The 72,089-nt window shown below is 34.1% G+C and overlaps 2 long non-coding RNA genes and 1 pseudogene across 2 annotated transcripts; 2 read left to right on the top strand and 1 right to left on the bottom strand.

Moving 5' to 3' along the window:
- Window positions 1–18,866: 18,866 nt before the first annotated feature.
- Window positions 18,867–26,356, top strand: LOC120159314. The gene is made up of 3 exons (XR_005519336.1): window positions 18,867–18,902; window positions 23,640–23,719; window positions 26,320–26,356. It is a non-coding gene; the product is annotated as an uncharacterized LOC120159314 (long non-coding RNA).
- A 14,835-nt stretch (window positions 26,357–41,191) lies between these two features.
- On the top strand, window positions 41,192–47,480 carry LOC120159318 (annotated as a pseudogene).
- Window positions 47,481–48,188: 708 nt separating this feature from the next.
- On the bottom strand, window positions 48,189–52,090 carry LOC120159319. The gene is made up of 3 exons (XR_005519339.1): window positions 51,531–52,090; window positions 51,304–51,402; window positions 48,189–49,591 (listed from the first exon to the last, which is right to left on the bottom strand). It is a non-coding gene; the product is annotated as an uncharacterized LOC120159319 (long non-coding RNA).
- Window positions 52,091–72,089: the final 19,999 nt, after the last annotated feature.

The raw sequence follows: 72,089 nt of genomic DNA, 5'->3' as shown, positions 1-72,089 counted from the left end.
AATGGACTTTTGTATTAGTGTTGAGGCACTTTAGTAACATTGCTAACGCACTTTCGTGTGTTGATGGATATGTCAATAAATATATGTATATTTGATATTTGGTTATGTATCATGGTTATTACATTCTGTCATTTTGGTATTGCGGTTAGAGACGACATACTTGTATACTAATGGAGAAGCTCTTAGTAGGAAGCTAAAGGAAGTATGAAACTCAAACTATAGCAATAAGACTGATGAACCGTAAGTATGTAGTACTTGATATAGATCTTGCATGTATTTATTGCTTATTATTTTGTCTTAGCATGCTTATGTTTATGTAATTATTATGATGCTCTATATTAGCGATTATACTGTTGAGATTTGTAAGCTCAGCCTTCAGATGTTTTCTGTTGGCAGGTCAATAGCTTGTGCAGTTCGTGGAGCACCATCATGGCAGGACTTCCAACATCTCCTTCAGAGTACTGTATTGTATTTAGTGGGAAAATATACTTATACAACCTTACTTATGTTTTCGGTTGTTAAACTTTTGGTTTGTATTATTTGATTTTAAATTATGTGTCACAAAGCTCTGGTTTTTGTAAAATTGTTTTTATAACAAATATTTATGTTTTACTTATGATACCATTCAATATGTTTTAAAAGAAAATGAACATATTTTGGAATTCAAGGGTTACCTCAGTAGCCTAGTGTAGCACTTTAGGCAATCGGGTTTAGGGTGTTACAGAATATGAGTTAGATATGTGTTATGGTTGATTATTCTAAGCTTGCTCTGATTTCAGTATAATGTTAGTAAACTGATTAAGATTCGTATGACCCATATAAGGAACTAGAGGACCGATATAAATTTTAACTTGACTGGTGTTATAGATTTCACTATATAGAGGCTAGCTCAGTTGTACATTCAGGAGATTGTGAGGCTTCATGTGATACCTACGTTAATTATTTCTGATGGAGATCTATGTTTCACTTTGAGGTTTTATAAATTGTTTCATGAAGCTTTGGGTACACAGTTGTACTTCAATACCGCCTTTCATTTGTAGATGGATGGTTAGTATGAGCGAGTGATTCAAATCTTAAAGGCATTGTTGCATTATTGACTTCGTGGGTAGTTGGAGGATCATCTTCTATTACTCGAGTTTGCTTATAACAACAACTATCAGAACAATATTCAGATGGCTCCTTATGAGGAACTGTATGGGAAAAAGTGTAGGACTCTCTTATGTTGGATACAACACAACGAGAAAAAGCTAGTTGGGCAGGAAACAATCCAATAGGCAAAAAAAAGTCGTTTTTATCCAAGGCCGTTTGAGAAAGGCGTTCAACAGATAAAGGTCATATGCAAATATGAAGTATAAGGATACAGAGTTCACTATAGGGGACAAAATGTTCTCAAGGTATTGCCTTGGAGGAAGGTTCTTCGTTTTGGGCGTAAAGAAAATTTAACCCCGTGTTTCATTGGACCTTATGAGGTATTTGAGAAGGTTGATTCAGTAGCCTAACGTCTAACTTTACCACCAGATATGGAACGCATTCACAACATTTTCCATATGTCTATGCTTAAGAGGTATCATTTTGACTCGTCTCACATTATTCTGCTAGAATAGATTGAAGTAAGTCAGGATATGTTTTATGTTGTGGAACCGTTGAGGACTTTGGTGCGAGAAGTCAAAGAACTAAAAAACAAGAGGATTACAATGGTTAAGGTTATTTGGAGGAATCATGACATCGAAGAAGCAACATGGGAAACCAAAGAAGCCATGCAACTATATTATTCGCACTTATTCAGTTCAGGTAAATTTTGAGGACAAAATTGTTTTAGGAGAGAAGAGTTGTAACACCCAAAAAACTAGGCTAGTGTTTTCAGGTAAATCATTTGGGCTTAGAGTGTTCATGTAGGTCTTCATGAAGAGTTGGTAAAGTGTGGCAAGGGATGAGCTTAAGTTGAGCCTGAAAGATGATAAAAATGATATTTTTGAGTTAAGATTAAAAAAATGAAGACTAAAGTGGTAATTAGACCCTTGTTTGAAATAATGTTGATTTCTCACTAATAGATGAAGTTACATGTTGTGAAGGCATACTTCCTTGTCTTCTTCCTCTTCTCTTTTCTCTCTTTCTCTTTCTCTTATAAGTTGTCAAATGTGATAGCTTTGTTGTTCAGCACTCCTAGTTTGGATTGGTGAAGGTAAGAACGATAATATCCTCCCTTAGAGCTTCATTTTGAGCACTTAATCTTAAGGTATGACCATGGTGGCCATAATTTAGGTTTTAAAGATGTTTTGGGTTTTATAGCTTTAGGATGCTCCTAATCCATTTCTAAGGATTAAAAATCTTATTTCTACTCCTTTTAGGTCCTTAAACGAACTAATATTTCATTTCATTATTTTTTTTATTAATGAGAGAAGTAAGAGAAAGTCAAAAGGCAAAAAACAAGGAGAAACTTGTGCTTTGGTGACTTTGAGATGTTTCCTAGTAGTTAATATCAATGTAACACACTCCTAACTCACCTATACCATTTGTAGATCATTAAATGTGATTTGTTTACTTGTATAAGTGTATGAGTGCATTTTGGGTTATTTGTGATTCATAAGGGAAATATAGTATTTTGTATGTTTATTATACTCTAAAATGAAATATTATAACCCCCTTAAACTCTCATAAGCTTTAAATAAAATTTGAGGGCCTTAAGAGGCCTTTGGGTATGTATGAGATGACTTTTTTGTGAAAAAACATAGTTTTTTAAGTTTAAGGTATCGATATTGGATGAATACTACTGATATTATTCGTCCAAAAAGCCAAAGTCAAGGGATTTTGGTAAGTAGTATTGATTTCCTATTCATGTGGTATCGATATTGTTCTTAGGGTATCGATACCAAGGGTAGGGTATCGATACCACATTTGTGCTACAAATTCCAATAGTCAATTTTGCTATCAATACTAGGGTAGTATCGATACTGAATTAATTTCCAAAAGCATCGAACTTAAAACCAATATCGATACCTAAGATGGTATCGATACTCTAATAGAGTGGTATCGGTACCTCCTAAGGGTATCGATACTCCAAAGTCTCTTTAAAATACAGTGACTGATTTTGGTACTATCATAGGAGGGTATTGATAATAAATGATCGATATCAATACTGAAAAGGTTAGTTTTTGTACCAACGTATTAAATTGGGCAAAAAACTTGATGTTTGGCTAAGGGCTTTGAGGGGTTTAGAACTATCAAAATTATCCTAATAAGCTGAAAGTAAAAAGCATGGGAATGTTATGAAAAAAATAATATATAAGACTTATGCCTTCGTTTAATACTCGGGGAATGACGATGACACCCAAGATACTCAGATGTTTGGCGATCGTCTAATAAATATATTTGTGAGATATCCAGATATATTTTCAGTAGTGTTAATCACTTTAGTATCGGTGCACATGAACTTCCTTATCAGTGCTGAGGTACTTTAATACTAGTGATAAGTCACTTTAGTTATATGAGGGTAATGTCATTATACCTTGTACTTCTAATGTAAACGATGCTTTGTTATTATCTATGCTTTGGTTGTGACGATCGTTGGCATTACACTCCTTCTGATTTGGGTAGAGAGCTACAACCGGTGATTTTTAAAAGGATATTAACCTGAAGACAATGAATAATATAACAAAAGATTATGAGAGAGAATTTAAATTCTTTTTCAGTTTTGCACGATTGTTTATATATTGACCCCTTGTGTATAGGTATTAGGCATAGGGTCATGATAACTATCAATAGACTGATTGATAAAGTGAATACGACATCTATCAGTAGATTTGATCCTGACAAATCTCTTAAATATGTCGATATTCTTATCAAGTGTTTATGAATTGCTAAAGGGTGAGGTTCTAAAGGTTTTAATTCACAGTTCTCCAAAAGTTTTAATAGGCCGAAGAGTTTGTTATAAAGTTGTAGTAAATGGAGGAGTAAATCCAAAAAGACAATAATTCACATTGATTTTTTTCCAAATATATATACTCTAATTTAAAATTGATCAAATTATTAATATGATTTTAGTTTAATTAATTTAATTTGACTTACATTTTCTTTCACTTAGTTTAATTTTAAAAATAATATAACTGTATCAAATCAATTTTATTTCACTTAGATTTTAGTCTAATCGAATTCACCCTCACCCCTATTAATTTTTCTCTATCAAGTAGTAGGTCAATCATACGACAAACTTTGATCCTCGACAAGTACACCGAGTCTTCATTCACACGTGATCCAATGCTCAAACTAAGGATGAGTAAAACTCGAATTAATTTGTAAACATTATTTTTAAAATTTTGAGTTGTTTGAGTTCAAGTCAAATCAAATTATTAAACTTATTTTTGAGTTCAAGTTTAAATTTAAAAATTTGGAGTCAGCCCAAAAGTAAAAATACTAACCAAATATTTTGACATTTTGTGATTCGATCCTTAATTTTCTTATTCCTTCAATTCTTCCTTCATTTTAAATTCATTTTTTTTACTAAATTTGAGCACATCCTCCTAAATCATTGTATAATACTTATGCATCTTTAACTCCTCTTTTTGATGATAATCTTTTTTCAATTTAGTTCTTTGACTCTGTATGATTTTCTCGTAACTTCAATCCACCCTTCATTTTAAAGTTCATTTTTTTTAATTAAAACGAGGCCATAGGCCATTACATCAGAGGATTAGCGATACTAAGGAGGATCATTCAGGTCCTTGGATAAATAAGTACTGATCGCATGGGGAGGTTCTAAGAAAATATAAGGAGAATTTGTGAGACAGCAAGGAATCGGCAACAAAGTTGGTTTCTCGGTGAATTAACCAAAATTCAATAGACTAGTCTTGAGCAATCATTCTTAAAATAGTTCGCACTTGGGCAATCGGGCTTGAACAGGCAGTGGGAGACATGATCATCTTGAAGGCTTCAGAACTGTGGATTTGACAATATAAGTAACGAATGCCTTGGGACCGGGCAATCCTGAGGCCTTCTTGAATGCCTCCAAGTTCAGCAAGGAGAGGAGTGGTAGGTGCGAACAGTTTGGTAAAGCCAATGATCCAAATACCAGAGCTGTTCTAAATAACACCACCAGAAGAGCCAAGATAAAGGTTCGTTGAAACTGATACATCCGTGTTTAGCGTATACCAACCTTCAGGAGCAGGAATCCATTAAATGGGAGAAAGGGAATGAATGAGCGATGACCCTGGCCAGTTGTAAGTCCCTTCAACGTATAGATTAGCCCAGTTCAGGCTGAGACAATAGAGGGCATCGTTGGGAACCCAAGTGCCGGTGAAGATCGAAGAATTCCTGCGTTTCCAAGCTTGCCAAATAAGAGAACAAAAGAAAATGTTCCAGGTAGTAGAAGTACCAGGGAGAAGGTGGCAAGTTTTGAGATTCATAACGGTCCAATCCTCGAGAGGGAGGTTTCCAAAGCCAGGAAACGAGCTGTGAAAGTGACACTTCCCCAAAGGTCCCGGATGTCTAAGCGGTCACGAAGGATATGGAGGATCGATTCGTCAGAGGCTCCACAGATTAAGCAAGTGGGATCATCGGTGAGACCACGTCTATGGCGTGAATGATTCGTAAGCAGCCAATTATGAAAAACGAGCCAGAGAAAATATTTAACACGCTCTGGGACTTTCATGCTCCAAATAATCTTCCATTTGGCGTTTTCAGTGTTCCGAACAGATTGCGAGAGCTGGTCATAGGCAGATATTATAGTGAATAACCCGTGGCTCTCCCACGCCCAGAAACGCCGATCACTACCAGCAGAAGGAACCGGAGGAAGCTGATTCCGAAAATGGTGGACAGCTTGGGGGTGAATGAAGTCGTTGATTAAGTCCCAATCCCAATCAACATCTTGAGTAACGACGTCACTAACAAGGAGCGACTCATTGATATTAGCAAAATCACGTTTCTATTTAGAAAGAACGCCTAATTGGGAAATCCAAAGATCATGCCAAAAGTGGATAGAAACACCATCACCAAGGGACCAAGCGAGGAAGCCGTAAAATGGGGGCCAAACTTGCGTAAGGGCACGCCGCAATGTAGAGCAGTTTAGGCGTTCAATAGATATCGGACAGGGGCCAGTCAACTTGTATTTTAGCCGAAGAAGGGAGATCCAATGGCTATTCGGATCATTGACAAGACTATAATAAATTTTCATGAGGAAAATCAGATTATGAAGTTTAAGGTTGCGAAGTCCAAGTCCACCACAATTTTTAGGTTGCGTTAAGGTTTCCCATCGAACAAGAGAGATGCCGCGATGTTGATCTTTACCTCCTCAAACAAAATGCCGAACAAGGGAATCAATCGTATCACAGATACGAGGGGAGACGATATGTTTGCATGAAATAAGTAGGGATAGCTAGAAGAACTGAGTTAGCCAGGGTAACACGACCCACAAATGAAAGATTTTGAGCAGACCAACCAGTAAGTTTCTTTCGAATTTTATCAAGGATGAAGTCGTAAAAGTCGCAAGTAGATCACTTGTGAAGAACAGGCATGCCAAGGTAAGTACCGAGGTCAGAAGTCTGGGGAATACCGAGGATTCAGCTAATTGTCACAACCGAGTTAATGGGGGTATTGGCCGAGAAAAACACTTGGGACTTGAGTTTGTTAGCTTTATGCCCCAAATAGGTGCCGAATTCAGCAAGAATATCATTGATGAGATGTGCTTGGTCAGGAGTGGCCTTCACATATAATATTAAATCTTCGGGAGAAGAAGATGTGGGAAATAGGAAGACCACTACGGACAAGGTGAAAGGGTTTCCAAGATCCATCGTTAGCAGCTTGTGGATTCGGTGTCTAGTCTCTTCATGGTGAGAACGAAGAGGTAGGGGAAATAAGATCCCCTTGGCGAACACCCCTCTCGGGATTGAAAGAACGACTAAGCACACCATTGATTTGAACTTGCATAAAGGAGGTAGAGACACACTCCATGATCAGACGAATAAGAGAAGGTGGCAGCTTGATCTTACAAAGAATGTCAGCAATAAAATCCTACCGAAGGCGATCAAAGGCTTTCTCGAGATCAACTTTGACGGCCATCCATACTTTTTGCCCTTTCTTGGATTTCATCGAGTGGATCACCTCTTGATTAACGATAATTTTCTGAGATATTACGTCCCGTAATGAAGCTGGTTTGATTTGGGACAATAATACGGGGCATTATTTGCTGAAGGTGTCGGACGATTAACTTAGTAATTAATTTGTACATCACAGAACAAAGACTGATAAGTCAAAACTTCTTGAAGCAAGAAGGGTGAGAAACTTTAGGAATTAAGACAAGCATCGTTCTATTCAATAGAGGATCAATGGGAACCCCTTCAAAGACCTTACGGGCCATATTACATATTTAAGGGCCAACAATGCTCCAGTGGGATTGAAAAAAATGGGCATGGAGTCCGTTCACATCCGGCGACTTCAGGGGGCCATAGCAAAAATGGCATCTTTAATTTCAGAAGGATCCGGAATATTACCAAGCGCTGAAAGAACCGAGGCAGGTAGGAACAGAAAGTGGCCAGAAAGAGGAAAGGTACACGATACGTCTTCGTCCAAGGAGAATAAGGCTTGGAAGAAATTTGCTGCTTCGTTCCTTATAGCATCTTCATCCTCGCACTAGACATCAGAGTCAAGACGAATAGCAGAGATATGATTGGAGCGTTTATTCATGGCAGCCCGATCACCAAAACTGATCCAGTCAAATCTGGAATTTTGCTTCCAAAGAAGCTCTTCCTGATCTAATATATGCTCAAGATCAAGGAGGAGTTGGCTCTCAAGACGAAGAAGGAAAGCATTACGCTTCTGATCAAGGCAGCGCTAGTCACCTCGGAGCCGAGCCATGATGGCTTTCTTATGTTTGGTAATAGAACCAAAAACATTGAGATTCCAATGGTCGACAACTTTACTGAAATTGTTAATAGTATCAACAATCAGAATAGATGAGTTCCAATTATCCTTCACAAGCCTTTCAAAATCATCGTGAAGAGACCACCCAATGAAGTAACGGAAAAGCTTCTGTTTGGACTGGGAAGAAAGAGGGCACAACTTAACTAAGAGGGGCTGGTGATCCGATTTCATTCGGAGAAGGTGATGGACCGTAGTGGCATGGTAAGAATCAAACCAAAGATTGTTACACAGACAACGATCAAGACGAACCGCACAATTTGATCTATACCACGTGAACTTTGGCCCCTGAAAACCCAAGTCGTGCAAACCAACGTCAAAGAAAATGTTGCGGAAGACGGCTATCGGATAGAGCAAAATCGTAATTGATAATTTGAGAAAATAAAAATGAAAATAAAAGAGACACAATATTTACGTGAAAAACCCCTAAAAATTTAGGGTAAAAACCACGGGCAACGGTAGAAGAATTTCACTATGAGAAAATAGGAATTACAACCTCTCTCGATCTACCAAGGAGAAAACAATGATAATTCTCTCTAGATAAAAAGGAGAAAACAACTCTCAAGAAACTCTCTAAAATCTCTCTAGTATTGGAAGAAAGCTAGAATAATTTGGGATGATTTTGAAGCTATATGAGCTAGGGTATTTATAGTTGAAACTTAAGAACTAATCTTATAAATACCCTAAATTACAATGACTAAAATTAATTATCCCATTACCCAATTTCAACAGAACTTAGGTGCCTAATTTTTGACTTTGACAAAGCACTATTTGGTACCTAATTTGGTGCCTAAATTATTTGACTTTTAACAATCTCCCACTTGAAGATTTGATTGGAATAATCATATCTTCACACCATTCTTTCTACCTTGTACCTTCATGTTGCTTACGTTTCTGACAGACCACAGGAGGATCGACACCAGGTAAATTTATCAGCGTTGATCGCCTTCGTCATGAAATCTACTATGTTGTCTTTGGTATGGATCTTCTGCATATCTATTGTCCCTTCTTCCACCTTTTCACGAATGAAATGGTACTGAACTTGTATGTGTTTTGTCCTTGAATGAAATGCTGGATTCCTTGCTAGATGCAAGGCGCTTTGACTATCACAAAACAGAGAGACATACTCTTGATTGTGCCCAAGCTCCTCCAATAGCATCTTCAACCAAATTGCTTCTTTACTGGCTTGTGTAGCTGCTACATATTCTACCTCTGTTGTGGATGTAGCCACAATTGACTGTAATTTTGAAACCCAGCTTACAACTCCACCAGCAACTTTGAACACATATCCTGTAGTAGATTTTCTTTTATCCAAATCCCCTACATAGTTAGAATCTACATACCCATTGATTAGTAAGTTTGATCCTCCATAACATAATACAACATTTGAGGTCCCTTTGATGTATCTCAGGATCCTCTTTACTGTATTCCAATGTTCTTTGCCTGGATTCGCCATGTATCGACTAACTACTCCCACTGCTTGTGCAATGTATGGTCTTGTGCATATCATAGCGAACATTAAACTTCCCACTGCTGATGCATACGGTACTCGAGACATCTCCATCCTCTCTTCTTCACTGCTAGGACTCATACTGGAGGATAATTTGAAATTAATACGAAGAAGGGTAGAAATTGGCTTACAATCTTGCATGCTAAATCGTGACAAGATTTTCTTCAAGTAATTCTTTTGTGAAAGTCAAATCTTCCTATTACTTCTGTCTCGGTGAATTTGCATCCCTAGAATCTTGTTTGTTGATCCCAAGATCTTCATTTCAAATTCCCTATCCAGTTGTGCCTTCAATTCTTCAATATGATCTTTGTTGGGTCCTGCAACCAACATGTCATCCACATACAACAGCAATATAACAAAATCGTTATCATCAGACCTCTTGAAATAAGCACAAGGGTCTGCATTAAGTCTGTTGTATCCAAGACACATAATGAAGGAATCAAATCTCTTATACCAACACCTCGACGCCTGCTTTAGACCGTACAGAGATTTGTTCAACCTGCAAACCAAGTTCTTCTTTTCGTCTTCTTCAAAACCTTCAGGTTGGAGCATATAAATCTCTTCTTCAAGATTTCCATGAAGAAAAGCTGTTTTAACATCTAGTTGCTCTAGATGTAAGTTCAATGTAGCACACATTGCCAAAACTACTCGAACTATTGTTAGTCGAACCACATGAGAAAATATTTCATTAAAATCAATACCTTCTTTTTGAGCATATCCTTTGACCACCAGTCTTGCATGATACCTCTCAACTTGATCGTCACCATTTCGCTTGATTTTGAAGACCCATTTGTTACCAATTGGCTTCCTTCCTTGTGGCAGTGGCACAAGGTCCCATGTATTATTTTTATGAAGGGCTTCGATTTCTTCTTGCATCGCCATCATCCACAGTGAAGCATCTGAGCTTTTATTGGCTCCTGGTATGTTGATGGCTCACCTTCCTCTGTTAAAAGGCAGTATGCAATATTACCTTCTATAACATAATTTGAGTGCCAATTGGGACGTCTTCTCACACGATCTAATTGACGAGTTGTTGGAGCTTCAGAACTCTCTGGTTCTTGTTCATCATGTACTGGTTTTGCTTCAGAAGAATCTCCTTCTTCAAACTCTTTTTCCACATGTATCTGAGTAGTCTCTGACTTTTCAGCGCTATCATCGTCTTCTTTTCTTTGTAGTTTATCTTCTACAAAGATAACATCTCTACTAATGATCACTTTGCGGGCAGTGGGATCCCACAAGCGATAACCCTTTACTCCATCAGCATACCCTAAGAATTTGCATTTCTTGGATTTTGGATCCAACTTTGAAATTTCTTGGGAGTTGTACATCACGTACACTATACTTCCAAATATATGGAGGTTTGAATAATCAGCTGGTTTTCCAGTCCACATCTCCATTGGTGTCTTCAGCTCTATTGCAGTTGATGGAGCTCGATTCACCAAATAATAGGCGGTATTGACTACTTTTGCCCAGAATGATTTTTCTAGGCCTGCATCCCTCAACATTGCTCTTGTTCTTTCTAACAAGGTTCTGTTCATCCGCTCTGCCACTCCATTTTTTTTAGGAGTGTTCGCCACTGTGAACTGTCTTTTGATGCCTTATTTCCTGCAAAAGTCATCAAATTCTTCACTTGTGTATTCTCCTCCATTATCTGTTCTGAAACACTTGATTTTATTTCCAGAATCAAGTTCCACCCGCGCTTTGAAGTTTTTGAAAGTTGAAAACACATCGGACTTCTTCTTAATAGGGTATACCCAACATCTCCTGGAGTAGTCATCAATAAATGAGACAAAATATTTTGCTCCGCCTAGGGATGTAACTGGTGCTTTCCATACGTCAGAGTGAACCAGTTCTAGAATATTTTTTCCTCTAGAATTTGATGTGTTGAATTTCAACCGGTGCTGCTTACTTGTTATGCAATGCTCAAATAAAGTAAGTGATACATTTGTTAAGCCTAGAAGTAGCTTTTGCTCCACAAGGACTTTCATTCCTTGTTCTGACATGTGTCCAAGTTTCTTATGCCATAGCATTGTAGAATCTGAACTACATGAGGCAACAGAGGCTTCTGCTTCTAGCAATGTCTCTCCCTTCAGCATGTACAAGTTTGCAGCTATCTTTTCACCTTTCAGCATCACAAGCGCTCCACGGAACACCTTCATGATTCCTTTCCGTGTTTCAATCTTGCTAGCATTATTATCCAACAATCCGTAGGATAATAAATTTTTCTTCAGACCTTTCACATGTCGTACATCTCGAACAACTTTAATTGTTCCATCATACATCTTCAATTTGATGGTTCCCACGCCAACGATCTCTAAGGCATGATCATTGCAACTATACACAGATCCTCCTGAGACATGTTCATAATGATGGAACCATTCTCTTCTTGAGGTCATGTGATATGTTGCTCCCGAATCAATGAGCCATATATCTGCAAATCGTTTTCTTCCTTCCACGGTGGTTGATGCTTCACATCATAGAGAATCTCCATCATCTGAAGTGTTTGCGGTATTGCCTTGTGGATTGGAGTTTTTATTTAGACTCCAATAATCCTTCTTCATGTGACCCTTCTTTCCACAGTTGTAACACTTTAAATTCTTCTTGCTTCTCGACTTCGATCTACCATGTTTGTGACTGCTGCTTTGGCCACGTTCTGTTGATCTCCCTCTCATCGTTGTCAACGCTTCTGCTTGTTGCAGATTTACTTGTCTGTCTTCCTTGTTCTTGCGCCGATTTTCTTCTTGTAGAACAGCAACTGCAACGTCATCAAAGACTAGACTGGTGACATTACTGTTTGTCAAGTTGATGATGAGTTGATCATATGAATCTGGTAGACTTTGAAGTAGAAGTTCAACACGTTCTTTTTCTCCTATTTTACAGCTTAAGGATGTAAGCTGAGAAAATAAAGTGTTCAGTGTATTTAAGTGCTCCGTCACTGAAGTAGATTCTGGCATACGGAGAGTGTACAATTTTCTCTTAAGGAAAATTTTATTGTGCAACGATGTGGCCTCGTACAGTTTGGTGAGATGATCTCATATCTCCTTAGCTGCCTTCTTCTCCTCGATACTTGACAATACTTCATCTGCTAATGCTAGATGAAAGTTTTCCATAACATTTCCGTCCATTTCGATCCATTTGTTGTCGTCTGTGAAATCTACTGGCCTTTCGCTGATAGCTGCTAGACAACCGTCTTTCCTCAGGATGGCCTTCATCTTCAATTTCTACAATGAGAAATTTCTCCCATTGAACTTTTCAATATCAAATTTCGTTGCCATTGCTTCGTTTACGGATAGCTCCCACTATTTCACTATCGTAAATAGTTCTCTGGAACATTCAAAGAATGGTAATAACTTCTTACTTTCTTATGTTGGAGGATCCACCTTTTGGTGGCAACCACAAAGACAATAAGCAGATATTACACACTCTAATCTAGCTCTGATACCAATTGTTGCGGAAGACGGCTATCGGATAGAGCAAAATCGCAACTGATAATTTGAGAAAATAAAAATGAAGATAAAAGAGATACAAAATTTACGTGGAAAACCCCTAAAAATTTAGGGTAAAAACCACGAGCAACGGTAGAAGAATTTCACTATGAGAAAATAGGAATTACAACCTCTCTCGATCTACCAAGGAGAAAACAATGATAATTCTCTCTAGATAAAAAGGAGAAAACAACTCTCAAGAAACTGTTTAAAATCTCTCTAGTATTGGAAGAAAGCTAGAATGCTTTGGGATGATTTTGAAGCTATATGAGCTAGGGTATTTATAGTTGAAACTTAAGGACTAATCTTATAAATAACCTAAATTACAATGACTAAAATTAATTATCCCATTACCCAATTTCAACAAAAATTAGGTGTCTAATTTTTAACTTTGACAAAGCACCATTTGGTGCCTAAATTATTTGACTTTTAACAGAAAATAAAAATAATGTCATGGTCTGGTTTACTAGAACTGGCACAACCCATGTGTTCATCTATAGAGTTAGTAGCATTAAAGTCTCCCAAGGCTATCTAAGGAGAGATGGTGAGACTGGAAAGTTGACAGAGGTAGGACCAAAAAGTAGTCCTCTTAGATCCTTGGGGGCTAGCATAAACAAAAGTAGCCTGAATGTAGAACTGGCTTCTTTTGCAGCGAAGTCTATAGTGTACAAATTTAAAGTGGTTAAAAAGAATATCAATATGGACGCGATCATACCAGCAAATCCAGATTCCGCCAGAGAATCCCAAAGCTTCAACTCTGAAGGAATTAGGAACTTTAAGTGCTGCGATGACCTTGTTAGCGTTAAGGCCGCTAATGCGAGGTTCAATTAAACCGATGACATCCGGCCGATGGTCACGAATATACTGGCGAGCAGTGCAGATAAAGGAGTTATGTCTTGAGCCTTGAGCATTCCACATAAAGATGTTAAGATTCATGGATAAACAAATGAAGGAGGGAGAGCTTGACAGACAAGTTATTCAACCATGGCCTCACGACCATCCAAACAAAACCATTTGAAAAGATCTCGTTCGAAATCGAAGGGTGAGTAGAGCATCATCAGGGAGGCAAACAACTTGGTACCTTTTGGGGTCGAGAGAAGAAGAAGATACTGCATGAAGAGAAAGGGAACAAGCAGCTTTGGAGGACGAGTCACTAAGCTTGCTAGTACGTGAAGTCTGTATGGAAACCTTAGAAGAAGCCAAATGATTTTTAATGCTTTTGGGGCTGGAGATTGATTGTTTCTTGGGACCCACTGAAATCATAGTACTTTTCTTTAAAAAGGAATAGGCATCTTAGATCTTCCTTTGAGAGCAGCTTGAGTCACGGGATCAGACCCCTTTAAAGGGGATTTCATGTTGGGATCTAGAGTGGCATCTACTTAGATTTCGGGATTGAAATGGCCATCATTTTTGCTAGAATCAATAGTTGCCTCATTATGTTCAAAGATAGGATTAGAAACTGAGGTAATATTCTTGGGTCCTTTACTAGCTTGATTAGTGGGATTTGGATTCTTAGGATCGCGTTTCCTTTTTTCAACTAATATCCATGGGCCGTAGGGGTCCTTTAGAATATTATTAACCGAAACTGGGGCAGGAGGAGGCAGGTTCATAGTAGGAGCAGTAATGGAGGATTGCTCCTGATTCAATTTAGGGCAGTTTTCTTGAATATGACCAAAGATGCCGCAGTGAAAACTGACAGGGCAATGACTCATATTCCATAACCTGGAGGTGACCATTGATGTCAACCTTGGAGATCAAGGGCTTTCAAAGATTTAGGGTAACTGCCATACGAGCAAATCTACCCCTATACCCATTATCCGTCTAGAAATCGATTTTGACAACTGAACCAATCAGGTTACCAATAGCTTTGTAATACCTAATTTTATCCTAAAATAAAAAAGAAACAAAATCAAGGACTAAACTTGTAATACTACCATTTATAATTTGGGGCTTTAAAAGCCAATCAAAAGCATAATGTAAAGTCCCTCCCCCTTTTGTAAACCAGATTGAAAGCAAATAAAAAACCAAGAGTGCTCTCTCTCCTTTACGTTTTATACTTTTTTTCTTTTTATTTTTTTACTGTATTTCTCTTGCTGTTTGGGGTTCACGTCAGAGGGGGGTCACTGTCGAGGTCAGTTAGGGAGCTTGGTTAAGCTCCGGCTTAAAGAGAAGGGAGTTGAAGAGAAAGGAAAGGGGGTGTTTGCTCATTTAGATCCTTGGGTTGGGGATCACAGGTCTTTTGAACGTCGTTCGGGGTGAGAAGCGGTCACCATGGCGGTGACCGGCGAGGGAGCGCGACGACGACCATGGGTACATTTATGTTTCCCTCCCGTGCAAGGAGAGAGGGAATGAGGCCGGTCGCGTAGAGAAGAAATAGAAGGGGATGGGCTGTTTGATGTATTTTTTTGGGTAAATTGCATTTAGGCCCTCCCCATTTCTGGTTTATTTACGTTTAGGTCACTTATTTTAGGGGCTAATCAACCATTAGTCCTTCCAGTTTTAGTGTCACTTTACGTTTTAGTCATTATAGGGTAAAATATTTATAAATCCCCTGTATGTTAGTCCTTTTACACTCCAGTCACTCATTTTTTAAATTTTGAATATGTATGCATATTTTATTAATTTTTAATTTAGTCATTATTCTGCTATATTATTTATTACATATTAACCACAAACTTTTATTTTATTACACTCTAACCTTTATTTATTTATTTATTGTTTCTATTATTTGATTCGGCCTTGTGGTGACCCTATCCGGGGTATGATCCTCATTATTATGGTTCGGACTCTGCTAACTATTAACTTTTATTTTATTGCATTCTAACCATTGTTTATTTATTTATTTATTTATTTATTTATTTATTTATTTATTTATTTATTATTTCTAATATTTAATTTTGCCTTGTGGTGACTCGATCTGGGGTATGATCTGCATTATTATAGTTCAAACTCTGCTAAACTTTAATTTTCTAACAACTAACTTTTCTAACCGCTAATTACTAATTGTTAACATTTTATTTATTTGTTTGTTTTATTTCATGTTCGAACCATGTACGACTTTGCGACAATTCGTCTCGAGGTATGACTCGCATCATTTACGGTACGAGATACATAATAAAATTCGATATTAATATTTTATTTTTATTGCATTTTATTTCTGTTATTTAATTTTGTGCACTTTTACATTTTATTTGCTTTAATGTTCTAATCGTTTATTTTTTTCTCTTTATTTTTCAGTACTTTAATTTTTTTCGTTTAATTATTGTGTTTTATTATCTGTTTATTTTACTTCTATAATTTAATTTTTGCTTAGTTAGATTTTATTTCCTTACATTTTTACCATGTGTGGATATTATATATTTAGTCATATCATTTATGTATGTATATGTTCTTTGCTCTTGGGAATTGGTTTCGAACAATTATACAAAATATTAGTCTCATTCATTTTTAACATTTTTTTATTCTAATATTTTCAAGAACACTTATTTGTAGAATGGACGTGGAAAACATCACTTGATCGAAGTGATGTAATACAATATGACATTCGAACCAAATATGAACTTGAAATAAATTGTATTTGCTAATTATTAATTCATTTCATTTTAAGTCTAACAATGCAATGCATATTTCTATAAATAGAAATTTATTTTATTGTCGGTATTCCATTTATATTCGATTCGCGTTTTATCAAATAGGGAAATATTCTTTATGGATAAGAAATAGTCGAGTTGGCTTTCCCGATGGAGGATTGTTAATTTCGAGATTTCTTTTCGAGTCAAAGAATTTTCTCTAATTAATTAATTCGAAGCAAATTAATTAAATTTCAATAAATGGATTATATTTTAACTTTATATTCGATTCATGAGTTTCACAATTACGATAAAGTGTAAGCGACACAATACCAATTTTGGGCGCTGTGGGGATATTTATCCTTCCCCACACGTAACCAACTCTCGAATCCTTTTAAAACGAATATTTGGTAAACGCAGACTAATTTTCGTTTTAAAAAATGATTTTTCATTAAAATTGTTTTAAAAGACGTTTTTAGGTATTTGATCTACCTAACCCAAAAGTCGATGGCGACTCCATTCAATTTAATTTTAAATTAATCCAAAATCACTAATTTTTTTTAAATTAAAGTCATAATCATTTTTAAAATAATATTTTAATTGTTTTTTTTGAAAAATGGTTACGACAGGCGAGACTTCTTTTGTAAAAGGTGACTGGAAGACATGCCATTTAACAACTAGGATGGGTCTGAGTGGGCTGGAAATCTAGAGACCACGGTTCCACTGTCAAGTAGTGACCAAGAATGGTCCAAGGGCCATCGAAAAGGACTTTGAGATAATCTCCCTGATCACTAAACTTGACAAGAAAATAATCATTTTCAATATCAACAAGTTCAATGGGATGAGAAGGTTTCCAGATGTTGTACATACGATTTTGAATCGTATTATAACCAACACGACGACCAAGAACCTTGACCACGAGAGTCAAATCTATACTCTTAAGAGCCAGGGATTGGACACGCTCGGAAAAATCGATAGTCGGAATACCATTGCCTAGAGCGATATCATCCTCTAAGAGCTCAATATCATCAATTCATCATCATCATCAAAATGGTTGATGTTACCATCCGAATCATGGTATTAAATTGCGGTCGTAACGGTTTTGAAGGTCATCGCGACGTAATATTAGCTCAACGTGATAAAAAAACTGCATCATGACTGTTGCGGTCTAAAACCGTTACGTAACACCGCAATAAGTTATAAATTGTGTCGCAACGCCGCAATACCGCAACAAACTTTTAAATTATCCGAAATATAAAATTACATAGATGAAATATTTTCATTTAATCCTTAAAAATGGATTATAAATATATATAATTTGTAACATCCCAATTTAGGGGCTAAATTTTAAGAAATTATAAAGTGGTGGATTTAATTGGTATTTTGAAAGAAACAGTGGATTAAATTGTAAAATTTCAAAGTTTGCAGACCGTTTTAAGAAGTGCAGGAAGTTTAGTGACTAAACTCGTGGTTTACCCAATTTTTATATAGGTTGAGTTATAAAACTCTTCCCCGTGCGCAGTTAAGTATAATTTTCCAGTTTTGTCTTCTCAAACTACCCTCCTTTCAACTCCGATCTACTCGCCGTCCGACCTCCAAACGACGAGCTGAAACCACCATCGTGTTCGTTGTCAATCGAGGAACAAAACCCCTCAAACCTTTCGTCGTGAATCATCGCCGTTCGTCGTCAATTTCAGTCGGAAGTATCGTCGGTAATAACTCGGTTTTAGTTGGTTTTTCATCGATTCACGACGATCGGGTCATCTGTTTACGACACCTCCCACACCATCGTGTTCGTTGCATCGTTTCGAGTTCGCCGGTGTCATCCTTGGTCTCCGTCGACGGCGGCGCATGAGGAGGTGAAGCGGTCAAAGTTTCCGATTTGTTGAAAACGAGCTCTCCGCCGTTCGAAATTGTGAACCGAGATTTGTAATTATCTCGAAATCGCTCAAAATAATTTATAGAAATTTTTCCGGGATTTTATCACAGTTCACGCGCCGCCACTGCACGTGGGGAAGAAAAAAATGACCGGTTTGACCGGTTTTGCTCCTATTTTGACCGGTTTGACCAGTCATAACCCGACCCGACCCGACCCGACCCGTTTACCCGACCCGACCTGTTGACCCGACCCGTTGACCCGTTGACCGTTGACCAACGTTGACCACTGTTGACCAAAACTTTGACTGGCTTTGACCGGGCATTAAACGACCTTTGACTTTGACCGAGTATACCTATCCTAACATTTTTCGACGTTCCAAATCCGATTTCGCTGTCCGTTTTTTGAAATTCGAACCCAAAGGCCTCGAAATTGCCGGTCAAACCCGTTGACTTTGATTTTGATCGAAAATTCCAAATTTCTGAAAAGTCATATTTTATGCTTTCGACGTCCTGAATCCGAATCTGAAGTCCGTTTCGCCAAATTCGAACCCAGTAAGCCGTCTTTCACTGATTTATCACCCGATTCGATCCGTTTATCGCAATTAAGCTCCGTTTCTGATATAATTTATGTTGATATGTATATGAGGAATTATTGGAAGCTGAATTGAGGATCAAAGGCATTCGAATGGAATTTTTATGGTCGATCAGTATTGCATGGAAATCGAGGTAATACTTTACTACCTCTTTATGCTTTATAGAACATGTTGGTATTGGTAAATGCATGAATGGAAATGTTTGGTCTTATATGTGTAATAAATGAAGATCTACACTAGATACGAATACGGCAGAAAATAGATAACTGAATATGGCTCAGATGACTATTATAAGAAATTGGAGGACAGTTGAAATTAAATTACAAGTTCTGAAATTAAGTGATAAAAGAATCAACCATGGATTGTAGATTATAATTTATCTCATTAAAGGTACTTAGATGATAAATTATGAGAATATTTCGATTAGTTAAAATTACGAAATTACCCTTATGGTGGAAAATGACAAGAATTGCCTCTGGAAGTGGATTAATAAATCTGAAAAGAATTATTGATCTACTAAAACTATTGATGTGCATAAGGAAATGTTAGTTTTACTTGGAAATTATGGATAACCAGTTTTTAACCCCAAGAGGGTTTATGCGAGATACTAGAAGTGTGTTAAGGGAATTATTTCAAGATCAGAGAGTGTTCAAGAAAGTAATTATTCATAGGATCTCTAAATTATATTATTTTCGTTAAGAGATAATATCGAAATTATCTGGTTAAGAAATTACGAAAATGCCCTTGAGAGGTAAAATAGTCAGAGTTGACCCTGAAGGAGAAAGTACTTTGAGGATTTGTACTTAACTCGATTAAGTACAAATTTAATTATTAATATTCTGTCTTTGTAAAGAAAAATTCATAATATTGCGTTTGTAAAATTCGAGAAGGCACTTGACCCGAAAATATCTGAGTTATGAGTAAATACATGAAGAACAATTTATCGGAAGGTGCTCTTTTATCAGAATTGTTCGAACGGACTAAAATAGATGATAAATTAGAATTAAATAATAAGACCGGATGAAGGAAAAAGATTGAAATACCGTAGATCTGTAAAATGACCAAAATACCCCTATAATGGAAATAACCCAAGAATATCACCAAGCTCAGGAATGATTGAATATCCTCGAGCTCTGAAATGAATGGAATAAAACTGAACATCAAAATTACCAAAATATCCTTATGGCCTAAATTAAGTAAATGTCTTGGATTAATTAAGGAATCCAAGTAAGCATAGGTATTGGAACATAGATATTACTGGAACATGTGTTTGTCTTCTCAAGTTTGGCTCGATGACAAATTTTGGAAGTATTCAGTTCAGCTCAGATCTAGATCGTATTCAGTATTAGGAATTGGACGTTTGTTCGACAAATCAACCACGAAGACCAAATTAAATGGAACGAAAGTGCAACATGTGTCTGAAATTTAGGAACGTTTGAATTACTCTGAAAAAAATCCCGAAGTAACTGGAATAGATATGACTGTTAAATAAACTAGGTAACCTCAATGACTGAGGATTAAGTAAGTGGATTGGATAAGTCTAAAAATTCTGATGAGTTTATAAGATGTAATGTCCTTATGGAACATGAACTACAAATCAAGCATGTCAGTATGTCATGATATCGTGGAAGCTTGGAAACGAAATAAAGACCATTGAAAGATCTATTCAGCGATGATTCTGAAGATGATCTATGGACAAGAATTTGTGGTATTAACGAGTAAATACCCTGAAAGGAAAATGAATTGACCAGTCGACATAGATTATTAAGATTTTGAATCTTCGTTCTCAAGATTGTTCGATTACCCTATCAATTGACATGGATGTAAAGGATTCTGAATACCCTTCTGATTACGTACAACTTCTGAAAACTGTCCAAATAAGATATGATCCTGATAATTCACATTCTGAATAACTGATGATTTCGTCAGTTATTGAACTTTTCTAATAGTATTTCTAACGTCCGGTATTTTATCGGTATACTGAAAGTCCGTGTTTCTCTACCTGCTAAGATTATTTAGCATCTCTGAATAATATCTGTAAACTCTGGTGTGTTCCCTAATCATATAAATATTTTATCTGATTTCTGACTTGAATTTTGTTCTGATATATGACCTGAATTCTGTTCTGATTTCTGATATGGATTCTGTTCTGATATCTGTTCTGAATTCTGTTTTGATTTCTGATATCTCCGTTTAATGACGGAAAAATGTTTTAATTGGGAGGTCTTGTTGAAGGAAGAATTTTCGCAGGTACCTCGGCTTTGTGCTCAGGGCCTTATATGTTGTGTTGGGTTGGGTGTATGGTTCTGGGGAACCTACACATCATGTTGTGATGGGATGGGGGTATATATATATATATATATGTTTTAAAAAGATCTGAAAAGTTACATGGTTTTTGGGAACACACTAGAAAACCTATTATGATCTCCTCAACTCAGTCATCCGAAATATTTCTCTGAACTGAAAGCTCATTGTCCGTTACCACCTGAAATATCAGTAGAATCTCTGCTCAACATAAAAATATGTAAATTCTCAGAAGCAATAAGGAAATAAATATTTATATGTATCTGCACGTTCATCAGCATCATCTGGTAGTTATGTATTACTGAGCTTTCTAAAGGTCACTCTATTACTCACATTTTCAGGTTAAAAGAATTGTACCAGTGCATCTATCGACTTCAGTAAGGGAGTTCTTCCGGCGTTGTTGCAGAGTAGGGTACATGTGATTAGGGGGCATGTAATTGTATTTTGATTTATATACGAGTCTGGAAATCTGTTTTATTTTTAAATAGTGAAAATTGATTTTATAAGTTTACATGTTCTGAAAAAAAAGTTTTAAATTTTTCGCTATTTTTACAGTGGGTCGCTCCGGTGGCCCTAATATGACTTCCCGGATCGGATCGGTATACCGCATCGGTCTGGGGGATTACATTTAGTGGTATCAGAGCTTTGGTTTGAGTTAAAAAAATTTCAAGACAGACCGGCCGGTCGAATGTCAAAATATGTCTGATCAGTACATGCCCCTAGACTGCAATCGTACCTCTCTGAGCCGGAACTCCAAGGCTGAGTCCCTATCTGTAACGAATAAACCGAAGTTTATATCCGTTAAGGCTATACTTGTACAAAAACGAATACTAGTAACATCTGTCTAAACGCTGTAAAGTATCTCATGAGCCATGTGAGAGTTATTTATCTGAGAAATGCTGACTCGACTCCAGAAATGAAATTGGGATATGCTACTTCTTTATGAGCCTATTCTCATGACAAAGATTGAATTGATTACTCTAGGAAATTTTTGTTCGGATTCTTTTATTGAAATGAGGAAAAGTTATGATAAGAATGTATGCTCAGCTGGTTAAGGATTAGTGGAGGATCCACACTTTTGTAAAAGCTACTTAAAGATATGAGAGAACTGATGGAAGTTTTATGTTTGCAATTATGTGATTTGAATGAATTTCGAGGACGAAATTCTTTTAAGGAGGGGAGAATTGTAACATCCCAATTTAAGGGCTAAATTTTAAGAAATTATAAAGTGGTGGATTTAATTGGTATTTTGAAAGAAACAGTGGATTAAATTGTAAAATTTTAAAGCTTGCAGACCGTTTTAAGAAGTGCAAGAAGTTCAGTGACTAAACTCTTGGTTTACCCAAATTTTATATAGGTTGAGTTATAAAACTCTTCCCCCGTGCGCAGTTCAGTATAATTTTCCAGTTTTGTCTTCTCTAACTACCCTCATTTCAACTCCGATCTACTCGCCATCTGACCTCCAAACGACGAGCCGAAACCACCATCGTGTTCGTTGTCAATCGAGGAACAAAACCCCTCAAACCTTTCGTCGTGAATCATCGCCGTTCGTCGTGAATTTCAGTCGGAAGTATCGTCGGTAATAACTCGGTTTTAGTTGGTTTTTCATCGATGCACGTCGATCGGGTCATCCGTTTACGACACCTCCCGCACCATCGTGTTCGTTGCATCGTTTCGAGTTCGCCGGTATCATCCTTGGTCTCCGTCGACGGTGGCGCGTGAGGAGGTAAAGCGGTCAAAGTTTCCGATTTGTTGAAATCGAGCTCTCCGCCGTTCAAAATTGTGAACCGAGCTTTGTAAGTATCTCGAAATCGCTCAAAATAATTTATAAAAATTTTTCCGGGATTTTATCACTGTTCACGCGCCGCCACTGCGCGTGGGGAAGAAAAAAAATGACCGGTTTGACCGGTTTTGCTCCTATTTTGACTGGTTTGACTGGTCATAACCTGACCCGACTCGACCCGTTTACCCGACCCGACCTGTTGACCCGACCTGTTGACCCGACCCATTGACCGTTGACCGACATTGACCACTGTTGACCAAAACTTTGACTGGCTTTGACCGGGCATTAAACGACCTTTGACTTCGACCGAGTATACCTATCCTGACATTTTTCGACGTTCCAAATCTGATTTCGCTGTCTGTTTTTTGAAATTCGAACCCGAAGGCCTCGAAATTGCCGGTCAAACCCGTTGACTTTGATTTTGACCGAAAAGTCCAAATTTCTGAAAAGTCATATTTTATGCTTTCGACGTCCTGAATCCGAATCCGAAGTCTGTTTCGCCAAATTCGAACCCGGTAAGCCGTCTTTCACTGATTTATCATCCGATTCGATCCGTTTATCGCAATTAAGCTCCGTTTCTGATATAATTAATATTGATATGTATATGAGGAATTATTGGAAGCTGAATTGAGGATCAAAGGAATTCGAATGAAATTTTTATGGTCGATCAGTATTGCATGGAAATCGAGGTAATACTTTACTACCTCTTTATGCTTTATAGAACATGTTGGTATTGGTAAATGCATGAATGGAAATGTTTGGTCTTATATGTGTAATAAATGAAGATCTATACTAGATACGAATACGGTAGAAAATAGATAACTGAATATGGCTCAGATGACTATTATAAGAAATTGGAGGACAGTTGGAATTAAATTACAAGTTCTGAAATTAAGTGATAAAAGAATCAACCATGGATTGTAGATTATAATTTATCTCATTAAAGGTACTTAGATGATAAATTATGAGAATATTACGATTAGGTAAAATTACGAAATTACCCTTATGGTGGAAAATGACAAGAATTGTCTCTGGAAGTGGATTAATAAATCTGAAAAGAATTATTGATCTACTAAAACTATTGATGTGCATAAGGAAATGTTAGTTTTACTTGGAAATTATGGATAACCGGTTTTTAACCCCAATAGGGTTTATGCGAGATACTAGAAGTGTGTTAAGGGAATTATTTCAAGATCAGAGAGTGTTCAAGAAAGCAATTAATCATAGGATCTCTAAATTATATTATTTTCATTAAGAGATAATATCAAAATTATCTGGTTAAGAAATTACGAAAATGCCCTTGAGAGGTAAAATAGTCAGAGTTGACCCTCAAGGAGAAAGTACTTTGAGGATTTGTACTTAACTCAATTAAGTACAAATTTAATTATTAATATTCTGTCTTTGTAAAGAAAAATTCATAATATTGCGTTTGTAAAATTCGAGAAGGCACGTGACCCGAAAATATCTGAGTTATGAGTAAATACCTTAAGAACAATTTATCGGAGGGTGCTCTTTTATCAGAATTGTTCGAACGGACTAAAATAGATGATAAATTAGAATTAAATAATAAGACCGGATGAAGGAAAAAGATCGAAATATCGTAGATCTATAAAATGACCAAAATACCCCTATAATGGAAATGACCCAAGAATATCACCAAGCTCAGGAATGATTGGATATCCTCGAGCTCTGAAATGAATGGAATAAAACTAAACATCAAAATTACCAAAATACCCTTATAGCCTAAATTAAGTAAATGTCTTGGATTAATTAAGGAATCCAAGTAAGCATAGGTATTGGACTACCTTTAAAGGTAATGAAAAATAATTTAAGTGAATAGATCAACCCTAAAGCTATGTCAATACCTGAATGACATAGATATTACTGGAACATGTGTTCGTCTTCTCAAGTTTGGCTCGATGACAAATTTTGGAAGTATTCAGTTCAGCTCAGATCTAGATCGTATTCAGTACTAGGAATTGGACGTTTGTTCGACATATCAACCACGAAGACCAAATTGAATGGAACGAAAGTGCAACATGTGTCTGAAATTTAGGAACGTTTGAATTACTCTGAAAAAAATCACGAAGTAACTGGAATGGATATGACTGTTAAATAAACTAGGTAACCTCAATGACTGAGGATTAAGTAAGTGGATTGGATAAGTCTGGAAATTCTGATGAGTTTATAAGATGTAATGTCCTTATGGAACATGAACTACAAATCAAACATGTCAGTATGTCATGATATCGTGGAAGCTTGGAAACGAAATAAAGACCATTGGAAGATCTATTCAGAGATGATTCTGAAGATGATCTATGGACAAGAATTTGTGGTATTAACGAGTAAATACCTTGAAAGGAAAATGAATTGACCAGTCGACATAGATTATTAAGATTTTGAATCTTCGTTCTCAAGATTGTTCGATTATCCGATCAATTGACATGGATGTAAAGGATTCTGAATACCCTTATGATTACGTACAACTTCTGAAAACTGTCCAAATAAGATATGATCCTGATAATTCACATTCTGAATAACTGATGATTTCGTCAGTTATTGAACTTTTCCAATAGTATTTCTAACGTCCGGTATTTTATCGGTATACTGAAAGTCCGTGTTTCTCTGCCTGCTAAGATTATTTAGCATCTCTGAATAATATCTGTAAACTCTGGTGTGTTCCCTAATCATATAAATATTTTATCTGATTTCTGACTTGAATTTTGTTCTGATATATGACCTGAATTCTGTTCTGATTTCTGATCTGGATTCTGTTCTGATTTCTGATCTGGATTCTGTTATGATATCTGTTCTGAATTCTGTTTTGATTTCTGATATATCCGTTTAATGACGGAAAAATGTTTTAATTGGGGGGTCTTGTTGAAGGAAGAATTTCCGCAGGTACCTCGGCTTTGTGCTCAGGGCCTTATATGTTGTGTTGGGTTGGGTGTATGGTTCTGGGAACCTACACATTATGTTGTGATGGGATGGGGGTATATATATATATGTTTTAAAAAGATCTGAAAAGTTACATGGTTTTTGGGAACACACTAGAAAACCTATTATGATCTCCTCAACTCAGTCATCCGAAATATTTCTCTGAACTGAATGCTCATTGTCCGTTACCACCCGAAATATCAGTAGAATCTCTGCTCAGCATAAAAATATGTAATTGCTCAGAAGCAATAAGGAAATAAATATTTATATGTATCTGCACGTTCATCAGCATCATCTGGTAGTTCTGTATTACTGAGCTTTCCAAAGCTCACTCTATTACTCACATTTTCAGGTTAAAAGAATTGTACCAGTGCATCTATCGACTTCAGTAAGGGAGTTCTTCCGGCGTTGTTGCAGAGTAGGGTACATGTGATTAGGGGGCACGTAATTGTATTTTGATTTATATACGAGTCTGGAAATCTGTTTTATTTTTAAATAGTGAAAATTGATTTTATAAGTTTACATGTTCTGATAAAAAGTTTTAAATTTTCTGCTATTTTTACAGTGGGTCGCTCCGGTGGCCCTAATGTGACTTCCCGGATCGGATCAGTATACCGCATCGGTCTGGGGGGTTACATAATTAGTAATATTGTAATAGTTATGTTTAAAACTGGTAACTTAAATACGAATTATTTAAATTATTTATTCATGTTATTTTAAAATTAAACCAATTTTGCTTTAAATTGAATCATTTCTGATAGTTAAAATTGATTGAATTAATTTTAAATTAAATTCTTAAATTAACATTAGGTATCATAATTTTATGTTTATTTATTATTATAAAAATTTTAAATAAAAGAAAATTTCATTTTATGATACTATAATTTAAATTGAATTTAAAGAAATAACAAAAATATTTCTTCTTATTCTATATTATAAAATGGATTGCTCAGCCATAAAAACCAGAACGTTGAGTTAGATTGATGTACCTATTCATAATACAAAATAATATAAAATAAAAATACATGTAAATAAACAATAATAATATAAGTAAAATAAAATAATATGATTCTTGGACAAATAAATTTGACCAAAAAAAAGGGTGTAAGTAAAAGTAGTAAATCATGTAGTAGATGATGTAGGTGTGTAAGAAAGTACTAAAGCAAATAGTAGATAATTTTTTTTGGAAGTGTTAAAAATAATTAAAAAAAATGAAGTTAAAAATCAAAATATTAAAAAAATTCACAATCAAAGTAAGAAGTAAAGAAGGTAACAGGAAGAAGCATGGAAATCTAGTTTCAACGTGTAAGTAAAAGTAGTAAAGCATGTAGTAGATGATGTAGGTGTGTAAGAAAGTACTAAAGCAAATAGTAGAAAATTTGTTTGGTCGTGTTAAAAATAATTGAAAAAAATGAATTTAAAAATCAAAATATTAAAAGAAATTCACAACCAAAGTAAAAAGTAAAGAAGACAACGGGAGGAAGCAGAGAAAATTTAGTTTCAAAGTGTAAACCTTTTATCTTCATCTTCTCCACATTTTCAAGAGATAAGTTCTTCAAAAAAATATTTTTTTCTACACCATTTTAAGAGATCAATTTCCCCTTTTATTCTAACTTCAAGTCTTGTTCGTGGTTCTTCTTAACTCAACATTGAAGTGAAACAAGTAAGTTATATTATCATTATTTTGTTTATTATTTAGTTTTAAAATTAAATTTATCTTATTAGTTGAATTTAGGATTATTATAGGATTGTTAGGAAATTATTATATCTTTTGGTGTTAGTTATAAATTTATTTTATTTGTTTAAAATATATATAAAGAAGGTCTAATTGGTCATTAAGCCTTTCTATCAAATTGGTTTATGTGTAGGTATAAGAAAAAATGCCACGTTCAAAAAGTAAAGAAGGTGAAGCTCCTAATGATGATTATGGTTGGAGGTGGGGAGAATTTGTTGAAGGTCATCGTAATAATGTTAGAAGAAAATTTTGTGATAAAGTTATTAAAGGAGGAATAACGAGATTGAAAGAGCATTTGACTGTAAAAAAAGGGAATGTAGCACCTTGTCCAAATGTCTCGGCCGAAGTTAGAAAAAACATTGCTCAATAACTGCAGGAATTTCACAATGAAAAAGCATTGAAGTAGAAGATAAAAGAAGAATTAGAGGGAAAAAAAAGATTTGGAGATCATGGAAATTATGATAACAGTGATTCTGAGGATGAAAAGTTGACTATTGCAAAATGAGAAAGTATAAGATCCAAAATGGAATGGGAAGAAAGACAACGTCGAAGAGCAAGAACTGGTAAAGATTCAGTTAATGAACCTGGGGGATGTAGTACTTATGGATCTCGAGAATTCTAAACATCATTCAGTACCATTGATTCTAGAATAAGTGAGAGGAAACATCAGTGGAGTAATTCCGACTCTCCTGGAGCTAAATTGGCAAATATGGATCAATTTCTTGAAAAATCAAAGAGTTCGAAGCAACCAAAACTCGCTGCAAGCTTTTTGAAAAATTGAAAAGCAAAGCTAGGAAAAGCAATTTCAAAATTAATATTGCATGAAGTTTTTCCGACAAGAATTACAGAGTCACCATTTCTACAGCCCATACTTCAAGTTGCAACTGAAGTTGGAAAATCAGTTGGGGGTCATTCAGCTTATGAGGTGACATGAGTGTATTTGGAAGAAGAGTACAAAGAAATACAAAAATAGGTGAAAAAATTTAAGCTTATCTGGGAAGAAAGAGGTGTGACCATCAAGTATGATGGGTGGAAAGGGACTAGAAATCAACATATAATCAATTTCTTAATTTATAGTCCTAGAGGTACCATCTTTAGAAAATCAATTGATGCTAGCAGTGTCACCTCTCATACTGCTGAGTATTATTTTGATATAATGGACAAAATGGTGGATGAAATTGGTGAAGAATTTATTGTTCAATTTGGTACAGATAATGAAGCAGCAATCAAAGCTGGTGGTAAGATGTTGATGCAAAAGAGAAGGCACATGTATTGGTCAGCATGTTTTGCTCATTGCTTGGATCTTATTTTAGAAGAAATTGGTAACAAAAAAGGTGTGAAAAATGTCTTAGATCAAGCAAAAAGGATCACTTCTTTCATATACAAGCATACATGGACAATTGATTATATGAAGAAGTATACCAAAGGTATAAAACTCTTACGGGCCGGGATTACTAGATTTGCTACCAATTTCATTGCTTTAGAGAGCATTGTTAGAAGCAAACAAGCACTCAAAGAAATGGTGACTTCTTCATAATGGAAAAGGTCCAAGTATACAAGAAAAACAGATGAATTAGAGATGATGGAAGTCATTAACTCCACTCAGTTTTGGAAAAAGGCGGGTGATGTCTTAAAGATCCAAGAACCGTTGGTTAAAGTATTAAGGATGTGTGATGGTGATGAAAAACCGACTATGGGTTTTATTTATGAAGCTATGGATAGAGCAAAATTGGCGATTCGAAGAGATTGTGGATATTACCAGAAATATTGGGAAGTAATTGATAGGCAATGGAGCAATCAACTTCACAATTATTTGCATTCTATTGGTACGTTATAAAACTTTTAAATTAAAATTGTGATATATTGTTTAAATATTTATTATATTATTTTATATAGGATATTTCTTAAATCTACAATTTCTACACGAAGGCAATTCCACAAGTGATGTGATTTATGAAATCATGAATGGGGTGAGAAATGTCATATAAAGGATAAGGCCCAACTTGAATGATCAAAATTTGGTAATGAACCATGTATGTATTTTATATTCTTTAAATTGTTGAGAGAACTTATATATTATCATGTTTTAACTACTAATTCATTTATTTATAGTTATTGTTATATCGAGATAAAATAGATTCTTTTGGAACACCATTAGCTCAAGCTGCAATTTTGAAGACTAACCCTGGTAAATAAAAAGAATTCAATCTTTATAGGTTTGTAGATAATGATGATATATTTATAAATACTTTATGAATTATATCTTAATATTTGTGTTTTTTATCTGAATGTTGGATCAATTATGGAAATTGTGCACCTCAACTTCAACACATTGCTGTCAGAGTTTTGAGTTAAACAACCTCTTCTTCAAATTGTGAGCGCAATTGTAGTACATTTAGTATGACCCATACAAAGAAGAGAAATATGCTTAAGCATAAAAAGCTTCAAAAATTGGTTTATGTCCATTATAATATGAGGTTGAAACTAAGACACATGAAAAGAAAAAGTGCACAAGAGCTAGAAATGAGTTTTAATCTAATCAATCTTGAAAATATTTTTGAAGATGATCCACTAAATGCATTGGTTGAAGAAAGAGAAGATGCTACGCTCGATAGTGAACAAAATTTCTCATGTTTGGCTAAAGAGTTACTTAATGAAATAGATGAAGAAACTAAAGGTGAAGATATGCATGACATTTCACCTACTCCATCTAATGATGAAAGTGTTCAACTATCGACGTCAAGTGGTAGTGGTGATGATGACGGTGACGGTGATGGTGGTGATAATGAAGGTGTAACACTCATAACCCGTATAATTATACTTATACAGATTATAGATATTATCCGAATTTCTAAAACCATTTCCAATTTTCTATTGCGATTTAAAATTTATTTTCTTAAAATGGTAAGTGATATTATAAAAATATCATGTCATAAAAATTAAGTTTTGTTGTAACGAATTTAATTCAAAAGATTTAATGAATAGTGAACAGTGGCGATGAACAGTAGGGGAATCGATTCTCTATTAGGGGGAATTGGTACCCCAAAATCATTATGGAAATTTTGCTTAAAAACGTGGTTACTGTTCATGCTACAGTAACTTCCGAAAATACATATAAATTCATAAAAATTAACCTTTCATCACTATAAAAATTTCCAAAATTTATTCAACAAATAAATTGAACATTTTCAAATTACATGCCACTATCTAAAATCAAATTCCATCTTAGGATGTCTTACTGATATTGAAATATACCTCTCGATGCTTGATATCACTTTGAACTCTTTATTCCGCTTTTTACCTACGCGTGAAAATCATCACACTCTAAGTATATACTTAGTGAGGCAATTAAAACATTTAACAGTGCAATACAATTAATGCATGATTTTCAATGTCAAAAATCAATTTCCATAAAATCATTTTACTAACATATCCAATATTTTACCATGATCAAAATAATATAAAATCTCTTACCATTTATCCCATAAGCTCGTAAGCTTATTTTACCAAACTACTTACCATTTAAATTCCATAAGCTCGTAAGCTTATTTTATCAATATACTTGCCATTATTCATAAGCTCGTAAGCTTATTTGCATACTTACCATTTATTAACCATTAAACCATAACTCATAGCCCATAGTATAACTGTATAAGGAAACCGATATAGGAGTCAAATATTGCACCGAAATGTTGAGGTCGAGCTTTGCTCACCTAATAATGCACCGTAGTGCTTGTACCGTGTCTTGGCTAGACACTTTGAGGCCTGCACTATGTGTCTTCTCTAGACACTATAATACTACCTAATATTGCAGCTGCTAGTCTCTATGGCATGCCATTAATACCATTGATCCTCAATAACATACTTGGGCATATAGTCAATTTTATTTGATCCTCCATGGCAAAGTATATTATCATAATTTAACAATGGGACAGTTCATACCCAAAAACATTCATGGTAAAATATCACATTTTCCATAATCAATGCATTATAATTTCATACAGTGACATCTCAATGTCATGTCAATTTATAAAAATGACATAATATCATGCTGATATAAACAAGGTCGACTTATCACAAGTCTTCCTTAAGATGTATAAAACATCCATGTATAATTTCATGCATGTATTGCACTTACCTTGACACTTTATATCTTTCAAAATATTTGTGCCTCACTATTGTCCACAATATACCCTTTTTATACTTGACTTGCTTGCTTCAATTGCAAATAAACCATGATCTGTATAAATCACAAATTTATAAAAATACATATGTTAGTATTGTACTAACATAAACATGTCCCAAAATAATTCCATAGCATACTTCAAACTCATTTCCACCAAATAATTCAGTACTTGTTAATTCCTTTAAACATTGGAACCCACATTTCCAATTTACTCAAAATGGTCCTTCACCATTTTATCACTTAGACTCTTAATACCAAAAATTCTGGTATTGAAGGTATTATAAACCAAGTACCCATACAAAGGCAAAATTAAAATAAACACTCCCAACAATTCAAAATTTGTATTACAATCACCAAACTTTCTAAAATTTCCATAATCTGACAACTTGCACCGCCTTTAAAGAATCAATATTTTGTATTGATATACACACTGGAATTTAATTCCTTTTCTTCTGTTGAAAACTAGACTCGAATACAAATCTATCCATATAAATAAATTCTTCTAATTCATTATGTACAATTTATGGTGAATTTTCAAAGTTGACCAACAGAATCTGCTGTCCGATTTTTCTGACATTTCCTTGGTTAAAAATTCATATCTCTTTGTATACACCTTGAAATTGATCCCCGTTTGTTTTAAACGAAGCTAGATCAATATATAAACATAATATATAAAAATAATCTTGAAAGTAGTTTTATATAATTTCTAGTGAATTTTCGAACCTACTGCCAAATTCAAAATCCAAACTATTTTCTTTAACTTCATTCTTAGGTTCTTCATCAATTCTTACAACCAATTCTTTAAAATCACTTAACTCTTCAAAACCCATAAAACAAAAGAACCCCTTTTCATCAACTCAAGATGAACTTGAACAACCAACAAGATTATCATGCAATATTGGTACCAAATGATAGCGTTTTCCCCATATAACAATTTCCTATTTTCTGCATACTCAAAATCCTAAATAAATTGCTTGAAAATGAAATTAAAGCTTGCTCTTACCTTGGAATAAGCTCACGTCTGGTTTTGGAGAAGAAGATGAACAAATTTTATTGAAATGTAGAGACATCTCATCTTAATTTACCTTAAATTCCACTTAAATGAATAAAATATTCATTTAATTGAGATAAGACCAAACCACCCTTAATGAATCTTCTTAATTACCATAAAACCATGACAACTCATCCTTATCATATTTCAAAGGCAAAGATGAATTATTTTGACTATTAATTCAGAAATTCCCCTTCAATTTTTAAATTTTGCGTTTTAGTCACTAAATTCCACTGTTTCGATTAAATCTAAAAAATTGCACAATTCCAACCCAAATTTCTCTGATCTAAAATATTAACATAATATTTCCAAACATTTTATAACATCCTTCAAATTTTTGTAACATTCCAATTCGATTCGAATTTCCGATTCCTTATCGTCTTTAACCCTTTCTAATTTTTCTTTACTAAAATTCCAAATCCATAAATGTGATTTCTATAAAACCCCACTCTCAAGAGTAAACCATCTATTTATGGAATAAATTTCTTTTTAGGAAATTATCACTTAATTCCCTAAACGTTTTTTTTCCAAATTTCTACTTTGACCATCAAACTTTCAAAATTTGCATTTTGGTCATTATCTAAATTTTTGGGGTATTATTTTAAACTTTCTATGAAAACCATGACTTCTCTTTTATGAGGATTTCACTTTCCATTGTATATTCATAACCCTAATTCATAACCCTAATTTTTAGGGTAGTTTTATATAATTCATAGTGACTCTTTACCACTTCCACTCTGGAATAGAAATCAGTTGTAATAATTCCGAAAGCACTTGATTCTCAGCTTTTACTTGTTGACATGTCAAACATGTAACAACAAACTCAGTAATGTTTCTGTTCATCCTGGCCACCAAAATAGCTCTTTACATCCTGATACATTTTGTTTCCACTTGTATGAATAGTTAGTAGACTATAATGTACCTTAGCAAGAATATCTTTCTTCAACTCATCATTATGAGGGATACAAATTCTTCCTCAATAATTTCCATCAAAGTTGACTTTAAAGTCTTTAGTCTCGCATTTTTTTCCACAAGTGAAATATTTTTTTTCATCTCTCATTTTTTCTCTTTTTCTTTTCTTTCTCATTTTCATTTTTTTCTTCTTCGTTTTCATTTTCTTTTTCTATTATTTTTTTTCTTCTGTTTTTTTCTTCTTATAATATATATTTATTTAGCTCTTATGCCATATGCCGAGACAACATGACTAAGAAAATCAACTTCTGATAGCCAAAACTCACGCTTTGACAATTTAGCATATACCTTTTTATCTTTAAGTATTTCGAATACAGTACGAATATAAGCATCATGCTCTATCTTTGTATTCGAGTATACCCGAATATCATCAATATAGACCACCTCAAACTGATTTAAGTGAGGTTGAAATACTCGATTCATCAAAATCCATAAATGCTGCTAAAGCATTTTTCAAACCAAACGACATTACTACAAACTCATAGTATCTATACCGTTTCCTGAAAACTATCTTTGAAACATCTTCCTCTTTAAAATTTAACTGTTGATATCCCATTCGAATATCAATTTCAATTTTTTTTAAAACATTGCTACTCCTTTTAAGCTGATCCACAAGTCATCAATCCTAAAATGATGATACTTGTTCTTGATAGTTACTTTGTTTAACTATCGATAATCTATGCATAATCGCATATATTCATTTTTTTATAACAACACCGATTCACCCCAAGGTAAAATATTCGATCTAATGCATCCTCAATCTATCAATTCTTGCAATTGGTTCTTTATTCTCTTAACTCAATTGCAACCATTCATTATGAACTCATAGATACAAGATTAATGTCTTGATAACCATCAATATTAAATTCCACCTCTCAATCTGGAGGTAATCCAAATAATAAATCTAAAAAGACATATAGAAATTCCCAAGTTATGGAAATATCATATGATCTTATTTCAGATACTTAAATATCTCTCACCTTAACTAGAAAAGCTATGCATCCTTTTTACATCATCTTAATCATAACCATTGTTGATATCACTTTAGTGACGATTTCACTTTTTCATCAATCATTATTTTTTTTAATTTCTCCGTATTTTTCTAAATTAATCGCTTCTTGCGACCATTAGCCCATCCTTAATGCAGAGAAAACCAACTCATGATCAAAATGATCTAAAACTCGTTAATGATAATCCCATTGGATTCATCAATAACATAAGCTCCTGAATCTTTATTGGACATTTATTATTTTTCCTTCTAACCCTTGTATCATGACCGTGACCTATGGGTCTTTCGCTATAATATCACTCGATATCAAGTAGAATTTAATATTTCTACTTTGGAATTCCTTATTTCATTTTTAAGGAAATCTATATAATTTTTCCCTATCCAAAATAATATTTTCGAACAATTGAAACATTTTCAATCTCAAATGAAAGTCTTAATGTTCACATCATTCAATAAGAAAACTTGATAAATTTGTAGCAATAACTTCATAACAGTTAATGCTAAAATCACACTATCAAGCAAATTTATTAATTTTTGCCTCACTCTAGTAATTTGACACTTTTCAAGTTTTTGAGAATCCATCTCAATCTAAACAATAATTCATTGTAGCTTGGAATGATTAAACAATCTATTTTCGCATCTTTACCTTCACAAGGTAACTCTATCCAATTTTATGGATTTGATATATATTCTCAATCCAACTCATAACCATTTGATTCACAAATAACTCAAATTTCTATAAACTTTTAGCGAACAACTTATTACCGCTTATTCATTTCCTCTTACTCAATCAACAATGATTTAAACAATTTAGTGCTTAGCTTAAATATTTCTCACTTATTTAAGCTTACATGGAGAAACCTCAGAATCATTACTAGATTCAGAAATATCTTTTGGATCCTTATCTGATTCAAATTTTCTTGTAAATCGTTCAAACTTTTTAATCAATTCTTCTAATTCAGAAGCTTTGTTGAAAGCTATGACATATCTTCCACAAAATGGAGAAAAATCATTTACAACATCCACCCTTCTAAGGTGTTTTACATAATTCATGTCGGGTCCCTTTTTGGTCGATTTCAATCTCGACTTTTTTTTCAACATTTTCAACATTTTAACCTTTGTCTTTAATTCCAATATCTGAACATAGTCAGAATCATCATACATTAGTAAAGAATAACTTTACTCCCAATAAGCATCATCACAATATATATACAACTATCAGTAACTTTTGACATCCTAGTGGCATGTATACACTTTTTAACTCAAAACAAACTCGGTTTAGTCCTATAATCGGCTAAACCTGTAGCTCTGATGGCAATAAATGTAACACCCATAACCTGTATAATTATACCTATACAGATTATAGATATTATCCGAATTTCTAAAACCATTTCGAATTTTCTATTGCGATTTAAAATTTATTTTCTTAAAATGGTAAGTGATATTATAAAAATATCATGTCATAAAAGTTAAGTTTTGTTGTAACGAATTTAATTCAAAAGATTTTTTTTAATGAATAGTGAACAGTGGTGATGAACAGTTGGGGAATCGGTACCCAAAATCATTATGGAAATTTTGCTTTAAAACGTGGTTACTGTTCATGCTACAGTAACTTCCGAAAATACATATAAATTCATAAAAATTAACCTTTCATCACTATAAAAATTTCTAAAATTTATTCAACAAATAAATTGAACATTTTCAAATTACATGCCACTATCTAAAATCAAATTCCATCTTAGGATGTCTTACTGATATTGAAATATACCTCTCGATGCTTGATATCACTTTGAACTTTTATTCCGCTTTTTACCTACGCGTGAAAATCATCACACACTAAGCATATACTTAGTGAGGCAATTAAAACATTTAACAGTACAATACAATTAATTCATGATTTTCAATGTCAAAAATCAATTTCCATAAAATCATTTTACTAACATATCCAATATTTTACCATGATCAAAATAATATAAAATCTCTTACCATTTATCCCATAAGATCGTAAGCTTGTTTTTACCAAACTACTTACCATTTAAATTCCATAAGCTCGTAAGCTTATTTTATCAATATACTTGCCATTATTCATAAGCTCGTAAGCTTATTTGCATACTTACCATTTATTAACCATTAAACCATAACTCATAGCCCATAGTATAACTGTATGAGGAACCCGATATAGGAGTCAAATATTGCACCGAAGTACTGAGGTCGAGCTTTGCTCACCTAATAATGCACCGTAGTGCTTGTACCGTGTCTTGGCTAGACATTTTGAGGCCTGCACTATGTATCTTCTCTAGACACTCTAGTACTATCTAATATTGCAGCTGCTAGACTCTATGGCATGCCATTAATACCACTGATCCTCAATAACATACTTGGGCATATAGTCAATTTTATTTGATCATCCATGGCAAAGTATATTATCATAATTTAACAATGGGACAGTTCATACCCAAAAACATTCAAGGTAAAATATCACATTTTCCATAATCAATGCATTATAATTTCATACAGTGACATCTCAATGTCATGTCAATTTATAAAAATGACATAATATCATGCTGATATAAACAAGGTCGACTTATCGCAAGTCTTCCTTATGATGTGTAGAACATCCATGTATAATTTCATGCATATATTGCACTCACCTTGACACTTTATATCTTTCAAAATATTTGTGCCTCACTATTGTCCACAATATACCCTTTTTATACTTGACTTGATTCAATTGCAAATCAACCATGATCTGTATAAATCACAAATTTATAACAATACATATGTTAGTATTGTAATAACATAAACATGTCCCAAAATAATTCCATAGCATACTTCAAACTCATTTCCACCAAATAATTAAGTACTTGTTAATTTCTTTTAACATTGGAACCCACTTTTCCAATTTACTCAAAATAGTCCTTCACCATTTTACCACTTAGACTCTTAATACCAAAAATTCCAGTATTGAAGGTATTATAAACCAAGTACCCATACAAAGGCATAATTAAAATAAACACTCCCAACAATTCAAAATTTGTATTACAATCACCAAACTTTCTAAAATTTCCATAATCCGACAACTTGCACCACCTTTAAAGAATCAATATTATGTATTGATATACACACTGGAATTTAATTCCTTTTCTTTCTTTGAAAACTAGACTCGAATACGAATCTATCCATATAAATAAATTCTTCTAATTCATTCTGTACAATTTATGGTGAATTTTCAAAGTTGACCAACAGAATCTGTTTTGCAGAATCTGCTGTCCGATTTTTCTGACCTTTCATTGGTTAAAAATTCATATCTCTTTGTATACTCCTTGAAATTGATCCCCGTTTATTTTAAAAGAAACTAGATCAATATATAAACATAATATATAAAAATAATCTCAAAATTATTTTTATATAATTTCTGGTGAATTTTTGAACCTACTGTCAAATTCAAAATCTAAACTGTTTTCTTTAACTTCATTCTTAGGTTGTTCATCAAATCTTACAACCAATTCTTTAAAATCACTTAACTCTTCAAAACCCATAAAACAAAAGAACCCATTTTCATCAACTCAAGATGAACTTGAACAACCAACAAGATTATCATGTAATATTGGTACCAAATGATAGCGTTTTTCCCATATAACAATTTCCTATTTTCTGCATACTCAAAATCCTAAGGAAATTTCTTGAAAATGAAATTAAAGCTTGCTCTTACCTTGGAATAAGCTCACGTCTGGTTTTGGAGAAGAAGATGAGCAAATTTTGTTGAAATGTAGAGACATCTCATCTTAATTTACCTTAAATTCCACTTAAATGAATAAAATATTCATTTAATTGGGATAAGACCAAATCACCCTTAATGAATCTTTTTAATTACCATAAAACCATGACAATTCATCCTTATCATATTTCAAAGTCAAAGCTGAATTATTTTGACTATTAATTCCGAAATTCCCCTTGAATTTTCAAAATTTGCGTTTTATTCACTAAATTCCACTATTTCGATTAAATCTAAAAAAGTGCACAATTGCAACCCAAATTTCTCTGATCTAAAATATTAACATAATATTTCCAAACATTTTATAACATCCTTCAAATTTTTGTAACATTCCAATTCGATTCGAATTTTCGATTCCTTATCGGCTTTAACCCTTTCTAATTTTTCTTTACTAAAATTCCAAATCCATAAATGTGATTTCTATAAAACCCCACTCTCAAGAGTAAACCATCTATTTATGGAATAAAATTCTTTTTAGGAAATTATCACTTAATTCCCTAAACATTTTTTTCCAAATTTCTACTTTGACCATCAAACTTTCAAAATTTGCATTTTGGTCATTATCTAAATTTTTGGGGTATTACAGAAGGTATGTACCAACCAGAATATATGCACACTTATTCCAATACTTTTTATGGAGATCAAGGTACGTCCATATATCCTTATGCTGATGATTCAGGTTTGTATGAAACAAATACATCTATTGGTTTGCAAAATAGAAGAGATGAGGATAATAGAACTCATACGAGGACGAGAGAACACTTTTATGATTCATTTGCAGGTTCATCATCATATAGTTTAGCTACAAATGATAATGAAATTTGTGAATCATCTTAGGGTTCTCATTCCAACCAACCAAATGCATATTATCCACCTTACCTTGAACAAAATCCAAGTTATGGATATTTTGATCATCATTTATCATACAACATGTTTCCTACTAATGATGCATCTTATGATGCAGACAAGGTGATGTCTTCACATGGGATAGGAAGGAATCAAAACCAAGACAGTGATGAAGATGAAAATGCTTTAGATCCACCATGCCATTCATTTTGGTGGTGAAGAAATAAAACTTTGTATTTGTATTTATTTATTTATTTTTCTTTTTAAGTTATGTAAAATGAATTCTCTTATGTTAAAATATGAGAACTTTGATATGTTTTTTAATGAGATTAATTATATGTCTCCTACCTATTGTTATTATCTATCATGCAGGAGAGTCTAATGATAGCACTATATTAAAATGTAGTTGTAAAATGTATAAATATAATATTTTAGAAGTACTGTGATTTTTTAGGAAGAAATCACGCCTGCGATAGCCGCAACACGTTACGTAACCTCTTCAGCATCCGCAACTGCGACATCGCAACCGTAACTGCGACAGATGTCGCAACCGCCATTTTATACTATGGTCATAATGGGTATCCCCAGGCCCCGTAACCATGTCTTTGTAAGATAAAGCAAAATTGGTAGGGAGAGTACCTTCGATTTTCATGCTTGTTGGAGGACTAGGCTTAGATAAGGCAAGAGGATTAGGCGGATCCTCATCACGAATGCATTCATTGGGCCTATCTCTTCGGAGGGAAAGATCGCATCGGATATCTTGAAATTGCAGGGTTGATGAATCCTTACTTTCTCTGATGAATTCAAGAGAGAGGGTTCAGAAAATAGGGAGAAAACTTGTGTTCGTTGGGCCTATCTCTTCATCTAGAGTACTGAAGAAAACCATGTTTTTTTCCTTAGATTAAGACTGTTTTTTAGCATTGCTACTTGCGTACAGAGGTACTTTCTTAAGAGTTTTGTTTCATATGGTTAATGCAATATTTTTAGTGGGAAGTCTGGAGTTTGAGGGCTTTCTAGGGGAAGAAAGTGAGATTTTTTTAATCACATATTCTTTTACCGTTATAGAATACCTATGTAACTTTTTTTTCAACTACAAATTTACTCTTTTTCAATTTAGTATTTTATATTTTATATAATTTGATCTTTTGACTGTAACTTTTTCTTTTATAAACTATTTCTTTTATATTAATTCCTTAATTTCCTTATTCTCTATTAATTTCCTTATTCTCTCATCCATACTTTATCCTCAAAATATCTTATTTGAAAAATAATATTATAATTATATTTTATAATTTTAAATTATATTTGATTTATTGAAAACATTACAATACGAGATAATACAAAGAAATATATATGCATATCTTATATAGTTAGAGAAATTAAATTGAAATAATTTTGTATCGTAATATTATAAATAATTACAATTAAATTTACATAAAAACTCGAACAACTCGACTAAAAAAAATTTAAATTATAAAATATTACAAATCAATTTGACAAACATAATTGTTTTAGTTTGACTAGATTCAATCAAATGCTCATTCCTAACTTAAATTGCATCCCTTTGTTTTCTCACGTGTTAGGAGAAAACTCCGCATGTGTCAACATCAGCTAATCAAATCCCTCACATACCGAAGCTGCTGAGCAAAACACCAACGGCTCAAGCCAGTCGCCCGCATCTTGCACAAAACCCTTCGACATCCATACGAGACTATATTCACAGCGTCCGTACCATCTAAGGCTATTCGGAGACTGCCGATCACTATGTACCGAACCGCGGCTTCTCGCCTCCGCACTCTCAAGATAAGTTCAATGGTTCCCGAAACCCGAATTTATGATCGCTGATGATTCGATCTCGCAACTGCAATCGGTCTCCTATCTCGAATATATCATGGCTAATTCGATTCGATTCTGCTTTGATTTTATTATTAGTCAATCTGCGGTTGGTTTCTTTTTTAGTAGATAGATCTGTTCTTGTATTTGCCGCTAATTATTCGCTTTTTACTATTATTTATAGTTCAATTGATCTCATCTTAGCGTAGAAATAAAAAATTGGACTTGATTACAAATCTGAGCTTCGTTCAGTTTCAGACTATATGTTTATTGAGTGATTGCCTCGTTTGTTTGCATTTTTTGCATTTGATTTTGTTAATTGATTTATCAAGTGACCACGCCTTTAGAATTATAGTTTCTAGAACAGCTTCATATTGTAGAACAGTAGCAGTTTTATTAGTTTTTTTAATAATTTGAATTTATTTAGTCTAAAGAACGGGAATGTGGGGAACTAACTTGTTTGGATAAGTGCAAACTGTTAAAAAAAACTACTTATCCCGAAATGTGTAGTTCCTAGAAATAAAAGAGAGAATATTGCGCTAGAGTTTTGTCCTAAAATCTTGATTCATATAAAGCAACTGATTAACTTACTAACATTATTGAAAGATGGTTGAGTCTAAATATCGATATACTATTAATAGACCAACATATGCTTGAGTGAGTTTTGTACTTTATCCTAGGTTTATCCTATTAATTGCTTAAAGCTGCTAGTACTTGGCAAAGAAATTTCCCATCAGTTCTTTATCTGTGTAGGAAAGGAAGCTGTTCCAGGATAAATCTGTCCATCACCTAATTTATAGGTGACCAAAGGTTTTGGCCATAACTTTCTTCAGTTTCTGGCTACATTTATGAGGGTGAAGGCCTGCCAAAATACTTCTGCTTTTCTTTTTTTTGACATTTCTTCTTCTGTTTTTTCATTTATAATTGTATTATTTATTTGTTTGGGAGGAATTTTTTTAAAACAAGTTTGGAATGTCAACTTCAAAAGGGTTATTATTGTGAAGATAGCTGTTTTTGAGTTATGATTCATTTGGTAAAGTTTTCCACGTACTGATGGCAGTGTTTTAAAAAGCGCGCCAGGCGAGGCGTTTAGAAGAAAGCCTCCGCCCACCAAGGCGGCCGCGAGTACATGAGGAGGCGATTCAGTCGTCGGAGGCGGCGAGAGGCGACGATGCGATGCTTTTAGCGATTCACGTACAATGACCCATTTCAGACATATGGATATCAGTGTGGTATGGATCAAGAACCGTTGAACATGGAGGTGGGAGCAAGAGGAGGAGAATCAAGTTGGTAAAGATTGAGAGCAGGTCCAACAAACCGGAAAACTATCCAAGCCCCGATTACGATGAAAATCGAAGCATACACAAACTTGTTGAGCCAGAACAACAAACCCTTCTCTCCAACGTACAACTCTAAAGCCTTCTCTGTCATGCTCATTTCCTCCCATTTCTTCGGAGCTGCTTCAGCTGCAGCCTTTGAGTTCATCCTTTGCCCTTCTCCCCGGGTACCTTCTTCCCGGAGCTGCCGACGCCTTCTTGACCCTCTTTTGAACCGGATTTGAAGAGTATCTGACGGCGGTCTTACTGGCAGTGGAACTGGTGGTTCTGCGGCCTCACTACTATTATCGGTGCTGCTGTTGGTACAATAAACTTTGGGCAACCGTCGGCGGTGGCGAGGAAAAGGTAGGTAATTACATGTTGGCGAAGACGAGGGTTTCAAAAGAAGAGGGTTGGTTGGTAGGGATGATTTTGAAGCAAGGGATTGGAGAATACTGCTATCCATTTTCACTTCTGAAGTATGGATATGCTTATCCTTTTATATTTCCTGTGGGGTGAATGATATATCCTATCTTCTCTTTACAACCTATCACTTCCCGCCATGTCATCAACCTTAGTTTTGAGTTTTTTTCTCAAGGAAACTGTGCATTTTTAGCATTTAAACTTTACGTTTGCTTAGATACCCAAACTCAAATTCAAGTTGATTTATTTAATTTACATGAACTTTATTTTTTAAAATTTTAAATTATAATGATTCTTTTAGTCAATTTGAAGTTCAAACTCAAGAGATAGAGGAAAGGGTGTTGCCCAAACCTCCACTCATAGAAGGCCCTCTATTGGACTAAATTTGATTGATGAAGAGATAGAACAAGATATTGGACTTTCCGAAGATGATGGGGAGGAGTAGGTGCTTCGGATTGATGTTGATGACGATGATGATGAAGATGAAGATGAGTTTTAGGCATTTTGATTATTGATGATGTTTTTTATTTGTCTTTTTGAGATACAATATGACATATGCTACTTGGTGTTTTTGCTTATTAAGTTAATTATAAAGCTGTTTTGTGTTTGAGGTATGGTTATAAAATATTTACAAATGTTTTGTAAAATTAAGCGTCTCGCGTACGTGAATCCCTCGTCTCAAAGCGCCTCAAAAATTGAGGCTCTCGGGTAGCTAATCGCCTTAGGGCGCCTCACGCCTTTTAAAACACAGACTGATGGTCTGACTGCTTGGAAATGTTCTATGTTTGCATGAATGTTCTTGTATAGGGTCCCACATTCCGTATAGAACCTAGAAGGTTTGCAAGTTCCACTACTGTTGCTACAAAATCATCCTCATCTGGCAGCCTCTTAAGTTGGCTAACTGTCTTAAGTTGGCTAACTGGAAGTCAGTCTAAGTCCATACCACCAATAGATTTTCCCCTACCAGGTGTTGCCCTGCCACCTTCATTGCCTGATTATGTTGAATCTGGTAAGATTAAGATTACAACTCTTCCAAATGGCATCAAAGTTGCTTCGGAAACCTCAGCAGTACGTATTCTTTTTGTGAAGAATGTTTCCTGTAAAAGTTCTTTTAGAAAGAAGAGAACTATTTTTCTAGTTTATTGATGAATTGGCTATTGTTTTGGTCTCCGAGCAGAGTCCTGCTGCATCAATAGGCTTATATATTGACTGTGGTTCGATCTATGAGTCACCAGCTTCATTTGGGGTCTCACACCTTCTTGAGCGTATGGCCTTCAAAAGCACAACAAACCAAAGCCATTTGCGTATAGTGAGGGAAGTAGAGGCAATTGGTGGCAATGTGAATGCTGCAGTTTCTCGGGAGCAGATTGGGTATACCTTTGATGCTTTGAAGACTTATGTTCCTGAAATGGTAGAGTTACTTATTGATTGTGTGACAAACCCTGCTTTCTTGGATTGGGAGGTCAATGAACAGATAAATGTCTTAATCTTGCTGCTTTTCTGCTAAATAATTCTGTGCAGCTTCAGATTAAATGTCCTTGTGGGATGCAATTTGGTATTTGGCCTTGTGCAGCTTCAGAAGGTGAAAGAAGAAATCGCCGAAGCTGCAAAGAATCCTCATGGCTTGCTTTTAGAAGCCATTCACTTAGCTGGTTATTCTGGTTCATTGGCAAATCCTCTTTTAGCCCCAGAATCTGCAGTTAATTTATTGAATAGTACAGTTTTGGAGGATTTTGTTGCGGTGAGTCTAATAAAACTTAAGTTGTTATGCTTTAACTGCTAATTGTGTATTGTACTTCTACCTGACCATTGTATATCCTCCTCACTAGTAAGCTTGTTTTGCCATGAAAATATTAGGAAAATTTTACTGCCTCTCGGATGGTACTGGCAGCAACTGGTGTTGAACATGAAGAATTGCTATCGATTGCAGAACCACTTTTGTCGGACCTTCCCAAGTCCTTCGTGCTCAGGAACCAAAATCTGTGTATACTGGAGGAGATTATCGTTGCCAGGCTGATTCAGGGGTATGCTTCATAAAAAATACTTAGAAAGTGAGTTTTTTTTATTCTTCCCATTCTGAGTTGCAAATGGTTATAAATTGCAGGATCTAACTCATTTTTCCCTTGCATTTGAACTTCCTGGTGGTTGGCACAATGAGAGGGAAGCTATAATTTTAACTGTTCTTCAGGTTTTTAACGTTGGATTTCTTTATCTGCTCAATGTCCTTGTCATGCAATGTTCTAATTTTTGATGCAGTTCATAAAAGATCTTGCTAGGATTTTGCTTTCTTGATTTTTATTGCATTTTTTGTTCTCCCAGCTTTCTACCATGATTTCAACATAGGAAGGTTGATAAATGATAAATCTAATTGTTCTCTAGATTCTAATGGGAGGAGGTGGATGATTTTCAGCTGGTGGCCCTGAAAAGGGAATGTATTCGAGACTATGTCAGTTGATTGTGGTGTATACTCTTTATCTTTCAGTATATGACATGTTATAGTTTCAGAGCAAAGGTAGAAAGAGCTTTTGTTATTTTAGTGAATAACTTTTTTCTGCAACTAGACATCTAATCTCTTTTAATAATTTAGTTAATCTGTATAATTCAGCTTGAAAGTGTTTTGGTTAAATTATGAGCTGATCTTCGCGTCTTGAATCAGTATTCACAAGTTCAGTCATTTTCAGCATTCAACAGCATTTACAACCATACTGGCTTATTTGGGATACAAGCTACAACTGTAAGTCTGCTTTTGAACCTTTTATTACTAATTCTTGTATAGTTCTCTATTCCTACCTCTATCTTCCCCGCTCCAATGTCTGTGTAGAAAAAGTTCAAGTAGAGAACTTTCTTTTATTGGTTTTCACATTGTCTTTGTCCCATTTTGCTATTTCTTCTTGCACTAGAGATGTTGAAGCCACAGGCTTGGCCAAAAATATAGAATACATATCAAGTTTGATGGTGTTAGGGATAGTGTGTTCTGTAGTTTATATTTCTTTGGGTAGATTGAATTAGGAAACCTTTTGGATGGTAAAACTTGTAAATCATACCAGTCAAATGATATTAAATGCTAGCGGTTTGCAATTACAGCCAAGTGAAATCGGCTACTTCCATGTAAATTAACGTTAGGGACATTCACAACTAAATCATTGATAGTTGAGTTTCTTGCAAGACACCTTTTTGTTAAATGCTAGTAATATGACTTGCATTTGAAGGTTTTATTTGATTAACCAATTGTTCTATATTGTTACTCATCTGTTCCCTCGACTCTCTTTTCTTGGACTTTCAACTAAATTGATTATAGATTTCCAACTGTACAGATACTGTTTGCTGGTAGTATTAATCTTTATGACACTGATGTTTCTGGACTCAGGGTTCTGATTTTGTACCATCTGCTATCGATGTAGCTGTCAAGGAGCTTATTGCTGTTGCAACACCTGGACAAGGTTAGCAGCTCTTTATTCTGGAAATTACTTGGTATTTTTTGCAACACCCACTCGATGGTGCCTGATACTGAAATACTTTCATTGTTTTCTTTACAGTTGAGCAGAAAGAACTGGACCGTGCTAAACAGTTAACCAAGTCTGCCATTTTGATGAATTTGGAATCCAGAGTATGTAAACCGGTCTCTTTGGTTTCTTTATTATAGCCAAATTCAATTCTTCTTGCCGAGGATTATATTCTCCTGTCAATTTTTGCTGTTTACCCACAAGGTGTTTTCTGCAGGCTGTTGCTTCAGAAGATATTGGTAAACAAATCTTGACATATGGTGAGAGGTACGACTATTTATAAAATTCTCAGCTTTTTACCATTTCTGTGATCGACAATGACACTGCTAATTAGTTGCTTCTCATCGGCATCTGTATGTATTACTGCTTGCTTTTCATATTAAAGTTTACGTGTAAACTATTATGATATTTCGTGTGATCAAATTGTTTTGAATTTATCAGGAAGCCTGTGGAGCATTTCTTGAAGGTGGTTGATGATATTACAACCAAGGATATCTCTTCAGTAGCCCAAAAGCTTCTATCTTCTAATCTCACAATGGCATCATATGGGACTGGTAGTTATCTGTTTAGTTAAAACTATAAAACACCGGGTTTCATATGTTTTTATTAGAATGTCATTTAGAAAGATTTAACTCGTTGGTTTTGCTCATGTTTTGCAGTCGTCAACGTCCCAAGATACTATTATGTTAGCAGCAAATTCAAGGGAAAATGAAACTGCTTTGTTCAGTCAAACTCGGGTATTTCCCCTGTTTTTCGGCGCTATTATGCATCTGCATACCCTAAGAGCTATTTTTTACAGGATGCACAAATAAGGAGTTAAGGTTTCGCCATTTTGAACAATAAATTGTGTCCCTTGGCTAGCAAGTAAGCATGCTAGTGAAACAACAGGGTTCGTATGTTTTTGCTTAATTCCCTAGGATTTGGGCTTATGTATTCTTTCACTTCTGTTTTATTACACAGTGAATTCAACAGTGGTTGTTGGACTTGGGGCACATGCTTGACTGGAAATTGTTTTGGTTACGGCACAATTTTCAGGGTACAAAGAAGCTTTTAAGGATTTAAAAAAACCTTAAAATAACTAAAGAAAATTGAATCCTACCACTAAGATCACACTCCGTTGACCAAAAAAATCAATGAGTCTTATTCGTTAATGTTATTCGTCATGGAGCATTTCGACAATTAGATTAATTTTAGGCAAGCCATAATTATGAGATAACACGTAACAGTCACGTGATATCTTGCTAATGTTCATAAATATTAAAATATATATATATAAATTTTAATGAAATTAAAGCTACATAGAACTTTGTTTATACTTTACAGAATGTTTGCTTGTATATCGTATGCTCTGTTTGAATCAAAGGGAAAACGAAATCTTAAGCGAGCTATAAAGGCTGGGGTTTGTCCGCAAGTGTTTTATTTAATCAAATTCACGATGCATACAATCCCAACAAAATGACAATGAACAAGTTGTGTATAAAAAATACTTTGAACAATTTATATAAATTATGTATGTACATCTCTCTCCAGTAAGGAGTAAGGGTCTCTCCAGTAAGGAGTAAGGGTCTCTACATTAACCATAAGATGTCCCTAAGCTTCAAAGCTGGTTGAACTAGATGAAGCTTTGACTTTCAGGCGAGGCTGCTGGCAGATGCAGATCACGATGAATATCCAATTTGATGGTTGTCGGGGTCTACCATCGGCTGCTGCTGATATAAACTGATCTCTGGTTGATGTTGTTAAGTTTCCAAGTTCACAAAACCAAATGGAAGATTACTATTCCCTTGAAGCTGAGAATATATCGGAAGGAGTTCAAGTAGGTCCTGTTACAAAGTTCATTGCTTCCTTAGTCGTATTTTCACCCAGAATTTGAATTATGTCACGAAATAATTGGATTTTGACAAGATATGTGTCATCTGATTGCAACATGAGCGCAATGTCCAAAGGAATATATGGATGTCCAAAGGAATATTTTCCATCACCAGGTTACAAAAATAACTTTCTATATTACCCTACCAAAATGATAAGCCGAATTTGATTCAATGAGTGGAACTTCCTTGTATTACAAACCATCAAATAGTATCCAACCATGAATCGAAATCATCCAAGACTTTTGACTTTGTGACCTGTTGTGAGGATGAAGACTGAATATTGTTCTCCCAAGCAGCTTTTGGAACCTTTTGCTCAGACAATCCATTCGGGCTTACCATTTTGGATGTTTGTTGTAATAAATCAAGAAGTAAATCTTCAAGAAGTAAATCCATTTGGAACTTCCTTTTATTACAAACCATCAAATAGTATCCAACCATGAATCGAAATCATCCAAGACTTTTGACTTTGTGACCTGTTGTGAGGATGAAAACTGAATATTGTTCTCCCAAGCAGCTTTTGGAACCTTTTGCTCAGACAATCCATTCGGGCTTACCATTTTGGATGTTTGTTGTAATAAATCAAGAAGTAAATCTTCAGAAGCTGAATTAACTGCTGCAGCTTTTGATGAAACGATACCTCGGTTTACTGTTGAAGTAGCTTGTAACAAATCATCAAGTGAATCATCAAAACTGGGTGTAATGGGTGGAGCTTTGACCCACAAGTATCGAGAATTTTAGTATCAATGAAAGAATCAAGAAGCATATCCAATTCGGCCTCTACAGCGGCCGCTTCGAATGTTGGCACTTTTTGTTGGAGACAGATGTAGGATTACGGCTGTCCAGACCTCTACTCTCACTGAACTCACCATAATGACCGGAAATAGAATCACCTTGAACTTCAGGCATCGAACCCAATCCTCTGTTAGACAATATTGCATCTATGGGCTGGCTGCCAGGGCCAAATGACTTATCCTCGACAATTTTAGCAGCAAAGTTGACCTTCTCAGGTAAATCGTTCAGAATTATTTCTTCAGTAATTTTTGCTGCCCCTTTTTGCATTTGCTGAGATTCCTGATCGTTGTTTAGCTTTGAACTCTCAGAACGCTGGCATACAAACCAGATAATGTGTCATTAGGTAGTCAAGTGTAAATTGTAAACATATGAAGGTCAAATTAAAAAAAGAAAAGTGAGAACCGGAATTTTGATTCAACTAAAAACCTATAATAAAAGCATCAGAACAGTAGGAAAATTGTAAAAAACGAAATGGCAAGATTTTTGGGAAAGCTTAATCTCCCACCTACTACCGATGACCTTCAATCCTATTCATATCTTGTCACTTCTCAATAATGATTTCTATAGTTATTAGTAAAAGACTCAAACACCATGTTTTTACTTTTAGCGTCCAGAATTGCAGCTCCCTTACCTTTGAGGCATTAAAGTTTGGATATGAGTCAATGGTAACTTGAATATCAATAAAGGAGAATTGCACGTACCAGACTTGGTGGTAATAGATCTTCTTCAATGAAAAGCCTCTTGGATAAATCTACATTTTCAAGTTGTTCGGCAAGATCATGCAAAATAAGGGACAGAAACAAGGCATACGCGAGAAAACAAGGGGAAAACGGGTGAAAAGATAAATAAAAGCCAAGGCAATTGATGCAAGGCCAGTGGCTGGTGGTAAATGGTCTTTATAAAGAAAATGGTAACGGACAACTAAGCACCAGTTACACACTCCTATAGTTCTATTACTGAAGTGCATTTCGATTTTCATAAGACTTGACGTTATAAAATTCTATGAAACTTACCCATAGCCTATTTAAAAAATAGCTTTAAGCCAGTCCTAAATTTTTGACATGGATACTAATTACAGAAATACATTCCATGTGGAGTTAACAATTAGCAAAGGGTACATGTTTATAACTTCCTAATTAAGATGATAAATCTTTCACTAGTATCAAATATACAAACCTATAGAACCTGCTTTCATTACACTTTTAGTGCAAAAATAATAAGGGCAGTAGTGAACACAGAATTTAACTAAGTGGTTTATATAGTCATTTTTAAGAGGTGGTGTTTAACAGGTCAGGATTTCAAGTCTGAAACTGCAAAAAAAATAAGGGCAGTAGTGATGCTACACACGTAAGATCACGATTATATATATATATATATATATATATGTATGGGCAGTAGTGAACACAGAATTTAGCTAAGTTGGTTTATATAGTCATTTTTAAGAGGTGGTGTTTAACAGGTCAGGAATTCAAGTCTGAAATTGCAAAAAAAAATAAGGGCAATAGTGATGCTACACAAGTAAGATCACGATTATATATATATATATATGTGTGTGTGTGTATGGGCAGTAGTGAACACAGAATTTAGCTAAGTTGGTTTATATAGTCATTTTTAAGAGGTGGTGTTTAACAGGTCAGGAATTCAAGTCTGAAACTGCAAAAAAAAGAAAAAGGGCAATAGTGATGCTACACAAGTAAGATCACGATTATATATATATATATATGTGTGTATGGGCAGTAGTGAACAAAGAATTTAGCTAAGTTGGTTTATATAGTCATTTTTAAGAGGTGGTGTTTAACAGGTCAGGAATTCAAGTCTGAAACTGCAAAAAAAATAAAAATAAATAAGGGCAGTAGTGATGCTACACAAGTAAGATCACGATTAAGATAGCCATATATACTTTGCAAAATAAATTCAATTCCAAACACAAAATCTTCATTTAAGTCGAATCCTCTGTGATTATAGATTTATAATTTCCTACTCCATGAAAATAACAAAGAAATTAACAAACTAAAACCCACTACCTCAGGATTTGCACTTGCACTGTCATCCACTACCAGTCCATGATAAAATACCCTCTCCCCTGATTACAAGCATAGAACCTACAAATTGATCGAAATCTCCTGAAACATGGAAAAGAGACGCCAAACATCACTATGATAGATGTTTAAAACTACCTAATTATTAAAAAAAACTGCCATAAAATAGAAAATTGATAGAACAATTCTAATATAAGTATAAATAAAAGTACCGGGGAGAATTTCATCTAAAGAAGACAGGGTATCCTAATGAGTATTTGAGTGGGATTGAGATTGAGCCTCAGCGATCAGGTGACGGAAGTCCGCTCCTTTACTCTTGGGCACAATAATATCGGGATCTTGACTTAGATCTTCAGAACCTGAATTAAATTCTTCCTCATTACGATTCCGATTCGATGGTAATGCAGATATACACTGCGCCTGCTAAGTTTTCTCTCTGATTTGTTTGAATGTCTGCTTCTTCGAATTTACAGGTTCGTTAACACCGGTTGATGATGGAGGGTTTGATTTTTTAATCGAATGAGGTTTTTCCCTATGGTGTTGAGAATGAGCTCTCTTTGGTTTCGCCAATGCTTTGGCGTCTATCATAACTGCAAATACTTCTGGAAGAAATTTTTTGAAAACCATAAATCTATAGTTTTCGGTGAAGATTTGATGCAGAGAGTGGATTCGATGCTATCAATGACACCACCTGAGAAAACGGAAACCGTCAACGCCGTTACCGTGACCGGAATAGAACAGGGAAACACCGGATCTATCTGCCCAGGGCTTGAAGGCGAACTTCCAAAGAGTGTAGTAAACTAAAAAGAGAATGATGTATTATCTTGTTTGGTTTGTTTATGAATGTAAAATTATAGTTTTTGGTTGAAAGAATATAAAATTATTTGAATGTATATTTTATCAAATTATCATTGTGATATATGTTTTTTTTAAAAAAAATTAATTTTTTTAATATTAAATTATAAATATTTGAATGAAAATTCAAAAATGTATTTTAATTGTTATGTTATCTAAATTTTGTGAGAGAAAATTAATATATAATTAGTATATTAAACTGATATTTTTAAATAAGTTTCATAAATATCATATTTATTTATATATAATATAATATAATATAAAAAATAATATTATAATCTCGGATGGATAATTATATTATTTTTCAATGTATAAGATCTATTTTTAATAACTTAAATTTAGACATTGATTTAAATAATTACATTTTTACAATAATATTATTTTCACCTCATAAAATTATAAATAATTAATAAATTAAATATTAAAAATACAAAATAATTTTCAATACTAAAATTTATTAATATTTTACTAAATTAAACTCTTTGTATATTATTATTATGTTCATAATTTTGAGTAAAGTATAAAAAAAATAAGAATTGAGAATGACCATTATAAAAAGAATTCATTAGTGTATGTGCATTTTTGTCTAAAGTAGTGGGAATTATCTAATACCTAAGATTTTGAAGGTAATTGCCCATCATTTTAACCAAAAAATGCTACTATTGGGAAAAAATTATTCTCCTTGGTAATTATCTTTTCCACAAATCAAATGTCCCCTAAGCGTTAGACTCGGTAGAGAATACTAAACTGGTAATTAATGTTTGAGTAAATTTTTGTGTTCGCCATTGAAGTTTCAAAAATAATAAATTGATCACTAACATTATCGATTTGTAACAAAAAGGTCACTCCATCGTTATTTCCATTAAATTGATGATGTGAAAAGTTAATAAAAATGTTAATATTCAGTTTAACCCTTAAACTACTTCTAAAACACCAAATACGCCATTGAACAATGATTTTATATCAATTTTACCACCAAAATTTCTAATTTGAAAAAGAAGAGGTTCAAACGCTTGTTGGTAGAGGATTAGCCAATTTGTAAACTTTGAAAAAGGATATGGGACCGACGGTGTTACTTTGAACGTTAACATTATTATGAATAACCAAAAACTGGTAGGTTAGCTTTTACTTGAATCTTTGAATTGGGTCTGCTAATAACAATGATAGTGAGGGTATTTATAATTTTTACTAATGTTTGTGTAGAAATAGCTTTGTTTGCTCCATGCATGAGTTGGTTTAGCTTTTACTTAAATATTTGAATTTGGTTTGTTAATAACAACGATTGTTGGGTGTATTTATAATTTTTACTAATGTTTGTTTAGAAATAGTTTTGTTTGTTCCAAAAGATGAATCATGGGAGTTTTATTTTGAAGGAGCGTCCAATGCTTTGAGGAATCATGGCAATGCAAATTTCTCCAGAAAATGTCTGTTACCCTTTCACAAGCATACTAAAGTTCTTTTGCACTTCCACTATGAGGATAAGAGCGTCCATGAAAAAATATTTAAAGTGTTGAGGTATATAGAGATCCCTCGTTAGTAGTCTATCAACTACGAGCATAATGGGAATTGTCACAAGAAGTTGCCCTTCACCTTGTATACATGTCGGATTTCAGCACGTACTTCAACGAGGGTAACACCTTTTCTCTTTGGTGTATGGAACAAAATCAGCCTTACTTATTGATGTCAAGATTTCGTCACTTCAAGTCTTAGCAGAATTAGAGATGGGAAAAAGTTGAATGGGATCAAGTTCTATATGATCAATTGAACTCCACTCTAGAAAAAATGTTAAAGGCTATTTTCTATGGACAGATGTGATAGAAGAAAATGACATAAGCTCATGATAAGAACATCATCCAACCTAATTTCAAAGAGTGATATAGTGATTGAATTTTTTTTTTTGCCAATTTATAAAACTTACTTTGGGAAATAGATGCCTAATTGGGAAAAGACCATACATTGTCAAAAAGGTCTTTTTCAGATAAGTGTTAATTTTGACAAAGATGGATGGAGATGAATTTAGTGATCAAATAAATTTAGATTTGAGTTAAGATGTACTACATTTGAAGAAAAGAAAATGAAAGGAAAGAATAAAGAGAAAATGAAAAAGAAAAAATAGAAAAAAGGAAATTGAAAAAGAAAAATGAAAATTGAAAAAATGAAAAAATGAAAAAATGAAAAATGAAAAATGAAAAAATGAAAAAAGAGAAAAGGGAAAAAATGAAAAAGAAGAAGAGGAAAAAAAGGAAAAGAAATAAATAAAAAGGGGTTCAAGATGAAGATACATGAAGAACATCTTGAAATAAAAGAAATGATTTGAGTTGAAAACCTGAAAGGGCGGCTCAAATACATTTTGATATTAGGCATCTGACAAATAAACCCTCTCAAAAGTCTGGTCCTTTGGGATGAGCTTCACATATACAAACATTTTAGCGACATTTGAAATCTTTTAGACAGAAGCTTACCCATACACTTAAAGAATATATCCATTTGATTGGTTTAAAGAGTTTGGTATTTTGGGTGGAGCTTCACATCTATAGACATTTTAAAAACATTTGAGATCTTCTAGATAGAAGCTTACCTCAATGCTTCAAATTATATCAAATTGATTAGTTTAAAAAAATTCATGTTAATGATGCTTTGGACATTTAACTTTATTTCTTGATTTTTATCCTTTCTATGATTGCCATAACTATGAAAAGATTCTAAAATTCTCATCAATCAATTCAAGCTTTCTTATTTCAAGCCTCAATTTCGTTCATTTATAAGCATCTTATAAGTAGATTAACATAGTTCAAAATAAAACAAAAGATTTCTTAATATTACTTTGAACTAATATTTTAAGTTTAGTGAATCCAAAGTAGGCCATAACCTTGACACTCATGTTCATTGTTGAAGAGTTTATGGAAAAGCATAATAAGGAAAGATGTCCATGAGCTGAAGTTGTGAAAAGGGCTACATGAGAACATCATTTTCATAAAAGGAATGCATTGCATTTAAAAACATTTAATTGTGTTCATGATTTTACATACAAATGCATGTTTCATATAAATCTTTGATATAAAGAAAATTTGAGATCAAAACATCAAACATGGAGAAAATAATATTTAGAAAGGGTTGAATCTCAATCAATAGATAAGTCATAGTCTTGAAAAATGGGCATGATATTCAATGATTTCATTAGAACAAAATATAAATTTGGAAAGTTCATAATGAGAAAAACTCGTCCAAGAATGATAATAAGTTCCTAATAAGAAGAATTTGTTCAATATTTTTCTCAAATCTATCACAAAATTAGGTGTATCAATGTTATTAATGAGAGTTTATAATGAGAAGAACTTCTCAACCTTTTATTCATATCCATGATTGAATGAGGTAGATCAACGTTATCAATGGGAGTTCGTAATGAGAAGAAATCATCCAAGAAGAGTGAAAGAGTTCATAATAAAAACTCGTCCAAGAAGAGTGAAAGAGTTCATAACAAGAAGAATTAGTCAAGGAGAAGAAGTTCATATAATAGAGCTTGTTCAACATCGGAAATATCTTTATGAAAGAATGAAAATTTCATATAAGAGAGCTCGTATAACCTTTCCAGATAAGAGGGAGCGACCAAGAGAGAAAAAATTCATATATGAGAGCTTGTTTAACCTCAGAGTTACCTTTACAGAAGAATGAAGAGTTTATAATGAGAAAAGCATGGAGCTTGAGATCTACTGCAATCTAAACGGATAAAAATTGGTGTTTTATGTCTTTGCTCTCTTCTTGTTTCACAATAATGTGCAAAGAGTGACGAACTGTAATCACCAAATTTTCACCTATATTATTATTATTATTATTATTATTATTATTTTATTATTATTACTATTTATTTTTATTTTTATTTTTATTATTATTATTACAATATAATCAAACACAATAAATCAACTAACCCATTAACCCTTATTACACCTAGTAACCTAAATACAAAATATTAAACCCCATTAGCAAGCCCATATAAGGACCCAAGGAAAGGTTTCCAACTTTTTTTATCAGTGTCGCATCAGCCCTCACTGTTAGATCTGGGAATGATTTGACAATATAGATTAGAGAAAGTTATGGTTTCCCAAACCTCAATGTATCATCAAGTGCCACCTTTGCTCATTGTCGCTAGGTTAAATGATCAAACAACCCATATTATCTCACTCATCCGTGACTTATTAGCTTCCATGTGCATCTACTTTCGTCACCAAGCGTGATTCATGCTAGTCACCTATGCTTGCTATCTTCATATCATGTAACACCCTAATCCAGTCTGACCCGAAGATAAAAGGATTAAAGCCTCACACGGGACCATCGAAGTGGCTAACAAAAAATTTTACTTTAAAATCAATTGTAAACATTATATAAAACCAGCCATAGAAAATAAAACATATTCATCTGAGTTTACAAAATATAGGGAGCTCCCAAAAACATCCAAAATAATAAAAATATTGAGTTTAACAAAATAGAGTTACGACTGAATACAAAAAGGGTCTATAAATAGTACATGCTCTCTAAAAATAACTCAAAATGTACTCTGATGCCTCGACTAATATGGAACTGATGGCAACAATAATACTCCTCGACTGGTCTCCTAGGAACCTCGCACGAAAAAACATTCCGAACCTTGAGCTTATGAGCTCAGTGCCACACTAATAATTGTACTATACTACATGCATTCAATAAATAAGTATGCTAGTGACATAGGTATGAAGACATGAGAAAATGCTGTTATGAACTACTGAAGTAGGCATCATGGTGTGCTGAGGGTTTTACATCTCGGAGCACACACCCCTCTAACCCTCCTAAAATACCCTCGTGTATTTGGGGTGAGATTCAAAACTGCATAAGAAACGTACACCCGACCTCGAGTCTTGGGGGCATCTATGCTCAGTCGGCAACTAAAGTGCCTTGGTACTAACTAGATATATCCAACTGAGACGACTATATTCTGCTAAAGAAACTCGAGTGTCCTGCTATTTCTCGAGCACCAAACAAGGCTAGTTTTATGTTATCTAACTAGTATTGTTTCTAACTATACTGCATTTAATTATTGTTCTCACTTGTATATTTATTTACTGGCATTCTAGTGTTATTGACCCTCTCAATTTTAACTCCTTATTCCTTTGGATCTTTTATCCAAAATTGCACGCTAATACCGATATTGAGCCCTTCAGCATTGATAATGACCCTTGAATATCGATACCCCACCATTTGGTATCGATACTAAAGTGACTTTTATAAGATGAGATGGGAGTTTAGTATCGATACTCTTGAACTGAGTATTGATACTTCTGTACTAGGGTATCGATACTTTCCTGAGTATTGGTACCAAACTCTACTTCGATGTTTTGAAAAATGCCTCAGTATCGATACTCCCAGTACCCATGCTGGGAGTATCGATACTCTACCCTTAGTATCGATACTCCCATAAGTACTGATACTAGAATTGGCTACTGGAATTTGCTAAGTGAATCCAATAACAATACTCTTATTGAGAGTATCGATACCTAACACCCAATATCAATACCCAATGAAGAAATATCAATACTTCTAGCCTAACTCCCTTATTTTGAACCATTTGATGAACACTGTTAGTATTGTTCTTCCAATACCAATATTCAAGCCTAGAAATACATGTTTGGGCACGAAAATGACTCATCATTTCACCCAAAAGCCTTACCGAGTGTCTCAAATGTTATTTAAGCTTTATGAATATTAAAAGGGGTCATAATAGGTCTATTAACATGCTGAAAAACACCAAAAGTTGAAATCTACCATGAACATGCTTCATAACTCATGCAACCTAACAAAACACACCTAATGATCTACATGTTGTAGAGTTGAGTTAGAAGTTTGTTACCTTGGATTCTAAGTTTCTGAAAACACCCAAAGTTCAACCAAGAGTGAGTTTTTACTTCCCCTTGGCCTTACAGATTTCTCCAATTTCTCTCACTATGTAAGAATCAAGCACATAGGTCACTAACGTGTTTGGGAGCCTAAAATGAGTTAAAACAGTTCCTAAAGCTTGGGTTCTTCAAAAATGAGTTGATTTACAATGGGTTTCTAAACTCCCACTAAAACTTACATTTTGAATACCATGACCAAAACTTGAAAACGAGGGCTTGAATGAAAGCTTGTAAGGAGGAGATTAAGGTTCTTACCTTGATATTGCTAGAAATGTTTGGAATGGACTAAAGTTTCCACCTATCTTAAGATGCTAGGGAATAAGGAATTTTGAAATGGTGAGAAAGAAGACAAAGGTTTGGGGAAAATAAGATATGAAACTTTCCTCCTGTTAACATCATCCTTAATTAAAAAAAATCAACCTTTGGGAGAGTTTTAGGGTAAATTTCTTCCTTGGTCATACTAACTTTAATAACAACTTAAAATACCCTTTTTACCAACCATTGGGCTCAATCCAAGCCCAAAACCACTCAAACTTGGGTCAATGCTTCCTATAAGCTATGGGTTTATCCAAGACCCTCTCGGGTTAGTCCGAAACTCCTAACTCAGGATTTGGTTGAACCGTGCTTTAATATTTTGATATACCGAAATAAATATTTTTAAATAAATTTTAAAATTATTTTTGAAATATTTGATTAAGTCCAAAATCAATTTTACAAATATTTGTTATATCAAAATATAATTTCAACAATCTCTACTTTTTTATATAAAAAAATTCTTTGAAAAATTGTTTTGGAGAAAAGTTCCCAGTTAGCAAAAAACATATCTTGAAAGAGAGAAAATATTTGAAAATATTTTAAGCTACCATTTTTCTTTGAGAAATTGAATTTTTCACTTACTTCCCCCTTTTGTTATATAAAAAATAATTCAAACTTTATAGGTTCAAAATAACAATGGTGACTAAGTTAAAAGAAAAAAAAATTTAAGCACAAAATTATTTGAAAAACAAAGCTCCCCACAATAAAAGTATTCCATGAAAAGTTTTGGCACAAAAACACTTATGCACTTAAGAAGAATATTGAATTTCAATAAGATGAGAAAATATATTAGTAACAAATGAAATTTAATAAATCCAAGACTATCATACTTTATGCAATATAAAGAAAATTATTAATGAATTGCACATGCATAAAGCATTGCCTAATGTCATGATTTGAATATGAATATCAATTGTTAAGAGATATCATTTGCTATAAAGAGCGTATGAATGAACATTTAATCTCATTTATATTAGTATATTAAGAAAGTAAAAGGTTAGCACACATATACAAATAGACAAACGAAAACATATGCAAGTAAGAAGAAACTTTTTAAGATTTCTTACATATGCACCTTTTAAAAATGATACTATTTAAAAAAAGTAAAATATTATCAAACTTGGCATCATAGTTTTAAAGTCTTTCCAATTGTTAAAAATTTTAAATAAATCAAAGATATCACTTGTAACACCCTAAAATCGATTAGGCTTAAAGTGCCACATTGGGCTACCGAGGCAACCCCTGATTTTCAAAACTTGTTTATTTTATTTTTTAAAATATGTTAAATGGTATCATAATTAAAACATAAATAATTATATTAAAACATTTTACAAAATCAGAGCTCAATGACGCATAATTTAAAACCAAACTAACATAAACTATGAGTTTAATAAACTGAATATATGAGTAAGGTTCTATGAATACATATGCCCATTAAACTACTGTACAGTACTCTGAAAGAGATACTGGAAATCCTGCTATAACGGTGCTCCACGAAATGCTCATGCTACTAACTTGCCAATGAAAACATTGAAGGCTGAACATACAAAGCACATCAGTATAATCACTAATCTAGAACAACATAAGAATTTCATATACACAAGCATGATGAAGACATAATAATAAATAGTAGGTACATGCATGATCTAGATCAAGTGCTACCTATTTAAGGCTTAGTTTTCCTATCACTGATGTTGAGTTAATCGATCGATGGAATTGGCCAAGAGGGGGGTGAATTGGCAATAAAAATTTTGGTGGAAGCTTTTGCAGAAAATTGAAGAGATTTGTACAGGGATTTAAAGTGGTTCGAATTTCTCAACCAAAGTCTACGTCCACTACCTTAGCTATCCACACTAAGGATTTTCCAACAAATTCACTAATTTGTTCTTTCTTTTGAGGCCAAAGAGATAACCTTACAACTCCCTCAAGAATATACCCCAATTCTTGAGAACACTCTTTCTCAAAGAGAATATTACAAATTTGCAAACTTACAAGGAAATCCTCACAAGATAGATTGTTTGCACAATTCTAGAACAAAGAAAAGAACACTAAAAAATGAATACAACTGAGTACAAGTAGTGTTCTTGAAAGCAAAATGAATATTGAATGAAAAATAGGCTTGAAATGCTCAAACTTGAGGTTTGATGCTTTCTCTTTGATTCTATCTTGATTCTTGTTTCTTGTGTTTTTTTGTTGTTGATCAATGGCTTCTAATCTTGTTTAAATACACCTTCAAATGATTCTGAACGTTGGGGATGATTAGTGGAGTCAATAGATTCGTTTAAGTGTGAACATAATTAATTAAATCAGTTGGGAGTATCAGTGCATCGATGCATACCCAAGGTGCATCGGTGCATCAAGTGTAAAATTCAAATATTTTGACCGTTGGACCCTTAATGCATCGGTGCACTAAGAGTGCATCAATGCATGAAATGCATTCGATGTTTCAAAATAGCCAGAGTGCATCAATGCATGGCTAGTGCATCGATGCATCAAATGCATTCGATGTTTTCATAAAACTCTAAGTGCATCGATGCATAGTATGTGCATCGATGCATGAAATGCATTCGATGTTCAATTTATTCCATAGTGCATCGATGCATGGATTGATGCATCGGTGCATCACTTTGAAAAATTGATTTTAGGCTTGATTTTGGTTCAAAATACTTTGTGAAATTTGTTTCAAAAATATATTAAGTATAAAACACAATTTTACACATTTAGTAAGGTTTGAAATTAATCTTGTAGACTTAGAGTAATAATTTGATATTCGAGTAATTAAATCAAATATACTTAGAAAATCATTTGTAAAATCTTAAAATTCATTTATACTTAATTTGTTATATCAAAACATCAAAATATTTTCAAGAATCTCCCCCTTTTTGATATAACAAAACATGTGTGTAATTTTAAGATTTTCTTTGAAAATAAATTTTGAAAAATTAAGTTTGAAATTACTCCCCCTTACTTTAACGCTTCTCCCCTTTAAAACATTTTAACACTTTAACATTTCTCCCCCTTTTTGTTAAATCAAAAGGACATAAAAATTGATTTAAACAAGGTTTTGAAAAACATAGCCAATTGATATATATATATATATATATATATATATATATATAGCTTAAGCTGCTATGATCAAAGATCAAAAGAGACATTAGCCATTAGTTTCATAATCAATATTCATAATCAAATGTGAAATGACATAATTGGTCATAATGAACTAATATGATGCAAAAATTAAGAAACATTAAGCTCAAAATAATAAAGTTAAAATCAAACCAAATATATATAATAAGTTCAGTCACCCAAGCATCCAAAACATAACTCCTGACAAATTCAAACATTTAAGGATCCAAAATAAACAATCCTGAAACATCAAAATCAATCCAAGTTTTAGAAAACCAAGAAAGAATAACAAGAAAACAAATCTACTCCATCAAAGGATCGGGAGGAGGAGGATAATGAGCTCGAACTTCAAGAGTGAGAGTGTCCATTCTTTCACGAATCTCCCGCTGAAACTCAGTAATCTGAGACTCCATGGAGGCCAACCTCAGATCAAACGACTCTAAGAAAGATAAAAAATATGGTGGCGTTTGATCTTCTTGTCGTGCTGGTTCCGGTGCAGGCTCATCGTCTAGTACGTGATCGTCGATATCTTGCATGAGCTGCTGAAATTCTGGATCATCGTCAGCAGCCGGTGCTGGAGGAGGAGGAGAACGAGAAGAGCTAGGAGTAGCTCGTGAAGAACTCACTCCTGAAGTTTGCTTACCGGGTCGAAAGACCCAAAGACCGGTTTCCTCGTCTTGTTTCCAATCCGCTTTCTTCAATGAGGTGAGATTGATTGGGTTTTGGAGAGGAATAGGATTGTCAAGAGAAACATTTAGACCAATTTTGATAAAAAGGTTACTAAGAAGACATTCATAAACTAATGTTTCAACATGTTTTGAAGGAACAATGTTTATGATATCCTCTAGTTGAATAAAAATAATGTGGGGGCAGATTTTTTTTTTATTCTTGAGACAATGCATCCACCATAAATCCCTAGCACGAAGAGTGAAGTACCTACCTCCGGATGGTCTAAACCACCAATAGATCATCAAATAAAGAAAATGATCATGATGAGAACGTAGAGTACTAACACTAGCGTTTGGAACATAGGGATAATCCACAGTTTCATTATCATTAAATAAACCTTTGTCATCTAACCCAAAACGAAAAGCTATAGTCTCGGGGTCAATATTAATATATTGGCCTAAAAGATATGATCTAATTGCTATAGTCCCACATTGAGTTTGGTTTTGAATGCATACCGCATTGGAGTAGAAAATGCGAACTAACTGATAGTAGACGATAGGTTTAAGGTGAAACATTTTATCAAACTTCTAAGTTTTAAGAATCAGAAGGTATTCGAAGTCAATATATATCATGGCTTGAAGAGAAGGAATACCTTATTCCCGGATTCTATAGGATTGGAAAGAATTTATGTACCTAGAGTACAAGTCGTCTCTACGACGTTCAGGCATATTAAAACAGTATCCTACAAGGGATGTAGGTGGAGGAGGAACAGGATTAGGAGGTTGGTTTGAATGAGAACGACTCGTTGAAGTTCTAGGGCGTTTGGGATTAGACATGATTTAGAAATCGGAAAAGGAATGAAACCTGTAATTTGAAACACATGTATGCACAATAATCAATCCCAAAACTCCATTGAGTCCTCAATAATTCAAGGTTCTCTAAACTGAATCCTAATGGGCAAGGTTTTGAAAACTATTTGAAAATATTTTTTGAAAAATCATAATATGTATAGTTTTCATGAAAACAACATAATTAAATAAAAAACATCAAATTTAAAAATTAAATTTAGATTTTCGATTTTTTTTAATTTCAAAAATTCAAAAATTCTTTGAAAATTTGTGAGTTTTTGATGAAATTTATTGTAAAATCTAGTTTGAAATCATCAAACAATTAATGCTCGATATAATGTTCATCCTAGAACTAATTAAGACTAGTCCTAAGATCAAAATATGATAAACTAGAAGATTTTAGAAAAATACCATGAAAATTTCATATTGATGAGAATGAGATATTGTGTTGCACGATTTAATGATAGTAGCAAGATATAGAGATGAAAAGCTCGAAGATTTTGATAAATTTTTGTTGATTTTGAGCAAATGGAGATTTAGAGAGAGAGGCGACAAGGGAGTGTTTTTGAGGGTTTTGAAATAAAGAAGAGAATCAGGGTTTTTAACCAAAACCGATGGATGTATCGATACACATTCAAGGCGTGCATCGGTGCACCTTCATGGTGTATCGATGCACATTCAAAGGGATGCATTGATGCACTATTAAGTGTATCGATGCATGAAGTACAAAAATGTCAAAAATCTATTTTAAACACTCAAAAATGCTAAATTAATTAGCTCTAGTGGTATTGGCAACTCATATATTGAAAATTAATCATGTTCAATCAATCAAATTAATCCTTAAATAACATTTGAACATAAAATTAATTTTCACCAAAGAACATAAACTCCCCCTAACTAATAGCAATGAATGCAATAAAAAAATAATATTATAAGCATTTTTCATTTATTCTTAAAAATGTTAAAATTATTTTAAACACTAAGTGAAGATAGGTCAGTTAAATCTAATTCTCTCCAAAGTGTCCAAAATCTTTCTTTGTCTAAAGGTTTTGTAAAGATGTCCGCTAATTGATGCAAAGTATCAATAAATTCTAGAACTACATCTTCCTTAGCGACATGGTCTCTAATGAAGTGATGTCTTATTTCAATATGCTTAGTTCTAGAGTGTTGGATGTGATTTTTAGTGAGACAAATAGCACTAGTATTGTCATGCTTGATAGGAATGGTACCTACTTCAATTACATAATCAAAAAGTTGTTGTTTCATCTATAAAACTTGTGCACAACAACTACCGGCTGAAATATATTCCGCTTCAGTGGTAGATAATGCAACACAATTTTGTTTCTTTGAAAACCAACAAATCAACATATTTCAAAGGAATTGACAAGTACCGGAGGTGCTTTTCCTATCTAATTTGCATCCTCCATAATCCGCATCAGAGAAGGCATGCAAGCTAAAACTAGAGTCTCTAGGATACCAAAGTCCTAACTTATGAGTGTCCTTAAGGTATCTAAAGATTCTCTTAACAACTAGTAAATGTGATTCCTTAGGGCATGATTGAAATCTAGCACATAAGCAAACACTAAACATAATGTCCGGTCTAGTTACAGTTAGATAAAGTAAAGAACCAATCATTGACCTATATAATTTAACATCTACACATTTACCTCCTTCATCTATGTCAAGCTTTGTTGATAAGCTCATTGGAGTGTCATGCGATTTTCCATTTTCTAGTCCAAACTTCTTGAGCATGTCTTTGACGTACTTAGCTTGATTGATGAAGATGCCATCTTTTCTTTGCTTGATTTGGAGTCCCAAGAAAAATAAGAGCTCCCCTATCATGCTCATCTCAAATTCACTTTGCATTAGCTTAGAAAATTCTTGGCAAAGAAAATCATTAGTAGAACCAAATATTATATCATCAACATAAATTTGAACTACTAATAAATCTTTACCTTTATGCTTTAAAAACAATGTAGTGTCAATCTTCCCTTTTGAAAAACCTTTTTCAATTAAAAAGTTTGACAATCTTTCATACCAAGCTCTAGGAGCTTGTTTTAAACCGTAAAGCGCTTTTGTCAATTTAAGAACATGATCTGGAAATTTTGAATCTTCAAAACCTGGAGGTTGTTCCACATACACTTCTTCTTTTATAAAACCATTTAAAATGCACTTTTAACATCCATTTGATATAATTTAAATTCATGAAAGCATGCAAATGCTAATAACATTCTAATTGCTTCCATCTAGCTATGAGAGCGTATGTTCCATCATAGTCTATGCCCTCTTCTTGAGTATACCCTTGAGCAACAAGTCTAGCCTTGTTTCTCACTATATTACCACTCTCATCAAGCTTATTCCTAAATAACCATCTAGTACCTACAATAGATTTATTACTAGGCCTTTCAACTAATGTCCAAACTTTACTTCTCTCAAATTGATTTAACTCTTCTTGCATAGCCATAATCCAATGTTATCTTTTAATGCTTCTTTAATATTCTTAGGCTCTATGCATGAGATAAATGCAACATAATTACAAAGATTTCTAAGAGAATATCGATTTGTACCCCTTTGGATGGATCACCTATAATCTCAACATCCTTGACATAGTTGTATTCCCTTGGGAAAGATACTTCCCTTTCTTCAATGGTTGGATTCTCGAGAGGATCTTGAGTTTCCTCATCTTTCGTTTCTTCCTTCAATGATGGTTCTCCAATATCATGTCCAACTTCATTTATATTTATAATGCCTACATCATCATTCACATAAGAATCCTTTCTCTGGAGGGGATTATCAACGAAAACAACATGTATGGACTCTTCTACAACTAAAGTTCTTTTATTAAATACTCGATAAGCTTTAGAATTTAAGGAATAAGCCAGAAAAATTCCTTCATCACTTTTAACATCAAATTTGCCAAGGTTTTCTTTACCGTTGTTTAAAACAAAACATTTACATCCAAAATGATGAAAATAGCTAATGTTAGGCTTTTTATTTTTGAAAATTTCATATGGAGTTTTCTTTAAAATCGGCCTAATCATTAGTCGATTTACAACATAACAAGTGGTATTTGTGGCTTCCGCCCAAAAATATTTTGGCAAATTGTTTTCACAAAGCATGTTTCTAGCCATTTCTTCTAATGTTCGATTTTCCCTCTCAACAACTCCATTTTGTTGAGGGGTTCTAGGTGCTGAAAAATTATGGCTAATACCATTAGAATTACAAAACTCAGTAAATACAAGATTTTCAAATTCAATTCCATGATCACTCCTAACATTAGTTATAGAGTAACCTTTTTCGTTTTGGATTACTTTTGAAAACGTGATGAATTTTTCTAATGCTTCATCTTTAGTACTTAAGAATAGAACCCAAGTATATCTAGAATAGTCATCTACCAAGACAAATACATATTGTTTTCCACCCAAGCTAGTAGTTCTAGATGACCCAAAAAGATCTAAGTGAATCAATTGTAATACTCTACTAGTTGATACATCGTTAATGGATTTAAAAGAAACTTGCTTTTATTTTCCTTTAGCACAAGCATCTCAGATTTTATCATTATCAAATTTTAGTTTAGGTAACCCTCGAACTAAATCACCTTGAATTAGCCGTTGCAAAACGCTCATACTAGCATGTCCTAGTCTCCTATGCCATAACCAACTATCATGCTCATCCTTAGCAACTAGCCATAAATTAGTCATATCAATAGAATCTAAATGCACCATGTAAATGTTTCCTATTCTATGACCAACAAGCATAATCCGATTAGATGGAATGTCAATGACTTTATAACCATTAGTTTCAAATATGTCATTGAATCCCTTATCACATAATTGACTAATACTCAAAAGATTATGCTTTAACCCATTCACATATAAAACATTTTTAATTTGTATGGAAGAGGTATTACCTATTATACCTATACCTTCAATGTGACCTTTTGAATTATCACCAAAAGTCACTTCTCCTCCATTTTTGGCATTAAGCTCTATGAACCGACTTTTGTCCCCGGTCATGTGTCTTGAGCATCCACTATCAAGGTACCATGAGTTTGAATTTGTTTCCCGTGCCTTGTAGCAATGCTCTTTTTCCTACAAACATAGATTAATTTCTAATTTTTGGTACCCAAATTCTTTTGGGTCCATATTCATTAGTTTCCAAAATCCTAGTCCCCTTAGGTATCCATTTGTGTAGGATATCCTCATCTTTAGTAGTAATGAGTCCTTTAGGAACCCATATACTTCTAACGATTTTTCCATTAGAGGTTCTTCGGGGACCTCTATGATTTTAGTTTTTAAAACTTTTTCTAACAAAGTTGGATTTTGAATTTTCTCCATTTTCAAAACGTTTTGTTCCAACTTTATCAAAAGAAGCTTTAAGATTATCAATTTTCTTTTGATGATCATCATTGACCTTTGAAATTAAATTTTGCAAAACCAAAATTTTCTTTTCAAACTCTTCTAGTTTGATTTGCAAATCTTTGATTTTACTTTCAAAATAATTGTTGGTCTTGGATATGAGCTTATTTTAATTTTTCAATTTTGAGACATCATTTTTATATTTTAAAAACAATTTCTCATAATCCAAATCCAACCCATTATATTCCTCTAATAACTCATCATAATATAAATTATCTAATTCAGATGAGTTAGAGGTTACCTTAGAATCTTCCCCGAATGCCATCAAGCACAAGTTTGCTACTTCTTGTTCCTCTTCATCGGAACCTTCTTTATCACTCCATGTAGCCACATGAGCCTTGTGCTTATTCTTTGATTGACCATTTCTATTCAATTATAGGCAATCATATTTGACATGCCTCGGCTTTTTGCATTCATAACAAATGATAGGGTATTTCTCTTTTGGTTCATTTTTTGAGGCCTTCATTTTGTTTAAATTTTCTTCCTTGGTAAGGTCTCATCATTTTTCTGAACCGTTTGGCAAACAATGCCATTTCCTCGTCATCGTCATATTTATTTGAATCACTCTCATCTTTTGTGGATTTGAGAGCAACTCCAATATTTTTCTTCTTCTCCTTTTCCTTTGGTGTCTCGTCAATCTTATAGAGGTCCACCTTATCTTCAAGCATCATTTCATGAGTGAGGAGAGAACCAATTAGCTATTAAAGAGTTAAGGACTTTAGGTTCTTAGCCTCGATGATTGCCGTCTTCTTGCATTGCCACAATTTTGGAAGTGAGTAAACTAACTTCCTCACAAGCTTTTCGTTTGGAATGATCTCTCCATATGATTTGAGACCATTGACAATCATTGAGAATCTATCCGTCATAGCTTTGATATCTTCATTTGGTTTCATCCTAAAATTTTTATAGCTATGTGTTAGAAGACTAATTTTAGATTCTTTTACCTCGTCGGTGCCTTCATGAGTGACTTGTAGTTTATCCCATATTTATTTGGCGGTTGTACAAGATGAAACTCCTCCATATTCATCTGGTCCAAGAGCACAAAATATGACATGGATGGCTTTGGAGTTGAGCTGGAACATTCTTGTCTCTCATTCACTCCACAATCTTGGATGAGTGAGGGGCTTGATTTATCTGTCTTCTATAACATTCCATGCTCCCATGTCACTTTCTTGAATGAAATACATCATCCTATTCTTCCAATAGGCATAGTTAGCTCCATTGAAGAAATGAGGCTTGTTGATAGGCATCGAATCGATACCTGAGTCGACATGTAAAGTAAAGGCCATTGATGACTTGATAATCGATGTAACTCTTCCCGAATTGACTCAAGAGGTGATTAAACCTTCAAATGAGTGAGGCTATGATACCAATTGTTGAGTTAATCGATCGATGGAATTGGACAAGAGGGGGTGATTGGCAATAAAAATTTTGGTGGAAGCTTTTGCAGAAAATTGAAGAGATTTGCACAGCGATTTAGAGTAGTACGACTTTCCCAACCAAAGTCTATGTCCACTACCTTAACTATCCACACTAAGGATTTTCCAACAAATTCACTTATTTTTTCTTTCTTTTGAGGCCAAAGAGATGACCTTACAACTCCCTCAAGAATATACCTCAATTCTTGATAACACTCTTTCTCAAAGAGAATATTACAAATTTGCAAACGTACAAGGAAATCCTCACAAGGTATATTGTTTGCACAATTCTAGAACAAAGAAAAGAACACTAAAAAATGAATACAATTGAGTACAAGTAGTGTTCTTGAAAGAAAAATGAATATTGAATGAAAAATTGGCTTGAAATGCTCAAACTTGAGGTTTGATGCTTTTTCTTTGATTCTCTCTTGATTCTTGTTTTTTGTGTTTTCTTGTTGTTAATCAATGGCTTCTATTGTTTAAATACACATTCAAATGATTCTGAATATTGGGGATGATTAGTGGAGTCAATATAGCCATTTAAGAGTGAAAACAATTAATTAAATCAATTGGGAGCGTCACTGCATCGATGCATACCCAAGGTGCATCGGTGCATCAAGTTTAAAATTCAAATATTTTGACCTTTGGACCCTTAGTGTATCGGTGTACTAAGAGTGCATCGATGCATGAAATGCATTCGATGTTTCAAAATAGCCAGAGTGCATCGATGCATGGCTGGTGCATCAATGCATCAAATGAATTCGATGTTTTCATAAAACTCTGAGTGCATCGATGCATGAAATGCATTCGATGTTCAATTTATTCCATGGTGCATCGATGCATGGATTGGTGCATTGGTGTATCACTTTGAAAAATTGATTTTAGGCTTGATTTTGGTTCAAAATACTTTATGAAAATTGTTTAAAAAATATATTAAGTATAAAACACAATTTTACACATTTAGTAAGGTTTGAAATTGATCTTGAAGACTTGGAGTAATAATTTGATATTCGAGTAATTAAATCGAATATACTTAGAAAATCATTTGTAAAATCTTAAAATTCATTTATACTTAATTTGTTATATCGAAACGTCAAAATGTTTTCAACAACTGAAGTAGGGGTCTCATGCATCCCTAAATCCTCGGCTAAAGACCTAGCCATGAGTACACCTCTAAAGGGTCTATAACCCTTCTGGTTGTATCTATTGTGCATTTTCTAAATGATATAATGATGCTCCTGTGCATTATCTGAATGCAACAGTAACTATGCTATGCATTATCTGAATGCAATATTGACTCTGTCATGCGTATACACTAGCTGAGGTAGGCATCATGGTGCAACAGATGGATCTTGCATCTCAGAGCTCACACTCCCCTCTTTCCTGCCAAATACTAATATATGAAACAAAAAAACAAACATAAATTTATGGTGGGCATCATGGTGCGAATGAGGGTTTTGCATCTCGGAGCTCACGCACCCCTCTAGACTGCTGGTATACCCTCAAGTATATTGGGGCGAGATCCAAAACTACATCAGAAACGTACACCCAACCAACTTACTTCGTCGAGTCTTGGGGCATCTGTTCCCAGTTAAGAAGAAAAATGACTTGTCACTGATTGGTATATACCTAACATACTGATAAATAAGACTAAAAAACAAGAAAATCACCCTACTGCTAAAGTAACTCGAGTGTCCTAGCTATTTTTTGAGTGTCACACAAAGGCTAGTTTTACGACATTCTAGTTATTACTGTTTCAAGCTATTACTGACACTGCTTCTGTTTCTAGCTGTTATCTTACTCATTCTCTTATCTATAATATTATATGAGGGTTAATTAATCTATTATTACTGATATGGTTGTTCATTACTTAAGGATATTTTAGTCATTCTCTGACTCTGGTAAATCTTTATGCGTTTCGAGACTTCATGCTGATTATTGTGGTTGTTGGTTACTGGCTGTGACACTGGCTAATCCGATATCTGAGTGACGTTCATTTCTGGGTAGCGATACTATAATCGCTATTACAATAATTTCCCTCAATTCGCCATCAAATTAAAAGAATAATTGCTATTCTAACATTCTCGGTCGTTCTGATGGTATGCGACACTATTGTTTCATAATCTAGTTATTTAGTCATACATCTCATCGGTACACCCTGTGCACTGATCCTCCATCCATATATATTCTATTACGTGTTCACTAAAGGTATTTGGACGCGTTACGCCTGCTATGGTTACTCTGGTTGTAACCCACTCCCACAAGTGTCTCTAGGCCCCTTTGGCCATTTACATCCCTCACAGACTAAGTTTTATCCTTACGGACTAAGTTCTATCCTTACAGACCATCCCTAGCTCTTACGAACCTTAATCAGATCAAATTTAATTGTCTGAGATGGGTAGTATCGATACTCTGGGGTAAAGTATCGATACTCTAGGATCAAGTATCAATACTTCTATGAGCACCAGTACCAAAAATCCATTATGTTACTGAAATTGGGGCTCAATATCGATACTATCACCTTGAGTATTGATACTGTAGGGTTAGTATCGATACTTTCCTAGCAGTATCGATACTCCCTGCTTAAAATCCCTAATTTTTACCCTAATTCTTCTAGTATCGATGCTGAAATAGATATGTTATGCTTGAGAATCACCTAAAATCACTCGAAAGGCTATGGTTTGATTCTAAATCATATGCTAATCTTGTGGGTAGTTATTTAGGGTATTAATATGTCATAAAATACATATTTTACGACAAAATATATGGCATGAATCAAATGTAAAACCCTAAAGTGCTCAACTACTAAATCTTAGTAATTTCTTAAAATTTATGAAACCTTGATACTCCAAAGAATTAGAAATTCAATACCTTGATGATTGAATCCCGAAATAGAGCTCCTTTAGTTAGAAATCATCCTCTACCATGACTTGGATGATAAAACCCCCATGTTTCTCTTGCAAACAAAGAACCCATGTCTTGATTTGTTAAATCCATGTTGTTTAAGGGATTAAAAACGAAAATAAAACTTTAAAGAGATAAGAAATGGCTTAAAAAACTTGCCTTTGGTTTATGGAGTTTGAAGAGAAAAATAGAAGAAATATAAATGAAAGGAAGAAGATAAAATGAGAGATATAAAATCTCTAATCCTCTAAAATAGGGGTAATTACTCAATTGGTCCTTCCTTATTTTTATGTT

The sequence above is a fragment of the Hibiscus syriacus genome, unplaced genomic scaffold (genome assembly GCF_006381635.1).
Source record: "Hibiscus syriacus cultivar Baekdansim isolate YM2019G1 unplaced genomic scaffold, ASM638163v2 tig00111356_pilon, whole genome shotgun sequence".
In the NCBI taxonomy this organism is placed as follows: Eukaryota; Viridiplantae; Streptophyta; class Magnoliopsida; order Malvales; family Malvaceae; genus Hibiscus; species Hibiscus syriacus.
The sequence above is the reverse complement of the archived record's forward strand: the minus strand, read 5'-3'. Positions and strand labels throughout refer to the sequence as shown.